Genomic DNA, 66,476 nt, shown 5'->3' with positions numbered 1-66,476 from the left:
AGTGTAACCTGCAATGTAACCTGGAGGGTAATCTGGAGTGTAACCTGCAATGTAACCTGGAGGGTAATCTGGAGTGTAACCTGGAGGGTAATCAGGAGTGTAACCTGGTGGGTAACCTGGAGTGTGACCTGGAGTATAACCTGGAGTGTGACCTGGAGTATAACCTGGAGTGTAATCTGGAGTGTAACCTGGAGTATAACCTGGAGTATAACCTGGAGTACAATCTGGAGTGTAATCTGGAGTGTAACCTGGAGTATAACCTGGAGTATAATCTGGAGTGTAATCTGGAGTGTAACCTGGAGTATAAACTGGAGTTTAATCTGGAGTATAACCTGGACTATAAACTGGAGTATAACCTGGAGTATAATCTGGAGTGTAATCTGGAGTATAACCTGGAGTACAACCTGGAGAATAACCTGGAGTATAACCTGGAGTATAATCTGGAATGTAATCTGGAGTATAACCTGGAGTATAATCTGGAGTATAATTTGGAGTGTAACCTGGAGTATAACCTGGAGTATAACCTGGAATGTAATCTGGAGTATATCCTGGAGTACAACCTGGAGAATAACCTGGAGTATAACCTGGAGTATAATCTGGAATGTAATCTGGAGTATAACCTGGAGTACAACCTGGAGAATAACCTGGAGTATAACCTGGAGTATAATCTGGAATGTAATCTGGAGTATAACCTGGAGTATAACCTGGAATGTAATCTGGAGTATAAACTGGAGTACAACCTGGAGAATAACCTGGAGTATAACCTGGAGTATAATCTGGAATGTAACCTGGAGTATAACCTGGAGTATAATCTGGAGTATAATCTGGAGTGTTATCTGGAGGGTTAACAAACAGTGCCAAGGAAACCTCAAAATTGTTCTTTTATAATTATACCTTTTACAGTAAAGCAATTGATCCATATTATTTAATTTAAGTTTTTCGTTAAAAATGGTGTAGTATACGTGCAATAATAATAATATTATAAAATGTACCGAATATTATTAGTGTGTAGTGATTGTACACAATTCCCCCCCCTTTATTAATGTATTATACGCAGTGAGGCAAATGTAGTGCGCAAATCCGAGGATTTAATTTCCTTGTGTAAGCTTTGAACACATAGTGTGGAAATCCAGTGTACTAAGCTAAGGATTATTTCTACTCTCCCCCAGCCTTGTCTGCTACTCACACACCTACACGTTACAAACACACGTCACACTATTTACTCGAAAATACTTGATTGAATAGTGCTTGATATAAAATCTTATTGATAAATGTATAGTCGGTTACAAACCTTAATACAAGGAACCGGAACTTTTATTTAAAAGTATTGTATACGTACGTCAGTTAATGTCACGAGATGAGTGGTGTCATTCATTGCTGTATATTATGCCATATCATTAGCCATGGACCATTGGACGGTAAGTACCGTGTTTTGGTCTACGATGAGTATTTGCGAAATGGAACGCTTATATCAGCGCAGCGACTTATCTTTGTCTATCTTTCATCTAAAACGCCACGATATACTTTCCAGACAAAATACGCACAACGTATATCCTCAGGTGGATATAACATTTGAGAAATACGGGATATATCGGGGAAAAGAAGCCGATTGGGCGAACATTAACTGTTAGGACGTTATATATGTTGAAACGGTTTCGCAAGCTTTGATTCGTAAGTCACATGCTCTATTAAGTTTGTGAAGTCACGGGTGATACAGATACAGCAACGTTTGATAAAAAATACCTGATTATTTTCAACAAGATCCACCGTGCACACTGCTAAGGACTCAGTGGCCGTGGTGTGTATTATATTTCTAGGAATGATTATTTCACAATTCTGTGATATTCCGTGACCCCAAGGTCACCAGAGTGTGGATGTTTTTTTTTTCTTTGGGGTGGTCTGAAATTTTGAGCCTACACTCACAAACCCCGCCAGGAAACTTATTAATGTTAAAGTCACTATACACAAATATAATATATCATTTACTCAAATACTATTGTAGTAAAATCTAAAATACATGTTTTCAAAGATCCAGCTAGTCATCAAAAATACCATTTAGTAGTTTATAAAAATGTATATAGTTTACAACGACAAATTTTCAATCATAATTCCAATAATTATATGATATCTGGAAGTTTTTCAAATGTACATTATGGATATTACCATAGATGAAGTAATATAATTCTTTACTTTATTATATTACTTCATTGGCATTGACAATAAAATAATCCATAACAGAATCACATAAAATATATAATTGTCTGAATTATTCAGTAAAATTTGTCCAATTAAACTACTTTTACGGTTATATATGAAATTTAAATAATAAAACTGACGTCCTTTACGAAGTGTATTATCTAAATAGCGTTGCGAATACTTGGCCGTCGATGATCAATTAGTGAATCAGTTCATCAGCCAAGATGGTCTGATTGATGACGTCCACGAACCCTACAAGGAACTTCGTTTAAAGTAATTGATCTTGACACCAACCTACCATTAGTTATCGTTAAATCAAGAATTATATCCGCTACTTTAGATATAAGGAAACTGTATTTCAGGTTGCTTTAGATTTATTATTTTTTTTAATATTAACCATACCAACCTAAAAACCAAGTACTGATTATTTTTACATTTTCCAATAGAAAAGTGATTATAGGGAATATTAGTGAATTTCCCTTATTTCGAAAAAAAGCTATTACCGTAGGTCTCAAGGTAAGACCTGGATCCGGGACTGATGTTTTTCGTTTTTGTATGTCTAAAAGGCTAAAAACACCATCCATGTATGTGTGATACACTATTAGCACGATAACTCGAGTAAAGATTATCCAATTTTGATTAAATTTCATACTAACGTGAATGCGAACCGGTTCGCAAAACAGCATGATTGGACAATGGGAACGAGGTTGTATAGGTTAAAATGAAGTTTACCGGGTATCACACTCAAAACGAAACATTTTTCTATTTATTTCCAAACCATTTTGTAGACCTTAAGAAAAAATAGGGTCATCTTTCCATTGGTATGCTGTGATCAATTGCTAATTCTTTAGTTTGGTATTTTTTGTTGGCTGTGTTAGTTATGCACGTTTCTTTGAATTGTTTTTTTAATAACATAAGGAGACAAAATTGTGAAGAAAATATTGTATGGATAGCAACTGTATCTCATAATTTTATTGACCGTGGTGAAAACAAAGATCTGTTTGAAATCATATTTTTTTATGTTTTATATTTGAATGAAAATATGAGTAAATGGAAATACTTTTTATTTAGGCGAACATTAGGAACAGGTTTGCATTTTTTTCAAAAAATATGGATATTAAATTTTTACTTGATGGACAAAGTAACTTTACTTTCCACGTGGTTTTAATTCCACCTAATGGTCCCGATCTTGTACAAGCTATTTGATCCTTGGAAGGAAGCTTAACTTAGACACTTATCAAAAACGTCAGACAACGTGTTTTTACCATATTTTGAACAACTTTTAAATACTAAGAGAGTGGACTCGCAGTGATCCAGGAGACATCCTGCCTTGGAAATGGGATTCCCTGTTTGCCCTCTGGATGATCTCATCTACAGTGCCGTCTTTCCTAATTAATAAAATATGATTTTGTTTTTGAATGGGTACAGAGCATTAGCTATCCTAAACTTGATAACAACACGCACGCTGAATTATATTTTTCTGAATTTTGCTCCAAACTAAATCATAAGAAATATTTGTCCCTCAAAATATATAGGTAAAAATTCCTTTCCCATATGGTTCTCTCCAGAAGTCGAATTGATGATTATCAAGAAAAAGAAACTACATAGGCACTTCAAGCAGACTCTGGATGATCTAACTAATCTTCAGTTTTGCGGTGTCCGTACAATATGCAAGAGGATGACGGGGGATTGCTACTCAGCATACATCCAGACTATTGATTCTTCAATCAAAGCCAATATTCGTGCCTTCTGGAGTTATGTGAATCCTACCAAGAAACTGCCCTCTCTACCTTTTAGAATGGAGCTGCTGCTAGTCATCAAGCAATCTCCCCACCAAATTATGAACTTAATGCAATCACCTCAATCTCGTCATGTTATGTTAGCTGCTCGGAGGTGGAGGCTGAGCTGAGCTGAATTCACTTGACACCATCAAGGGTGTGGGACCCTACAATATATCACCACTGGTCTTGAAGTTCTGTAATGAATGAATAGATAAATAAATAAACAGCTATATTTCTACAAACTGACCATTACTAGCATGAAACGCTCAATGTAATGACACACTGCCTAGCCTGCAAATTGATTGCTGCTTCTGAATAGTTTGGCTGCTGGTTCAAAGTGTTTACGATTGGCAAATTATTTTATTAATTTGTAGAACAGGAAGCACCAATGAATATACCAGTGGTTAAGTTCAGTGGTAATGTCAGCAGTGGCCACTTTGATCTATATTAGCCAATTAACAACCCGTTAATTATCATAGCCCCTACATATATTGTTGAAAGGTCGGCAGGTCAAAGAAAACTCATGAATAGTATTTGCAATAGTTATTTGTGTAACTAGTGGTGAAAGTGGCACTTTGCTGCACACGAGAGCAATGCGAAATGATCTCGAGTGCAGCAAAGGCCTTTTTCACTCGTGTTACACATTATATTTTTCCTACAGTCACTATAAAGCATATAAATAATTAGTCTTTCAAACACTATACAACACGTTTTTAGGTTCACCTGGCAACACAAATATGTGCCCTAGAGAAAGTAGTACCCGCGGTCTGTATCACTCCGCTATTTTTCCTCGACAAGAAATGTGCTCCGCGTTTTGAGACTATAGTTCCGTATGTTTTTGTAATTTGAAGTGGTTTCCACGCCTAAAAGAATGCTTTAAAGGTATTTTCTTGTTTATTAAGATCGAAGGAATGTTTTAAAAACGTTTAAATGAAAAGTCCAGAAAGTTCAGAAATACCTAAACTATAAACACGAAATGACAGGTTAAATCGTAGTTATAATAGTCAATCAGCTGCTCATAGTATTATTATCTTTAAGTGTTGCCAACCTATTTCCAAGCGTACACGGATTACGTGCATAAATAGAACCACGCTGTTTTGTGTTGTTTCGTTGGAATCCTGATGTGCGGCAAAGTATAAACCGTACGGCAAAGTATAAATATGCAGCAATTAGCAGCTTTCTGTACTATAAACAGTACAAGGAAGCCAACTTTGTCGGGTGACTGTAGGAAAAATGATATACAGCAATAATCAGTATTACAAGTACTCAACTGGATCCAACTCAGACAATGGCAAACATTTTTAGTGAGGAGGATGATTCTCAAATACGGAACAAAACAAACTTTGAGCTAATAAACACAGAGTACTAAACCCAAAAGTTAAAAGGGTGCCTACTTTGATGCACGATCAAACTGCAAAAGTACACAATAGTTGGTAGTTTACTTCCACCACCCGATGACGATTCCCCTTTCTTCTGTTATATTTCACAGTCGATGCAATTATTTTACTGTTCAAAAGTTCAGCCGTGCAAAAGCAGCTAGTAAGATAGTATGCTAGTAAGATAGGAGTAGATAGTAGACACGTCACAGTTACGAAATAATTTAACCGTTCTCTCTCAAACACAGATATTTACAACCGGAATATTTTTAGTATCACTCCATCTTGAGTCAACATCAGCTATTACTTGTGTTTATCCCCAAGCAATAACAGAACCTATTCAATGAAGTGAAAACATACAAATAGTAAAAATACGCATACCGATGCACCAATGGGGAGGGTGAGGGGCGAGGGGTGAGTTTGCGCATGTGTGGGGCTCCAGAGTGGAGGCAGCAGATCAGTACTGTACAAGAGGCTGTGAGTGCAGTGTTGCCAAGGGAACAGTCTGTTATCTCCAATGTGGATTAAACATTTATATTGTTGTGGTAAGTAAAGTGAAAGATATTAGGATGTCCTTTCGGTTGTAAAACCGAACCTACTGTGAATTGTGTAATGGGGCTTTATTGTATCCCATTAGTATCCAGTCTAGGATTTACGGGTTTATCGATTTGGTTTTACATGTGCTGGGTGTTTTGTGAAAGGTTTGTCGAGACATTCGCGTTAGATGTACAAATTAGCACGTAAAGCGAAAATCCAATAACTTTTTAATAATTTACATAAATTGCCATTGTTATTTTAACATGAGTAGAGTACAAACTATCGGTAATTTTACTATAACCACAACTCCAAAACGTTTCTGTTGATATTGTACCACGAGACAACAGAATGAAACTACTTATTGTATACAAATTAATGCGTACATGTTAAATTGAAAATGTTTGTTAGAAAATTTGACTATTACCAAAATAATTAGGTATATAGATTATTAATGAAATAAAATAATACAAAATAATCGAACGTGAACAGTGATATTTGTTTTTTAAGTTCTACAAAATGGTTTGGAAAATTTTTTAAAATTTTTTAGTTTTTAGGGTCAAAAATGGGAAAAACCTATTTTTATCCCATAAAACCCCCCATAAACCCCCCGTTCCCATGCTGGTTCGCGAACTCGTTCAAATAAATGTAGGTTTACACGTTTATACCAAATTTCATCAAAATCGGATCATTTTTGCTCGAGTTATCGTGCTAATGGACACACACACATATATATATGTATATAAATACAGTATATAAATATATAAATACAATATATAAATAAATATATAAATACATATATAAATATATATATTCATACATATGAATTTGAACGGATGGTGTTTTTTTTGCCTCTAGGGACCTCAAAACGAAAAAATAAATCGGTCCCGGGTCCTGTGTATATTATTCTTGACAGCATAGTATTTTGTTCCAACGAACGTAAAAACTACATTTTTATGTTTAAAATAACCATCCGTGTACACTAATTTATTTGCAGGAAAGTACTTCATAATAATTTAAAATACATTCAAAGTTTAATTTTCGATGGGAAACCAGTTATCATCGTAATTAGTTACTATACAATAGCGAAAGGTTAATTTTATATTTTTGGTCAACTCGTCATGTAACAATGATATAATTACGAAATGTAATACGCCGTTTATGTTGTCGTATAGACCACTCCATAGTCGAATTAGTATAGATTCAAGACGTACATTAATTTCGAAAATCATATCATTGAGTATTTTGAAAAGTTGTAGCCAGAAAAATAAATCTTAAGTATACGAGGAATTATTGATCTACAATCTATGAAAGGTATTCGGTGATAACACTGTGTTAGATATATTTGAACAAAATCACTTATCAGCTGTTTTGTGAATTATAACGAAAGTGGAAATACGAACAAGTCAGCTGTGTCGTAAGGTCTGCGAAAGTGGTTTGGTTTTGATAGATCCTCGCGTGCGTATCCAAAAATGTGTAAATACCGGTAAAAATAAAAGCTCGAGGTGTATTTCTGTGTGTTTAATAAGTGACTCTAAATACTTGACAGACATAGCTCGATCGAATTTATATTAAATACAGTGTGTAAATTAAGTATTGAAACAAATCTGTATTTTTAAAACCGAAATAGATAGAGATATTCTATTTGTGGCTATAATTGTTAACAAACGTTCCGAAATTTTTGACATCAAAAATATTTTTTAACCCCCCTAACAGGGTAGTAGGTAGGGGGTGACTCATTTTTTTCAAATAGCAACTCGTATTGAGTGACCCCTCATTTTGAAGGATTTGTCAAAATAAACACAATGAAGCAAACCCGAGGTGGATATCTCACCCCTAGCCAAAATGGCAGGCATTCCAAAATTTGATTTACTGTATGTGAAAAAGCACCAATTTCACAAATAATGGAAAGAAATCTGTATTTTTAAAACCGAAATAGATAGAAATATTCTGTTTGTGGAATTGATTGTTAACATAGGTTCCACATTTTTTTCCATCAACAATATTTTTTCAACCCCTTTGACAGGGAAGGGTGTGGGGGTGACTTTTTTCAATAACAGCCCCTATTGAGCGACCACTCATTTTGAAGGGTTTCTTAAAAGAAAAACAATGACGCAAACCCGAGGTAGAAATATCACCCTAGCCAAAATGGCAGGCATTCCAAAATTTGATTTGTATGTGAAAAAGCACGAATTTCACAAATAATGGAAAGGAATCTGTATTTTTAAAACCGAAATAGATAGAAATATTCTGTTTGTGGAATTGATTTTTAACATAGGTTCCACATTTTTTTCCATCAACAATATTTTTTCAACCCCTTTGACAGGGAAGGGTGTGGGGGTGACTTTTTTCAATATCAACCCCTATTGAGTGACCCCTCATTTTGAAGGGTTTCTTAAAAGAAAAACAATGACGCAAACCCGAGGTAGAAATTTCACCCTAGCCTAAATGGCGGGTATTCCAAAATTTAATTTTTGTAAAAAAGCACCCATTTTAGCTAGGGGTGAGATATTCAACTCGGATTTGCGTCATTGTGTTTCTTTTGTTAAACCCTTCAAAATGAGGGGTCACTCAATAGGGGTTGCTATTTGAAAAGATTAGTCACCCCCTACCCCCTACCCTGTTAGGGGGGTTAAAAAATATTTTTTTATGTAAAAAAATGCGGAACCTTTGTTAACAATTATTTACACAAACAGAATATTTCTATCTATTTCGGTTTTAAAAATACAGATTTGTTTCAAAACTTAATTTACACACTGTATATGAATGCTGCTGAATATGAGCTGTAAAACGCTTGAAACATGCATTAAATACCTATATTTTGCCATCTTTCTCGCAAATACGAAAGTAGATTTACATCCATCCTATCCTATATTATAATATGAGTAAAGTTATTTATTATTCTTGATATTTATAATGCCAGGGTAAACTGCCAATGGCATAAAATACGTACTGTACATAATGCTGGAGTTACCGTGTTCATTCCCAATGATTCAGGAAATAATTTGTTGGAAATCACCTGCCAGAAGTACAGTTATATCCACGATTTTATTGGAGTTATTACATTCCGTTGTTTAAAACATAGGTAAAACACTATAATACTCTTTCTAATCATGGCCTTTCTTTGTGTTAAAAATACGTGTTAAATTGGTCTTAAGATCTGTTAAATATGTATTGCTGTGTTTATCAAAGTATCAACTACAATTTACAATTTAACAGATAAAAGATAGACTACAAAAGGTTTGGATAAATTACATTGACCAAAGAATGCTCTCAGATACACTAATAATTTTACCCGAGCAAAGCTCGGTCCCCTGGTGCTAATAATTGAAATGTCAATAGACTGTAATCTTAAAATCTTGTCGCGTTTTAGGTTTATAGCGTTTAGCGTTAACAGCTTTTCTGTTTTCAAAATAATTAAACATAATGTGGGGGATTGTGGTAGACTTTCCAAGTTCGAACCTATACTGTGAATCAATGAGAAAACTAGTCATCATTAATCATCTAGTGGTCATTCAATTTATTCAAACTAATTATATTCAATGACCCTAAAAATAACAGAAACATTCGATTGTATTATACCCATTATATTGATAGTGTAGGTTTTTTTAATAGTAAAAAAATCTAAAATCAGGTCAGTTTTCTACATATGGTGAGTAAAAAAATAAACATTAAATTATAAATTTTCTTACATAAAAACCTTCCCCTGGCACTAAGGAACACAACAAAAAAAGAATCATCCAATTCAGTGCACTCATTCTCAAATTATGGAATACAAAAAAAAAAAATGGATTCATTTTTATTTATATAGATATATGAGTTTGTATATTTGTAATTCGATATCGAAATCGGCATCAAGAAACGTCTTTATACTTACAGTATAGCTAAGTTCTGTCTCAAAAATAAGTTCTAACCAGTTTCATGAAAATATATTTTTGCTACAATATAAGTTCAAAGTTTCCAAAATTTAATATAGGCCTTATGTGATGCCATTTGGCAATTTTTTCCTTGACACAAAATAAAAAAGGAATCATAGCATTTTAAGTTCATTAACAAGCCATCTATACAACCTTTAATTCGTTTTGAACTCAGTGTAAGTATTACAAAAAGCACATATATGAGAGCGACTATTAAACATGGCTACAATTTGCACTCATGTAGACAGCTCGAGCAAATTTCCCAAAGGGGCTCTATTAGTTATCGCATAATCAGCAAATAGTGTAAGGTTTCTCTTAGGCTGAAATTATTTTGAACATATGTCACGACACACGAATAAAAACACGGAAAGTAAATAAAAGATACGTCTTATAACACTTAAAACATATATTTACGCTTATAGTGTTACTCACAAGACAGTAAATATAAAAAAAAGGTAATTGGTGATCGATTTCGATTGGACACTCCAATCATCATCAGACCCAATAGGCGAATGATGATTGACATAAAAGGAAAAGGGAAAGACCTGTCGAGAACGATTCGCCTGTGCAACTAAATAAACACACCATAAACAGCTTTAAACAGCTTCATAGTAATTTGCTGTTTGTTTTTTACATTAGGACACCTTATTTCGACAAATAATATAATAACTTTTTTATTATTTATTTAACTTTATATGTGCATTTTAAAAAAGAATCCGGGTTAAGATTCAATTCGTCCTATGAATTTTGCAAAAAAACCTCATGAGCTTGCTTCTGTTCTTGAAAAGAAGCACAGTCCTGTGAATCGCACATTTGCGTTACAATTTTTCCGTTACGTTTTTGAGTCAAGAGCCAATAAACATTTACGTTACATTTTTGAAAAAAAAAACAAAAAAAACAACAGTAACTTATTTTATGTTTTTATTCGTAGGAAAATTGTAGGCCTAATACCGTTGGATAAAATAATTTTAATTGTTTTATATGTTTTTAATAATGCTACTGGCATTAATAATAAAACTGGCATATTTTAATAAAATTATATTATCATATAACTTTTAAAAACCCCCGCCGCTGCAAACCTGCTGACGAATTTCCATTTGTCTGATATGATTTTCAAATAAATCTACTGAAATAACATTAGGGTTTGCTGTTACAAGGAAACTAAGAAAGTGTATTTTTTTATAATTGAAATAGTTAAATAACTGTTAATGTTGAGAAAATTTCTCCTATAGGGAAGAATAGCTTATCAGCTGTTATAGTTGTCTAGGTAAGAGCTAGACCCGCTACCGATTTACATTTTCGTTTTCATTTCACCACATACCAAAACACTATTAGTTTGGATTTATAAATACACATGTATATAACACATATATGTATTTATGTATGTGTGTGTTTTTGTGTGTGTGTGTGTGTTTTTTTGTGTGTGCAACCCAACAAAGTTATTTATGATCGTCGCGCTCTGTTAAGCATTTCCGCCCTACAGTTCTGTGAAGAACTTGCACATCAACATTAGCATTTTAATAGACTTGGGACAGAATGGTAATATGCCCCCATCAGGGCCTTAAAGTCAAGCAACCTTTAAATTTGGAATTTGGGAATACATAACTTTGAATTATTGCGGCACAATCGTTATTTCAATATAGATTTTGAGTTTCACATTATTTAAGACAAAATCATTTATTCTAGTACTTCATTGTTCCTCATTCAATGCAAAAATATCATGATTATAACTAAACTTTTATTGTAACACTTTTGATGAATTTGTAACCTTAACTTGAATACATTCCTTATAAAATCTTCGGTTCAAATCCCAACAATTACTTACTTGCATACTTGAAGGTCCTTGTAGCATACTATTGTAGGTACTAACCCCTTGTAGCATTTCAGCCGTGGTCGTCAGTTCGGATTGGATAGATTGGGTAGGCCTACGTCAAGTCTTCATCTTTCCACAATTCACCCATAAAGTAATAGGCCTTTTCCGTTAAATATGTCTTCATTTTTTTCTTAAATGCCTTCTGTTCACAGCAACTCCTTATTTCATCTGGTAATCTATTAAAAACCTTAGGGGCCAAGTATTGAACTCCTGATTGAATCAAAGTAGTTCTATGACTGTTTGGGTGCAAATCGGGTTTACTTCTTGTGTTGTAACTATGTACAGTACTTCTTTGTTCCTCTTGAATATTTCAGGAAATGTCAATACTAATAAAGTAGATTCCAGAATGACGACGGATGTAAGAGTCAATACTTTGAGATCTTGAAATAAAGCAAACTACAACAGTTTACTTATTCACTATAAAATAGCATGGTAATTTATAATTTACCGTTTGTTGGAGTTTTCTCCTTAACCATTAAGCACATTCCATTAGGCGTACAACAACGCTTTAATATACGAAATTAACTGTTTGTTTGGAAAGAAATTGCAATCTTTTATGTTTTGAGGGTCAAAAATAGGAAAAATCTATTTCTACTCCAAAGATCCCATAAAACCCCGTTCACTGGTCAATCATGTTTTCAAACTTGTTTGAACAAATGTAGGTTTACAGGTTTGTACTAAATTGGATTAAAATGGGATGATTTTCACCCAATTTAGCTTGCTAACGGACACACATACAGGGTGAATTTTAAATGAGTTCCCCCCCTACTTTTTTCTACATTTCTTAAGATATCATCTCCGGACCACGTCAGATCATTGTTGAGTAGTAAGTACTTCATTTTGACTGGGTTTACATTTTTGGCCGCCATCTTGGATCCGCCATATTGGATACAAATTTTTTTTTTCAAATGTAAAGGTAGGGTTGTGACCCATTATTTCAAACAAGGATTTTACGCTGATTACAATGCCGCAATTCGTTTTTAAAAATCTTGATCCGTTCTAAAGTTATGAGGAGTTTTTATAACTTTATTTTTAGCCCATTTTAACATTGTGCATTAACAAAATAAGCCCATAATCTCAAAATAGTGTTAGATAAAGATAAGTATACACCACCATTAATTGTCGACATATTTTCACTTGGTTATGACGGATGTAAATTTTCCAGCCGCCATCTTAGATCCGCCATTTTGAAATGTGATCAATTAATTTAAATATGAAGGTGGTGTTGTGACCCATCATTTTGAACTACTTTTTCATACTGGACTCAATGCCGCAATCCGTTTTTGGTTATCAAGCTTTCTTGATGAAATATTAAAATACTCTTATTTAAAATTTCAATATTTCAAAATCCAAAGATGAAAATGAAAAACGGATTGCGGCATTGAGTTCAGCATAAAAAAGTAGCTCAAAATGATGGGTCACAACACCACCTTCATATTTAAATTAATTGATCACATTTCAAAATGGCGGATCCAAGATGGCGGCTGAAAAAACTACATCCGTCACAACCAAGTGAAAGTATGTCAACAATGAATGGTGTTGTATACTTATCTTTATCTAGCACTATTTTGAGATTATGGTCTTAGTTTGTAAATGCACAATGTTAAAATGCGCTAAAAATAAAGTTATAAAAAGTCCTCATAACTTTAGGACGGATCAAGATTTTTAAAAACTAATTGCGGCATTGTAATCAGCGTAAAATTCTTGTTTGAAATAATGGGTCACAACCCTACCTTTACATTTGAAAAAAAAACTTTGTATTCAATATGGCGGATCCAAGATGGCGGCCAAAAATGTACACCCAGTCAAAATGAAGTACTTACTACTCAACAATGATCTGACGTGGTCCGGAGATGATATCTTAAGAAATGTAGAAAAAAGTAGGGGGGGAACTCATTTAAAATTCACCCTGTATAGTACGAGTATTTATTTATATATTTTACAACGATGCTACAAAACAGCAAATGCCAATTACATTGTAGCAAAGCATGCAAAAAGTGTTTTCAAGAGTAATCAAAATATAATACAAATATAATTAAGGGAAATGTCCGTCTTCACGAGTGTCAGTCCTCAACAATAAAAATTAAATATTAGAATGACAATTAATAATTAAATCAATTGCAATAACAAGAACCTTTTCCTAACTACTGTAAAATAATACTGATGGTTATGACTCAAACATAATAAATATAATATAATATATATGTACATTATATAAAATAATCAACGTAATGAAGTAGGCTCCTGGCAGAATATCGCTGTTAAAACAGCGCATATAAGTGATCGAAAAAAACACCGTCAGTAAAGAATTTTAAATTTTTTCTTTAAATAAACACTAAACTAGTGTACCTGTTGCTCGAATTCGAGCAATTGCGACGTATTACAGGCTGTATTTTAACAAATAACAGTTATAATTTCCAAAGACTTTAAAAGAGTCTACTCAAAGATTATAGAAATACTGTACTCAAAACATGGATGTATTCATTGTGGATGTACATAAAAGTCGATATAATCAACATTTTTTTGTAAATATCTTATAATTTTTCAAAAGCTTATCTTATTTTTTAGTGTTTCATACACATGTTTCCCACTCATAGCCGCATTATGTTGCCCATACTAACGATTATAAAAAAAAAACATTACTTCTATTTGGTGATGTTCTATGACTTTCTTATGTTTCCCTAGTTTGCAAATCGGCTCTTTCAATGATTACTTAAGAAATGCAGCACACTGTTAATTCAGTTTTCTTTTTAGTATATCAAATTGTCCAGGCTTTCTCGCTTTTTTCCATTGTAATGAATAGTAAATATTTAAATTCAACCAAGTCAGTAAATGTTTGTAGCACACGTTTGCTTAAATTGTAACTAAAATATAAGAGCAATTAAATTATCCAGCTGATCATAATGTAAACAAACATGTCCTTCATAAGGGCAGAGCCCAAGGGACTTTAAAAAATGTAAGGTCAGTTTGCAAATCTACAGACCTATACGAACATTTGGTATATAATATGTGGGATTAAATCTTAAAGCAAAAAATCCTTATTGTTCACAAAGTTTCATGTAGCGTCTTAATAATATAGATTCAACAATTTTACCAAACATACGCCCGTTAGGACGTTATATTAGGTTAGGTTGATCCTAATAATTCCTTATTATTCTTATAAGGATTTGCATAAGGATTATAAAAATTGCAATATAAACCATTCAAACATTATTTTTAGTGCAGATATTGCCATGTTATTTAAACAAGTACTGCACATGTTATTTTACAGGAAATCTAATTTTAGCAGTTCCGTGTTTTTAAACAGAAACTTTTAAATTTTAGAATGAAATATCAGAGAAACGTTAGGTGTTTCGATATAAAATTTAAGGTTATTCATAGAATAGGTTTCTAACAATATTTTACATTCTCCACAGTCAAGTGTTACATAGAAAAAAATAACTATGTTATTAAATATTTATCATAATCACAAATTTAAACTTCCATCGCAGAATAAGGGCTTATACGGGTGTTTTATCCCTATGTATCTGCACTAATATTATTGGAAATTTAATAAGGGTTCTGAAAATTACAATAACTTCTAGAAAACCAAAGTTTAGTGCACTCATGGCCATTTTATCCAATCAAGGACAACTGTTTTAAAAAAAATCGTATTTTCTCTGTTATTCCCTAACTGTAAGGATATGGAAACCTAGATAGGTACCATTTGTCACTATATAATAATACTTAGTAGTTTAACACAAACATTTTTTAATACTAACTAGTTCCTGAATAGTTTTTTAGTGGAAATGACTGATGATTATGTTTTTTTTCTGACGTATGGGTACTTTGAGCGTACCAATAATGATAATTAGTATATTTCATAAGAAGAGTAGAAAGTGAGTCATTACATATTTGAGACCATGTTTAAAGTAAATGGTCAAGAATATGTATAGACCCACTTTCACTCGTGTTTTGAACGTAACTTTTTTGCTACACTACAAAGAATAATTATTTTTTTCATTACAAAACTCATAGATGTTTTTGGGTTATGCCTTCAATTTAAGGTTAATATTTACTTTGGTTGTTGAAAATTGAATCAGTGGATAAAACAATAACAAATATTTGAAGTTGTTGACAGTGGAACAGTTTCGGTTGTAAACAATGTTACTTTCGGTAGTAAACAATAGACAGCTGTTGAAAATATGATGTTTCGCAGGTTATAAACAGCTCAACCCATAGTAGTGTAGTGAAAAGTATCAAGGCATCCTTTTATACACTTTGTTTGATGGAAAAATTATTAATAACTTTACAAATCCAGAAATTTTGAAGTCCGGACTAATAAATAATTGTGAGTCGGTGGCTCAGTCGGTAGCGTCGCGGACTTCGGGCCAAGGCAGCGATGTCGTGGGTTCAGATCCTGGTCACTGCTACTAACATTTATCAGTACAGATCACCTTTGTACTGTACCGGCTCACTCCTTGCTTTGCTGTAAACGATCCACGCACGAGCGCTTAGTCTATGTGGACGGGCAATGCAAGGTTAAGAGGCCGCCAACCTCCTTTCTTAAAAAAAAATCACAGACTGTTAAAGCTACTGATTTATAAATGAATGAATGAATGAATTATCTCTATATTCCAACAAATTATTTACATGTGCGGGCGAAACCAACCCAGCCTGTCCCGCGCAAGTATGAAAGCGTACATAAGAGCCCATGATAAAAACTAGCCATCCGGTCCCATCCCGCATTGGATGTTTAGGTTCGTGCGGGGGATTTTTCAGCCCGGACAGAGGTTTAGGTCCAATCATGTTATCCAATAGTCTAAACAGCTTCGCCCGGTGAGGGACGGTCCCGCACTGAACTGGTGTGAAAGATCTCATGTGATCCAATAGTCTAAACAGCTTCGTCCGGTGCGGGTCGGTCCCGCACTGCACTGGTGTGAAAGATCTCATGTGATCCAATAGTCTAAACAGCTTCGTCCGGTGCGGGACGGTCCCGCACTGCACTGGTGTGAAAGATCTCATGTGATCCAATAGTCTAAACAGCTTCGTCCGGTGCGGTACGGTCCCGCACTGCGCTGGTTTGAAACAGGGCTAAAGGTCATTTTTATCGGATGCGACGCCGGATGCCCAACTGGTACATTTACCAAGAAGAAGAATATTTGATGCAAATTTTTGTGCAAATGATTGTTTTTGGCTATTTTTGAGTTTAAGTTTTTGATGAACTTGTAAGGTTCAAACTAACTACTGGAATCATACTTTGATTTCATACGCCTATTTGATAGATTCAGATATTACAATAATAATAATAAGAGCTTAGTTAAAAATTAGATAACAAAGACAGACCTTTAAAAAATACACTTTCAGTCATTCACAAATAGACAATCAACCATGTCTCATTCGATTCGGGATTACTTGAAAATGCATTTTATTTATAATTTGTGGAAAGGGAATGTGATAGCTGCTCAGAGAGTACCAGGCGCGGGATCCTGATCACACAATCGCTAGTTCTCAAGAGTCTACTGGGGTCACATAAAGTTGTTTATAAACCAGATAATTTGAGAAGAAGTAGGAAGCAGTGTGGCTATCACATGATGTTGCATAGTTTATAAAACTAGGTACCTTTATAAAAAAGTAACTCATAGGATGGGATAAAAGTGACTACATAAAATATCTTTAGAAAATAAAAGAACAGGGCTAATAAATTAAAGGGTAGGGGAGCGCGCGGTGCAAAGACGTGCGGCAAACACCATTGAGATGACAACCCATGAATATTGACAGTCCGTGGTCCGTGGTGGTGGTGGGGGGGTGAGGGGGGCGATGAAGTTGTGGGTTGAACGGGGGTGGGACCGCATTTGAGGGCTGGTTAATGGCGAGGGAAGAAATTTCCGATATCGGATGGAGTTTTTGTGCCTTAGCTTCCTTCAATATCTTCCGTTTCTTAGCCCCACTTTCAATGAATTCCTAAAATTGCAACAAAAGAACGTTGAAGGTGTTCTAGGTTAAATGGATATTAGGCTTTCATGATACAGTTATTTTTATTTAATGTAGGTTAAAGAATGGCAATAGACTTTAACTTAGTTACTACAAATAAACATACTGCAACGCAACTTAACCATTAATTTACTTCTGTTTCACAAACAAACCACAAAGTTGTTTTTGATAGTCTTTTTCTTTTGTAGTAGCTTTATTCTTTCAAATAGTTTATAAAGTGAGCTAAATAACTTATTTTGTACACACCCAAATCATCGAATTAAATAAATAAATTGTAACGATTGTGATAGCTTTTACAATGGACAAACTGTAAACTTTGTTAAGCGTTCAAAAAACCACATATCTGCATTGAGAAACAACAAACCGGAAAGATTAAATGTCACACAATACTTAATAAAAATGGCCACTCATTTGGGAAAATTGAAGAACTTTCCCAAAACTTTTTTTGTGTATTTTAAAGAATTGTTAGAAAGGTAATGTGATAGATGCTTGGAAGGAATTGTATATTTTAAGGGAAATGGAAAAGTTGAAATTAGCTAGTTAAGGAACAAGTATATTTTGACTCTGGTTGTACCTATGGAAACGTCAAACATCGAGGTTCTTGTAATTCGCTTGACGCTTATCGGGTCTAAAGATGATTGGAGTGTCTAATCGGGTTCGATTTCCACTAACAAGTTGTATAATTCTTATTGGGTCTGATGATTGGAGTGTCTAATCGGGTTCGATTTCCACTAACAAGTTGTATAATTCTTATTGAGTCTGATGATTGGAGTGTCTAATCAGGATCAATCGCCACTTACTAGTTGTATAATTCTTATCGGGTCTAAAGATGATTGGAGTGTCTGATCGGGTTCGATTTCCACTTACAAGTTGTATAATTCTTATTGGGTCTGATGATTGGAGTGTCTAATCGGGTTCGATTTCCACTTACTAGTTGTATAATTCTTATTGGGTCTGATGATTGGAGTGTCTAATCGGGATCAATCGCCACTTACTAGTTGTATAATTCTTATCGGGTCTGATGATGATTGGAGTGTCTAATCGGGATCGATCGCCACTTACTAGTTGTATAATTCTTATTGGGTCTGATGATGATTTGAGTGTCTATTTGGGATCGATCACCACTTACTAGTTGTATAATTCTTATTGGGTCTGATGATGATTTGAGTGTCTATTTGGGATCGATCACCACTTACTAGTTGTATAATTCTTATTGGGTCTGATGATGATTAGAGTGTCTAATCGGGATCAATCACCACTTACTAGTTGTATAATTCTTATTGGGTCTGATGATGATTAGAGTGTCTAATCAGGATCAATCGCTACTTACTAGTTGTATAATTCTTATTGGGTCTGATGATGATTAGAGTGTCTAATCGGGATCGATCACCACTTACTAGTTGTATAATTCTTATTGGGTCTGATGATGGTTTGAGTGTCTAATCGGGATCAATTGCTACTTACTAGTTGTATAATTATTCTTATTTGGTCTGATGATGATTGGAGTGTCTAATCGGGTTCGATTTCCACTAACAAGTTGTATAATTCTTATTGAGTCTGATGATTGGAGTGTCTAATCAGGATCAATCGCCACTTACTAGTTGTATAATTCTTATCGGGTCTAAAGATGATTGGAGTGTCTGATCGGGTTCGATTTCCACTTACATGTTGTATAATTCTTATTGGGTCTGATGATTGGAGTGTCTAATCGGGTTCGATTTCCACTTACTAGTTGTATAATTCTTATTGGGTCTGATGATTGGAGTGTCTAATCGGGATCAATCGCCACTTACTAGTTGTATAATTCTTATCGGGTCTGATGATGATTGGAGTGTCTAATCGGGATCGATCGCCACTTACTAGTTGTATAATTCTTATTGGGTCTGATGATGATTGGAGTGTCTAGTCTAATCGGGATCGATCGCCACTTACTAGTTGTATAATTCTTATTGGGTCTGATGATTGGAGTGTCTAATCGGGATCAATCGCCACTTACTAGTTGTATAATTCTTATCGGGTCTGATGATGATTGGAGTGTCTAATCGGGATCGATCGCCACTTACTAGTTGTATAATTCTTATCGGGTCTGATGATGATTGGAGTGTCTAATCGGGATCGATCGCCACTTACTAGTTGTATAATTCTTATTGGGTCTGATGATTGGAGTGTCTAATCGGGTTCGATTTCCACATACTAGTTGTATAATTCTTATCGGGTTTGATGATGATTGGAGTGTCTAATCGGGATCAATCGCCACTTACTAGATGTATAATTCTTATTGGGTCTGATGAATTTATATCACACAGCTGTTCAACAACAAGTATCAAAACTGCAACGCAGTACTGTACAAATCATTTAATAAATATTAGGAAGTAATTTGTATTGGAATCAAATCAGCAAAATGTTCAATTAATTGTCTCTTTCAAGTATCTACTAATGTTAGGAAGTTGAAATTATCATAAAATATTTTTAGAATTTATTTATAATATTTGTGTGAAGTTTTAAAACTTCCGATGCAGTAAGCGACACGTAATATAATTCCCCCACCACAGCAAACCTGCAGACTAAGAGAAACTCAATTTGCCTAATTGGATTCATACTAAAACATTTTCATTAACAAACATATTTATTTCTCTTTTAAATATCATTAGATTTAACGAGTACGTAGGTTTACTGAAATGGGTTAGGTAAAAAGTGTTTTTCCACCGTATGTTAATAGTGTAAGATGAAAAAAATAAATTTGATCAACATATCCATAAACAAGCAAACTATAACAGTTTACTTAATTTATATAAGATTAACAAAGGAATTTTAAATTTACAGTTTTTATTTTCTCCTTAACCAATAATTGAAAAAAAACACCTCAATATACAAAATATTTTTTTTAGCTCTTCAAAATGGTTTATATAGAAACGTAGGGAAATTTCATGTTTTGACTAGCAGAGTACCCGTCCTTCGTACGGGGTTGGCATATAAATATTTAAAATGCTTATTGCAGCTATACTCAAGCTTTACATTTGCAATGGGGGAGGACACATTTTGATAAATTTTGCTTCTTTAAATTTACGGTATACCATAGGTATACTATACTGTTTTCGCCAAAATGTTTATCTATTAAATACCTTTAAAATTATGTATAACATGACATATGCTTACTTTTGAAAATTACGAGATTTGGAAGTAGTAGCCCTCAGATTTTGGCACATCCTGTATCGGAAAAAGTTAAAAATCATTTTATTTTTTAAATTTTAATTCATCCATGTAAGTTAAGTTGTTTCTCCGTAATCAATTTGAGACACCTTACGTGGGACACCCTGTATATGTATATATTGTTGAATAAAAATGTACGTGCAATTTATATTACAGTCATTTGAAATAAAAGTATATTTATATCTAGTCTATAAAATTTGAGATGTCCATAGGTATGTAAAATAAAATAAGAAAAAATAAATAAAATAAGGACACTATGGTTTTATTAGAGAAGGCCTAAACATTGAACCATACTCGATGAATGTTGTCATCATAGAACTGTATCTGGTATTCGTTAGGATTAAAGTGCAGACCTTATTCATTCACAGCGAGGAGAAGAAAAGTAATGAAACGGTCTAACGTGATAGCTGTGCTGCCGCCAATTTAACTTTTTCAATTAACTATGTAACACTTCAAAGTGTAAAAGATGTATTTTTTGGGACTAACCTCGTATCAAGCAGATAGAGTTGAAAACAATTAGCGAACTTGTGTCCATTTTATTAGACAACATTGTTATAAAGGTGAATATCATTTGGATGGAAAAGCGGGGTAGCGCCCTATGTTAGGAGATGATTGTCAGCCCTGTTGAAATCAAGGATGACGCCGTATATACGAACTCCGTAATGGTAGAACTTATTCTACTGTTTTGAACTTCTCAGTCTGGTGGATGTTTAAGTTCCTGTACAAACTAGGTCTTAAGAGCACTTAAAAAATGTTCATATAAAATTGGTACGTATCGCTACCCTACTATTATACCTCGTTCGCTGGGAAATGGGATAATGGTTTCACTTAAGTTTGACTTTTTTCGGTCTAAATATGTTTTAGCATTAGAAGAAATTGTCACAGTGTTATTGGATTGTTGTGTATTTAAATGTTAGTTTCATTAGCAATTTTGTCAGTTCCTCTTAGCTTGATGAATGTGGTGTTGAAAGTAACTGCTTGTTGGTTGAGATTATTTAGTGATTGTCATGCTTGGTGAGTAAACACCGATTGTTGTTGTTCAGATCAAGGTGTTTCGAATGTTCATCTTGTATAGAATATCATTTGAAACGTATTTTATATATCTGTTATAATTGGTAGTGTGTTACCATAAGCCGAATAGTGTAAATGGTTGATGGTAAATGGATTGTTGACATGTAAATAATAAAATGAATTTAATTGATAAACTTTAAGTGTTGGTACCAGAACGTAAAATCATCATAACATAATATCATAAATCATAACATCACTGCCTCTTTCTTACTGTCAAATACGAGATGTTAGTCATGCTTGAAGCAGATATTTGAATGTGAATATTCTTTATCGTAAGGGGGATTGGTCAAGTTTTTGCTCAGTAATATAAAATATATTATTACCACACTACTCAAAATCTGATTTCGAACCGTTTTTATTCCGACTTGTTTAAGATAAATGCAATTTACCTTCCCCTAGTAGTAAATAAATCTTATAATTTGTTAAATCGAGTAGGTTATTGTTTTTGTCCTGACGTTTTACAACGAGAGCTGTAACACAATTCAGTTTACAAACTACGTTGCCTATCCAAAGGCAAGAAGTGAATCAGGATTTGAACCAATGCCAAGAACTGGTCTACTGCAGCGTTTAAAAGTCGATGTACTCAGTGAATCTCCCTGATGTACGTTTAATAAACATTGGACAATGGTATTTTATTGACTATGATAATGCATTTTTATAAGGTTTGTGGAGTTTATAAATAAAGTTTGATGTTTGTATCTATAATTCGTATAAGATTTATAGTGGCAAGATTATTAGGTTATTCCACAGATGTCCATGTAAAAAATCTAAAATTATGATCACGCTAAACAGGTCCAGTTGTGGGTTTGTTTTGCACCCAGACTGTTTTGGTACAGTTGAAGCACTGGGGGCTGCAATTTCGAGAATCAAACATTATTGAAATGGTGTTTTGGTTGTACATGGAGGGGGAGCAGACTGGCAGTTCGGTTCCTCGTAGCATAGATTAAAGGAGTCTATACTCCTTTTATCTATGCTCGTAGCTTGAACTTTGCCTTCCTAATCCAGCCTAACTTCGGAATACTTGGTGCAGCTTCAAATTCGCATTTAGGGGCCGACCTACCATCCACAAATGCCTAAATAAGGCAAACTTAAGCGCGCATATGGGGTGGGGCGGCGTTTGCCCTGGAAGTGCCAGGAGGGGGGGGGGTGCTTTGGATTGCCTAGTTTGGCCTGGTGTACCCACCCAGTTTTTAAAAATCACATGAGTAGCTTAAGTTCATAAATACACTCAACTCATTGCAATTTTTGACAATTTATATTTAAATAAAATGTATATGTATAGCTTGTAATCTTTTATACTAAACTGCGGTAATACTTGTACAAATTGGCTATGACCGTTAAAATAAATAAAATAAAATATAAAAACTCGCCATATTTGATAATTATTACGGAAAGTAAATAAAAGAAACGTCTTATAACACGTAAAATAATTATTACATAAAGTGTGTGAGAAAATCTAGGAATTAAATTTAAATAATATGTTAACAAACAAAAAATTGTAATTGTAGTGGGTTGTTTCAAAAATATTATAACTTTGAGTTTAAAAACTTTTTAAACGTACTTTACTATTTTATCAAGAGAAAGGTCCCTCAATATACCCCTTATCTGTAATTTAAAACGTGTTTTATTTCGGTTTATTACTCAACCTAACATATGCATCTTGTCATGTAATTGTATACGTCTGTTGACACCATTCTCTTCGTATCATAGCACAGCCAATGTAATACAATTATTTTGATAACTCATCATATTTTAGGTTAAGTTAGGTTAGGTGTATACTTTGTGTTATAAACACTGTGTGTGAAAAAAACTAACTTAAAATTACTGTTTCAAAAAACCTTTGTGTTGCTGGTTATCCGTCAATTGTAGTTTGACATAAAAATACAGTAAAATAGCTAAGTTTTGGCCTGCTATTTTAACATGTACAAATTTCTTGATTTTTAGGTCCGCCTATGTACGTACATAAATCTAGGGAATTTGCTTAAAACGCATAGACAGAATTATTCTTAAATAAATGAAGTTAAAGTGTTCACAGCATTTAATTTAAAATCTTTTGCTATGAATTCCCAAAAGGTCCAATTAGTTTTTTACTTGTATGCTCAACGGTATTGACCCAATTGTACTTTTCTTTTATTATGGATTCGTAATTGGCTTGTATAGATGTAGTTTTAGGCATATATTACGACTCTTTGGTTTACGATTTTGTTCTTATTTTGCAAAACCACTATGGCGACCAATGAATCCACAAATCTCGTGTTAAACAAATTTTCCTTAAGTCTTCCTACAATTGCAGATTTATACCTATAAATAACCTAACCTAACCTGACCCATAATCGGTTACTATGACCTTGCAAAATTTCATGCGGATCGTTTCAGCCGTTCAGGAGAAGTATTTGTGAATAAAAACCAGGAGTGTAGTATAAGAGTTTCGCTCAATAACACTGTATAATTATTATACCTTTATATTTTATTAAATTATTTGTAATACATTTGTAAAAAAACCACCCTGTAATTTGAAACCAAACATCTCAATTCTCCTCTCTCTACCCCTAATATATCCCCCTACTTCCCATTGCCCAGAGAGCCTAGTACGGGCTCAACGTCTGTATACTACGAACACTATAAATAATTACACTACTTGCAGTTGTAAACAGATTTTTAATTGGCCACAGTTCATGTACAATAATAAATTATACACCTGGAAAGAATGTCACTAAAAGCGCGGTTTAAACGTTACCGAATATTATTTTAGTAATTATGTAGAATAATTTTAAAGTTGTTCACATATTTACAACTGTACTGTATCAATAACTTTTCCTACTTTTTCCCAATAAGCAATTACAATTAAGAGAAAACTTATTATGATGGTAATGTCCCATTAAAATAACAACAAAGTAAAATTCTTCGTATCAACATCGTCTCTCAATACTTAACTGGAAGCGGAAAACTTCTGGCTATATAATTCTGTCAGACACTGAATCCTCTTACGACCCTTACTAAGTCCTCTAATGAGGGGCCAACTTAGAACACAATATCTTATTCTTTTCTATCTATGATTTTATACAGCAATATTCCTAAAATACCGATCAGTATACTAGTGTACTGTCTTAAATACAAGGTGTATTTTAATTGTCATACATATCAATATTGTACACACACACATGATGAAGCTAATGTGAATAAAGGTGTAGAAAATTTGTATTATATTTTTCAAAAATGTTCTTGTCATTAAAAAAACTGAACACAAAAAAATGAGTGGATGAACAATGAACTCATGACTTAATAAATAATAAAAATAAACTTAATAATATGCTTTCAAAAGATAAAAATAATGTTCGGTTGAAAATGCAATATAAAACATTTTCGTGCTGGTGACGAGAAAAACTAGATTAACTAAGACAAATTGCTACTCTAGTCTGATGGGGATTCAATGGTTTATTGAAGTGCTATTAAAAGATAATTAGAATTATTAAAAGTAATTCATCTACTTTTGAGATGGATAAGATGATGTCCTCATTGAATGTGCTGGTAATGAGAAAGTTATTACAAATAAATTGTATGCATATTTACACAAATTGTACCTGAATTAAAGCATGAGAACTTTGGCTGTGATATGTTTGTAGAAGATTATATTACTGATGATATTTTTATTCAAGATTTTGTATTTATTGAGTCAGACTCAGACATTGTAGATATAGTTAAATCTTAAAAAAATAAGGCTAGTGCTGGAATAGATGGTATTAATATTTTTTTTATTGAGGATAACTTAGACTTATTCACCCCATTGTTATGTATAATTACTATAATTTCTTAGTATCAAGGTGTCTACCCAGGCAGGTTTAAGATAGCATCGGTAGTACCGATTCATAAGTCTGGAAGTTTATCTAAAATTTCGTCATAAATGCCTATATCCGTTATAAGTACCGTAGCTCAAGTTTTTGGGACTTTGGACTTTGGAAAAGGCTGTTGGAAAATTTTTAACAGATCTATTTTCTCTCAAAATCAATATGGGGTTTTTGCCAGGTAAAGGCAAAGATCTTGCTTTAGAAAGACATGTCAGTACTGTCACTGATGCCATTGACAAACGTATATAAACATTGTCTGTGTAATTGGATTTTCAAAAAGCATTCTATGTTTTGGATCATAATGTGCTGTTTTCAAAATTTAGAAAATATGGCATAGAGTAGAGCTTTCAATCGCCATAGTACACAGTAGTATACAGTACAGTAGTAGAGTAGTAGTGGTATAGTAGTAGTGTTCGCTTTATTATAGTAGAGCTTTGGAGTGGTCGCAATATTTTTGTAAAGGAAGAAAGCAGGCTATGGAAGTTAATAGTGTTTTGAGTGATGTGCTTGATTTGCAAACTGGCAGCCCTCAAGGAGGGGTTTTGAGCCCCATAATTTTTTTCCTTCAGCGTCTCTCTATTAACTTGATATATGCTGACCATACCATAGTCTTTCATACCTACACAGCAAAGTAGAAAAAGTTGAGATGGTAACAAACGACCTTGAAATGTTCGAAGAATTATTTCGACACTGAAAGCTAAATTCAAAGCCAATGAAAATCAAGTTTTCTTTAATTCAAATAAATTGCTGGTCATTCTTGTTAAAACTGTGAAATATTAATAACAATGACCATAAACTGAAAAACCATTTTAGGAAGATATTTAGAGGAAAACGAGGTGGGGTAAACGAGGTGGGGAAAACGAGGTGGGGAAAACTAGAAGGTAAAATCGGAAGAAAGCGTTGATCTACGTTATCTTGGATCGACCTCTCACGTTTATAAGTAATTTATAAAAAAGTTTCATCTACACTATCATACGACACACAACATTGCTGAGTATGCATGGGGAAGAAATGAAAAGGTTCCGCGTACTACTGCTTTGTCCCTGGTTTATGCTGCGAATGATAAAACTGCACTCCCGTAGGGCTTTTTCCATGTTCGTGATATATACGGATATGATAAATTAATATGCCTTTTAAGACTATTCAATATATTCACACATACATGAAAGATCCATACAGATAATTGGAATATTTTACAAACCATATATCGTAATTCGTTTACTGTTTCAGATCAGTGGCTTGAGTCAGCTCCAGCTTCATGATGGTGGTGAGATGAAACTGTTCAATGCCTGTGTGACCCTACGGCCGTGGCTTCTGCTATTGGTCATTCTCGGAGTTTGGTCGGAACCGAACCCGACCTGTCCCAAGCTTTCGGTCAATCCCAGCTGCCCGTGCTACAACTTCGAGAATGGCATCTTCCTGGAATGCCCAGGACCAAACAAGGAAACTGTCCAACGCATACTCGAGCTCATCACATCACCGATTCAATCCCTCAGCATCTATGACCTTGATAAATCGGTGACAGTGTTGTCGGGGGACTTCTTCCCCAGTTTTACTCGAATAAACCAACTACAGATATCCCAGAGCAGCCTGAAAGTGCTGCAAGAGGATGCCTTCTCTACTATTAAAGTGAGCTTGGATTCGTTAAGCATAATAGCGGGAAAGTTGGAGCAGATTCCTCAAAAATCCCTTACTGGACTTACGGTGCTGAGAAGTTTGGACTTGGAATCTAACGAGATAACCGATTTGCCAAGCTATAGCTTTTACGGTCTCCATCTTACGAAGTTAAACATGAAGGGAAATATGTTACAGAGAACTTCTGAGTACGCCTTTGCAGGGCTCGAAGCGACACTAACAGAATTGGATCTATCAGAGAATAAATTAAATTTTTTCCCAATGGCTTCACTTAGGAGACTGGAGCATCTAAGAACTCTCAGGTTAGCTTGGAATGAAATTGGGTCTATTCCCGATGACGGTTATTCAAAACTACAAGGGTTGACTTTCCTGGATCTGAGCTCAAATAACTTTGAAGCCATTAACAGCGATGCATTTCGTCCTTTACCGTCATTAAAGACACTGTCGCTTTATTACAATGGTATAGAAAGTATTGACAAGGAAGCTTTTGTTTCTTTACAGAGCCTCGAGTCAATTGATCTGAGTCACAATCGAGTGGTGTTTCTTGATGCTTCTACTTTCAAAACAAACAAAAGACTTAAGACTATAGATTTAAGCCACAATCATATTCACTATATTAACGGGGTATTTGAAAACCTCCCGGATCTAAGAGAAATTTTCCTATCAGAAAATAATATTTTAGAAATACCGAAAGATGCGTTTACAAACTCCATAATGTTGACAGTAATATATCTTCAACAAAATGCAATTAGGAGGATAGACGAAGAGGCTTTGACATCTTTGACGTCCCTTACCCAACTGTTCTTAAGCGATAATTTCATTGAATACTTTCCCCGTAATCTGTTAAACGGAAGTACTCAGCTATTCTCGCTAAGCCTTGATAGTAATTGGATCCACAGTTTGGAACCAGGCACATTTCAGAAGGTGAATGAGCTTAAAGAGCTTCGTCTCCAGAATAATCGGATTGCTAAGATTGAGCGCGGTGTTTTCGAACCACTGCCAAATCTGTTAGAGCTTCATCTGCACAATAATCTGATAACGAGGATAGAAGCAGGTGCTTTTCACAGCCTGCAAAGTCTTCAGCATGTAAATTTACAGGGAAATTTGCTCACTACTCTAGGAGACGTATTTCTTCATGAAACACCGTCGTTGGTTTCTATTCAACTTGATTCAAACGGATTGACTTGGCTTCACAACGACTCTCTGCAAGGACAGTCGAGTGTGCAGATTATGTGGTTAGGACACAATAAGCTAACTAAGCTAGACCGAACTTTGTTCAGAGACTTATTGCTTATCCAGCGCGTCTATTTAACTAACAATAGCATATCGCAAATAGAAGACGGCACATTTGCACCCATGCAAGCACTGTTATTTTTGGATTTAAGTCTTAATAAATTGAAATATATATCCGTTAAAATATTTTGGGATCTTCATGAGCTCGAAGAATTATATTTGTCAAACAACGGGATAAGACATATCGAAGCTAGAGCCTTGACATCATTAAAAAAACTTAGGATCCTGGACCTGTCTGAAAATGAGATAATTGTTCTACACGAACATATTTTCCAAGAGGGATTGCCAATTAGAGTATTAAACCTAAAAAATTGTTCAGTTTCAAAAGTTGACAAGGGTGCGTTTAGAGGATTAAATAACTTAAACGAACTAAACTTAGAGAACAACCGATTGGATGCTAACTCTTTAAGGTTTTTAGACATACCAGGATTAAAGGTTTTTAAAGTTTCTGGAAACAACCTATCAGACATTAACGTTAACACGTTGAGAGGGCTACCTCTTTTGCAGTATTTATCTTTAGACACTAACTCGATCTTTAACTTGCCATGGGATGTATTTGACTTTAACAAAGATCTAGTGCGTATATCTTTGGCAGGTAACCACTTGCAAAACCTTCCAGATAATATTTTTACGTCTCTAAAATACCTAAGAGAATTACGTTTAAACGAAAACGTTTTCAGTGAGGTTCCATATGTAGCGATAAACGGAAGCAATGCTCTTGAAATCCTGGTTATATCAAGCAATGAGCTATCAACAGTTGACGTCTCTAAACTTACTGGACTAACTAAAATTAGAGAAATCCAGTTTCAAGAAAATCGTATAGGATCGCTCACTGGCTTCGCAGCAGCCAATTGGAGTTATCTTGTGTCTATGGATCTGAGCAAAAACAGTCTTTCAGCATTACCTGCAAATTTTTTACATTTTGGTTCAACAGTAAGAAGATTAGACCTATCTCAAAACAAATTTAGACAGATTCCTACAACTGCTCTCTCGGAGCAAAACCTACCTGCATTAGCTTGGCTGAACCTGACGCAGAATCCTTTAACACAAGTCCACGATCTGTCTTCCGCGCGTCTTTACCCATCGCTAGAAGAGATTCACATAAGTGGTACCAACCTTACTATAGTTACCAGTAAGGACTTTGAATCATTTCCTTCTTTACTTCATCTATACCTTAGGAAAAACCGGATATCTAGGGTTTCTCCGGGAGCATTCAAGTCTCTACCGAATCTACTGACCCTTGACCTAGGAATAAACGAGCTAGAGCTCATACCACAAGAGAGACTGCAGGGTTTGAGTCATTTAAGGCTGTTTAACTTGAGCCATAACCGATTAAGAGATCTTGAAGACTTCCCGAGTGATCTTAGGTCATTGCAAGTGTTGGATTTATCGTATAACCAAATCACAAGAATATCAAAAGGGACACTCAAACATTTGCTGAATTTAGCAGAACTCCACATTTACGGCAACTGGATATCTTTTGTTGCTGTCGAATCATTCAAACCATTAAAGAAGCTCCGATTGTTAGATCTCAGCAGAAACTACCTGGAGAACCTCCCCCTAAATGCATTCCGCCCACTAGAAACGCAGATTAGGAGTCTCAAAACCGAAGGTATGTGAATATTATGTTTTCATTATAGTGTATGTATAGTGTATGTACTATTATACTATGCGTTGGTACATCTAAGTTGTGTCCTCATACAGGGAGTGGCAAAATTATCTGACGATTTTCTTTGCCGCCCGGAGCGAGTGAGTGGCGGAGGGTGTTGGGGATAGGGGTGATCCAAAGCGGACGTGGGGACATTTTAGCCATGGAGCTGTGGGCAGCTGAGCACCATGCATTTGTAGTGGAAGAGTTTTTTTAAGTGGCAATTCCTGTGTAGCTGTTCAACGGCAATCTGTAGACGTCTCAATGTGGGTCCAAGGGGAAAAGTCCCAACTCGAAACACCATTTTGCTGTAATTAATTAACCTGATAACAATCTAAAGACATGTACAAATTTTAAAAGTAGGGCCTTTTTGGGGATGAAGGGGTCTAATTTTCTGAAAACGCCCAAGTGGTTTTGTAGAAAATTTAATTCTTGACCATGAAAAGAATGTCTTCAAATCTTTGCTAGCTCTTGCCGTTTTTGAGCTATAGCAGTTTTATGAATACGTGTCTTTTTAAATCCATCTTTTTTGTCCGCCATTTTTAATTTTGTTTTTTTGGTGGGGGTTAACATTTTACAATGTCACTTAAGGTAATTTTCTGGGTGGTTTAGGACCAATACCTATAATTGTATGAAATTTCAGATCGTTAGCTATTCTAGAAGTGGGTAAACATTCGTATACCTGATCAGTCAGTCTGTGAGTTAGTTACACATCGGGCCTTTAAAAGATAATAGTTTAATAGATAGTTTAATAGATGAATAGATGAACTCGATTGACATTAACGACATTTAATTAAAACCAAAGTCAAACTTATTTACACATTTGTAGCAATCAGTTTTAAAATGCATGATTTTAATTTCTATTAAGTATTAGCCTACGTCGAATTGTTGAAGTGTTAAACTGGGTAAACCCTTGGCAAAACTTGGAGGGAATATGCTAAACTGTTTATTGGCTGGTCACAAAAAGAAACGTCCATAATATTATTTGCCACTGAATAACATTTTTATGTTTTTATCATCATTGTTCTTAAACTAATCTAATCATTAATTGCTAAATTTTTAATTTAAAAAGATATATCTAAAATATCATACTTTCAGAGATTACCAAAATTCTACTCGCGCTCTGTTTAAAAAATCAAAAAGAAACTAACGTTGGATTTTTCAAACGTCAATTCCTTGTGTTAGATTATAAATGTTTATATAAAGATGTTCGAAAACCAACTTCCCTTGCACAAGGGCGTATAAGAGTTCTCATTACTGAGCCAGCTTTAATGACTATGTCAGGCATTAGTGCCTTGATCTCTCAACCGGTATGACGTTGCCAACATCCAACAACTGCACTTGCAAAGCATCACCTGAGTTTGCAGAGATTTTCTCTTCGACCTCTAAAAAAATCTATATTGGCACTGATGTGTTTACTCACTTTACTTGAATTATAAATACCCCCGCCGCAGAAAACCTGCAGACTAAGCGAATTTCAACTTGTCTGATTACATTTTTACCAAAATATTTCCATAAATAAAACATAAGTTATATATTTCCAATTAAAATAACATTAGATTTAACGAGTGCTTAGGTTTGCTGCTACGGGGAAGGTTAAAAGTGTTTTTGACAATATGTCATTAGTATTGGATGAAATAAATAAATTTACCAAATTTTATCAACATTATATCCATAAACAAGTAAATTACAACAGTTTTAATTTTCTCCATAAGAATAACATGGGAATTTTAAATTACACTTTTTTTGAATTTTCTCTGTGACTGTTAGGCATACAACAGTGCTTCAATATACTAAATTATTTATTTTTTTAAGCTCTACAAAATGGTTGAGAAAGAAAATACAAAATTTTTTGTTTTTAGGTTAAAACATGGGGAAAACCCATTTTTACCCCATAAAACCGCCATAAACCGCTATTCTCATGGTCCGATTATGCTGGTTCGCGAACTCGTTCGAATAAACGTAGGTTTACACGTTTGTACCAAATTTCATCAAAATCGGATCATTTTTGCTCGAGTTATCGCGCTAATGGACACATAAATAAATAAATAAATAAATATATATATATTGTTATTGTATACATCAATGAGGGCTACTTTGATTTACTTAGTAATATAAATTTATATATATATATATATATATGTGAATTTGAACGGATGGTGTCTTTGGCCTCTGGGGACCTCAAAACGAAAAAGTAAATCGGTCCCGGGTCTAGGTCTTACCATGAGACCTACGGTTATAGCTTATTATATGGGAAATTCGCTAAAACTAGTATAAATTACATCCTATAAGATCCTTCTATAAAGATCACTTTTATATCGGACTCTTTTTTAAATTGCAAGATTTAATATGAATAATTAATTTTGTAGTGTAATTTTGTATTATATTTATTACAACAAACAATAAAAACCTACCCGATAACCTGATAATAGCTAATGCAATACATTTGTGTTTCTCTTATACTCTTTTATAAAACAATTTGATTTTGTGTCAATAAAAAAACATCTACTGTATACCTAAACCAAATTTTTTCTTGTTGTTCATTTAACTCAATCATAAAAGTGTAGCTTTAGCAATGTGTATATTACCTTTAACATTCCTATCCCTCAATCCAGCCAAACCAACAAAACAACTTCCACAGGGGAACAGGATTTTCAGAAACCTTTAATTCGTATTCTTTTGGTTTTTTATAAATTTTAATCGTTTGATTGTATACTTATTTGTATTCACAAACCGTTCCATATTTTAGGTAACTTGCTTATCATATAATGTCATTTTAATAGTTCAAACATGGTAATATTATTTGACCTAAACAGGGTTTACTTCTAGTCTAACAATGCAGTAGATTCAGTTTACGAGGTGTATTGCGAAAGCAACTGTCCTAAACATATATTTTGTCAACACTTTCACAGCGTACACAAACATGCACAAGTTAATTATGTGTAGTCGAAGCTGCGAGATTACAAAATGTTGGATTATTTGACGGATAAATAGTAACATTTGTTTCCGTCTTAAGTCCAGGGGCCATAAACATGTTGAACACATTTTGGTTTTAACAGTAGGTATGTTCTACTTATCCGTCTGTTTTTTAATTTGATACATCAACTAAATATTCTTTCATTAACTAAAATATTAATTGAAAAAAAAACTAATTGGTAACAGAGTAAAATAAGGCTGTTAGGTAATAGTAGTTTACGCAACGATTGCGTTAAGTGAGTCTTTACGACGCGAGTAGAAAATTTAAGGCACGAGCTTTGGTGAGTGCCTTAAAAACTTCTACGAGTGTCGTAAAGACTATTAACGCGAGTTGCGTACACTACTTTACCTACCACCGTTTTTTAATTACTATCAATCTGGATTTAATTACTAACAATCACTACTGATAACTTTTTAGAGAGGTTATGTTTTCGTTTATTGTCAGTGCAACTGAAAGTGATGCAACGACTTATTGTATAATCAGCTGATTTCATGTAATCACGTGTTTGTAAAACTTCGTTAAATAATAAGTTACCTTTTTCAGGCAATAGGTTCTGCTAGCAGTACTCTTACCATAAATACTGTATCAGGTACAATTAGGGAAATATTACATTTAATTTTTTTTGGACAGCTGAATGATTATAGTGAAAGAGTTAGATCTCAGCATCGAATATTATAGAATATTATAAGCAGTTTGTGCTCTCATTTCCATCTCGTCAACTTCACTTTCACTATATGACATTTTTAAAACAGTTTAGTCTACCTTCCTAGTATACTTCCACCAACTTAGGTTAAGAATACGCGAGTATCAACAGGAACAAGTAAGATCAACAATTAAAATTGTCAACTGATCAGCTGATCTGCTGATTAGTTGACGTTCGAAGCATTACAATTTTAATTCTTTCCTCTCAATACTTGAACCTCTATGGTCCGTTACCTGTGTTGATATGAGAAAAACTATGCTGATATGAAATGAAACTATGCTGATATGAAATGAAACTATGCTAATATGAAAGTAAACAGCTGTCAAGTGAAACTTTTCAATTCTAAGAACTGAACTGAAATGGCTACTTTAAAAAAACGGTCGCAGGTAAAACGATTTTTCCTTTATATCATTTATAATATATTTTGTTTTGGCAGGTTGCCGCATGCTAGAATTATTTATTGTATAGTTAATTACTGCCGATATATTAATACGATATTGACCACTAATTTGTATCGTACATGAAAACATAAACTGTCCATACAATCGTAATATAATTAGATCGTTAGAGTAAGTGTTTACTTACTAAACACCTCTGTAATAAACTAAAGAGGCAATTACCCAAAAAGCAAATATTGACTCAGTTTTATAATCATGTACAGTATTTTAGTATCAGTGTTTCGCTCAACAATTGTGTACAACAGTTGAATTGTCGTGGACATATTTGCACAATTTTTATTGGTGTTCATTTTATTTCAATTACTATCGACTTTGTATTAATTAAAAGTGACATTTAATACAATAAACTTAGAAAAATATTATTAGACTTTTAGTCCACTACGGGACGAGGGACGTTGTAGTATTATTGTTATAAAGAACATTGTTTTTTCCCAAGTTATCGAAGAATAACTAGAATCTCGTTGAAACAATAAGCAGATTAAGGTACATAGAATGTATTTTTTTACCATCAAACATAGGTAATTAATTCAACTCATAACTAACTTAGTCTAACCAAAAGCCATGTTTTTAACGATTATAATAATCAATAAATCAATGGAGTCTGATATTTAGGTATTGCCGTTCAGTAAACCCAAATGTCTTTATATGGCAGACTCTGCACTTAGTAAATCTGCTATAAATTAAGAAACGAAGGTGCAAATCAATAAAATATTTGACATTTACAAATCTTTATTGAATTTTAAAATTTTGGAAACAAGAAGCCGACGTGCAGCGATTGGTAGCTGAATAGTTATAGTGATCACCTAGCAAGCAAAAAAATTGTCGGGTCGATCCTGAGAAAAGTCATTAGCTTTTTGATGGTTCCTGACTAATGATGAATGATCCTGACTAATGAAACAGCTGTTCTTAGTCAGTAACAAAGCAAATGAAGGCCATTATACACTCTTCCTTCACTCATGTTTTGGGTAAACATAAGCACATAGGTGTCACCATCTCTATGATTGCTAAGCGATAATTATTGATAACGAAGAAAAAATAACTACAAATTCAGATATGACAATGAAGCATGTATTACTTTATCAAACCTAAATTTTGAAGCAAAATAAATTGAAATAACTGCATGATTTCTGTTACTGATGAAAATTTAAATTTAGACGACTGTAAATGGAGTATAAATTGAGCAGTTTCGGGCTCTATTACAGGATAACAATGATTTTGCTGACTAAAGTCTTACTCTGAATTTCATATTAAATTCTTTAAAACTTTTAGACAATAAGGGTATTATTTTTGGGAATTTTCATTTTTATTCTTTTACATCTATTTATTTTATTTGTTTACGTTCATTCACTTATAATGGCTTTCAATGTATGAGCCACTACGTCCAAATCCGTGTGGAAATATCTTGTAAAAGTAAATAAGTTTTTTTTTGGCGAAAAGTTAATAATATTGTGTTGTGTTGCTTTCAATCATATTCAGTTTAATAATAAAAGAACCATTTCGATAGAAAAACACCTCCGTAGCAAACCTGCAGACTAACGAATTTCCATTTGGCTGATTGAATTTTTACTAAAATATTACATTAAGCATGTTAGATTCATTCCCAATTTAAATTACATTTGATTAGTTAGGTACTTAGGTTTGCTTCTACAAGAAGGTAATAACATTTTTGTTTTAATTCAATGTTAAAAGCTTGGAATGGAATAAATGATTTTAATCAAAATATGGCTATGAACAATCAATCTACAAACGTTTATTATCCTCTATAAGAATAAAATGGTTGTTTTGTATTTACAGTTTTTTGGAATTCCTCCTCAACCAAGCGTACGAAATTCTTCAATATACTATATGATTCATTTTAAGCTCTACATAATTGTTTGGCAAGAAATCTGACAGTTTTATGTTTAGGGAGTTAACCATAATAAAAACTCGTTTTTACCCCCTCCTATCCCCGTAAAACTCCGTTCCATATTTCTATGTTGAGGCCTGGGCCTGGCTGGGTTCAACAAACATGGTGTAGAACAATTTGAGTTTGAATTAAGTGCGTTTTTTTTCTCTAGGAATATCAAAACGTAAAGTCTCTGGTCTAGGTCTTATTATCGGACATATGACAATAGTTTATTCCGTTATTATCATAGGAAATTGTATTATAACAGAAAAATTAATCACAGTGTACCATAACTAATTACTTAACCAATAAGTAGGATCAACTTATTTAGCACTCCTTGAGGAATTTGCAAAACACTAACGCTATCTCCGAGTTGACAGCTCAGATATTACTGGTCCCTAGAGGGTTGCAATTGAGCGTGATCCCACTAGCAACCTCTCTTACACCCCCCCCCCCCCCCCCACAACACCCACAAACTTCTGCATTCCCTATCTTATGTATCGTCCTTTGCCATCTTAAATCTTAAATAGATAAATTATACCTTTAAGTATTTTTATAACACGAATAAAAATATGCTGCAATAAAATACCCCCACCGCAGCAAACCTGCACACTAAGTGAATTTCAATTTACTTGGTTAGATTAAAAAAAAAACATTCCCCTAAAATAGTGAGATTTATTTCCTTTTAAAAATAACATTAGTTTTAATGAGTACTTAGGTTTGTGAGCGCTATGACTATCGACTCGGCCTGTGAATTATCTAATAGCACACGCAAGTTACATCCTCAATAATCTTTTGCATCTATTATTTCACCAAATAAAAAACAGGGCAGTGCATTAACTATTATTTACTTTTCAGTTTGTTTTTTTTAAATAGAATATCTATACGTTTCATATAAACGGATATCTGATGGGTTACTATTTCCTACCAAATCTCAGAGATTCAAAATCGAGATAGGTCTTGGTTGTTGAAATACTTCCCAAGCCGAGGTTGGGGTGGATAGGTTACTCCATTTGCAGCCTAGGGGAAGTTTCCTATATTCTAGTGATTTATCTATTAATGAGTAATAATTCTTTTCCGGTTCCAACACGATTCATTGCGTTTTCTTGTTTTGTTCCATTTCAATTTCTTTCGTCTGTGTTTCATTAAAACTTATAATGGCACAGTCACTAGCTTTACATTTTTCCCATTCTACCAAAGAATGTATCATTCCCATCCACACGTGTGTTTAATGAGATGGTTTTCTTAGTTCTACTAAACACGACATCACATTTCTTGAGACATTTCCATCAACTTTCACTACTCTTATCTCAAGAGACTCTGGAAATATTCTAATTTTGCTTTACATAAGTATTTCTCATGTAAAGTATATAGGATTTACAACCGAACAAAATTTGTTTTTGTTACGTTGTTCGATATGCTTTGATTGCTAAGATTTTTGGAACCTTTCACGTGAAAGAATATATTTTTTAGTATTGTACCGTTATGCATTAATTCAATATTTTATGAACAGAGGAATTTATTTAATGACTATCTTTCAGTAAACTACATATCTACCAACAGTTTCCAAAGCTACATCCCCAATCGATGCGATATACATAATATGTTTAAGCGAATTTATCTGATTGTCAAAAGTTACTTACGTTTTATCTCAACAGCCCATCCTAACGACGACGACAAATTATTGTAAAAAGTTCCAAAATATCAAAGAACAAAATGTTATCCATCAGCTCCTAATGAAGCTCAAACGATTTCCTGTTGTTCTTTTAAATACTATTTCAAAATCAACTCCCGAAAAAAAATTGGATATTGTTTAAAAACAAATAATTATTCTCGGAATAAAAAAAACCACCACTCGTTTAGTCCAACGTGTTTTCTTATTAATTTTAAAGAAGCGCGAATAAAAATGTCAAAACCTATCGTTATATATAAAATTTCCTAAGCGCAGCAGAGTGTTAAGTGATGAGATAGAGATTTCAAAGGCATGTTCACTACGAACTCATTATACAGTCGGTTTTAACGGCATTAGAGCTCCAAGTCCTTTCAAACTCATGCCACTCCGCTTCAGCCTTAGAGTTGAGAGTGGATTGGAAATTTTAGCTGAAAACTACTAGCTTTCACATAATCCTACCTTTTACATCATGTATATATACAGGGAGTTTCAAAATTAAAGAGAAGACTATTAGTCGACTATTTATATTAAATTTTATAGACAAAGAATTAAATTTCACTGACGTATCAGTATCAGCTGATTGCCCGTTATTTTTTTCTTCCTAATCTTTCTATTACGGTCCTTTTCAACTTTTTCTCCGGATGTCCAAAATCATCCTGTGCTGTTTTTGTCATACACACAACCAGTTTCTACGAAATTTCTGCACCCATCATATATTTGTTTGTGACGAGCTAGTTACTAATTGAATGTTTGTTGAGGATTTCGTTGTTCTTAATCGATAATTCTTATTCCCCAAATTCTGAAAGACAAAATGTTTTCCTTGAGGGGTCGTGATTTTTTCAATTACAAGACTAATGATAATAAACAAAAAAATGTGCTAGAAAATATCAACAGACATTTGTCGGATACGACAAAAAAACTTAATTCTTTGCTATATTTACTGTCACATAGGTTGGGGAGCGAGTTGATCTATGAGCACCCCGGGTTTAGATCTTGCAAATCACCAATGAATTTGATCTAAATGATAACACCGCAACCTAAAGTAATGTGTAAAAACAATCCCAGACTGGAGCGTTGTATAATACTTAGAGATATGATAGGCATTTCAAAATTAAACATGTAAAATTTGCTCTATAATTTTGGAACGCGTATACAACCACGAGTCTGGGTAGAAATATAAAACATGTATATTTATCTCTTCTTTATCTCGGTCTTACAAAGAGCCCTTCAGTAATAGCCTACTATCGTAAAAATAAAAAATAAAATAAAACCATTAACAATTCAAAACTAAAATGTGGCAAAAGTTTAAAATTAGATTTAAAAAAAATGTTGTAACTCGAATATTTAGAGTTTTTTGTTACTTTAGACTGATATTCTACTTCGCTCCACAAGATTTACGTGGTGAAGTGAAGTTTGCCGTCAAAATGTCATTACACTAATCACGCTTTGTTAATGTGCTACACGAGATGCAAGTTTGTTTGAAATATAATACGAACCGTCTTCAACAATAGCTATATTTTGTTACAGCACGATTATTTCCATTAACACAGAGAAAGTTATCCTGACTAAGAAGTAAAAGTTTTTCAAGGTTGTTTAGTGTTAGTAGGCCTATTAGTTGACAATATTGTTTCAAAATCTGATGTTTCAGAGAAACTCTAGCTAATTAGAATATTTCATTCATTAAAATGACTCTTATCATTGAATCAATGGCTATTTCAAACCCCGTTTTAAATATCGACAATAATTAATACATTGGGTGAGATTTAACTTAAATTTCATCTTAAGGGTTAAAACTCTAAGCTAAGATTAAAATTGTGATAATATTTAGAGATTTTTTATTTTATAGAAGTTAGAATTCCAATGAAGGTTTGGTACAATAAGGGAAGTCTCTGTTAAACCCATTTTTCGCGATCCACACTTAACCGATTTATACGATTTAAAGCTTTAAACAATACCATTTGGTAGTTTGATTTAGGGCTTCGCCCCCTTAGAGTATGATTTATTTTTCGAGTTAAAAAATCCAGTGTTGCTTACCAACTTTTTTTAATGTGGTTTTAAAAGTCAATCGTAACTTAATAACCACTACTTAACTATTGCCTAATTATTGTCTTCAGTGTAATGTTAATCACCATCAAATACTACCCAATGGACAAAACAGTCCATGAAAATGCTAGCATTTTAGTGATAGCCTAATTGTACCTGTTTGAGGTAGGTAACAAATTATGGTACAGATCTACAATCAACAAAATTTAACTTATTGTAAATTAGTTCATTCTCGTAATAAGTGTCTCAAACGAAATATTTTAGAAGTAAAGTGTTAAATTGCATGTTTTTTTGCCTTCAAGACATGTTTTAGACCCTACTATGCACAATTTGCGCACGAGTCTCCTAGCATTGATAGAATTAATCTCTTATTTGGTTTACAGTCTTGTATAACGCCATTAGTTTATTACATGTTTCATAATTGTGGAAAAACATGGAATGTGAATAAAACGCATACATTTTTATTTCCAAAATCTACAGGCGTCGGTGTGGTTAGGTTAGGTTAGATTAGGTTAGGTTAGGTTAGGTTAGTACGCTAAGCCAAGTACGTTTGTGGATTCTTTCAAGAGCATCCAGGGCTGGATAATCAATCTGTAAATTAGCTCTATTTGTTTTCAATTTGACATTGAAGCTACGAGGCATTTGGTTCAATTGTAGAAGAAACTGATGTGTCTAGTCTATATTGGTATCTAGTAAAAAGAAAGAAACTGTTGTTAAACACTCGTCGACTAAGTGTAATGTAAACATATTATCTGCAGGAAATTAGACCAGTTATCTTCACTGTTTACTCACCTCTAGTTGACACTTTTGAGAAGATGAGCGGAATCCTAAAGCCACGATCGTTACAAAGATCTTTATGTGAGCTCCGTCTCTTCTTTCTGTATCTTAGTAGTGGACATTACAGCTTCACGATATGGTCGAACATTAAGGGATGTGTTTTAAATTATTTAATTTTTATTATACAGGGTGTCCCAACTGCAGTGAACCAATAGCTAACTTTTTTACTATGAGATATAGAGTTAAATTCTTACGGGGCACTCCCCTTTATTTTTTAAGATGTTTTTGGGATGGTTTTGAATTTTAAAATATATCCGGCTTTTTCCAATATGGCCGACAACCTTGGTAGTTCTTATGGAACACCCTGCATTTTATGATTGTTTTAGAATGGTAATGTGATTTTAAATGTTTTTAAATTCTTGACATTTTTTTTAAAGCTACTCGTTTAGAAGTTACAGCGTGTTAAACGTTGTGGTTATATAGTCAATGGTTAAACCTTAGAAAAAAGGCTTGTGGTGTACATTCTGCATCCTGTAGCTCCTAAACGAGTAAGTTAAGAGAGAAAATGCAAAGAATAAATAATAAGTCCTTAAATTGCATCAACACTCTAATAAAATCATAAAATACGTTTAAAATATTGATTCCGATGTTTCAAAAACGGCCATAATTTTCCAATATGGCAGCAAACTTTAATTTTGAACACTCTGATTTTATGGTCTTTTTAGGATGTTTATGCGATCTTAAGACTTATTTATTCTTTGCATTTTCTCTCTAAACCAACTTCTTTAGGAGCTACAGGATGCAGAATGTACACCACAAGCCTTTTTTGTCTTCGGTTTAACACGCTGTAACTCCTAAACGAGTAGTTAAAAAAATGTCAAGAACAAAAACATTTTTAAATCACATTTCCATTCTAAAACAATCATAAAATGCAGAGTGTTCCATGAGAAATAACAAAGTTGTCTGCCATATTGGAAAATGTGCCGGTCTACATCTTGGAAGGAATTAAACGTTACATTTTCAAAGCTGGTACAGTAGTCTGAATCTGGAAGGGATCAGTGATGCTCTCTGTGATGGGTTGGAATTATGGATTATGATTATCAAGCAATGGTACAATCACTGTTGCAAAGAGACATATTGAAACTCTTAAAAACCACAATTACTATAGCTAAAATTGTTAAAACTTCAATAGGTGCATGACATATCAATTTGGTGAACAATATGAATAATTGATAAATTCATTCATGCAGATTGTTGATTCTGTTGGTAGTATAATAACATGTTGACGAAGGCTTCTCGTAACGATGCAATTTTTTAGTAAAGCAAAGTATCGGCTCCAAACGTTATATAATTTCGAAGTAACAGAAAAATCCAAGTATTTGGATTACGGCTAGCAGACATTTCCATATACACTGAATGTTTCGTAAACAAGGTAGTAAAAGTGCAGTTAGTCTTTTTGAAAATATACATTTAGGCCTATATATATTTAGTTCAACAGGTAATTTACTGTTACTTAAATAAATAAATTAATACGAAATATAAACCAATATTAAGTTCAGAAAGACGGAGGAAGACATAATTCAAGATCCATTCATGGAATGAAAATTCCGAATCAAGATAAGTTAACTTAACCTTATCGAAACAAGCAATGTATTAATCATTTTCTAATGTTAATGGTCTTGTGTTTAAAATAACAATCCTATACATGAGGGTAATACTGTATGTGGGTAATATACTTTCTGTAATCCTTTATTTATGATACATAAGAACTTGATTGTTTAACCGTTTATCCTTGTGCAGAGAATCCTCTTCACTGCGGTTGTGAACAGCAGGAGCTGTGGGAGTGGCTTAGGGATCACCAAAAGCTCGTGGGTCTCACCAAGTCTAATCTCAGGTGTGAACATCCTCCAGAGCTCCGTGGCCTCCTTTTCCTGGAACTGGAGCCTCCACGGTTCTGCTCTGCCCCTCTGGTTCTCAAACTTGCTATCCAGGACATTCAGCCTTTCAGTGTCCTCGTTTCATGGCAAAGTCGCAACCACTCCGGCCTACATGGATATAGGGTCGCGTACCATGCTTTGGACAAGAAAGGACCTGCTGGAAGAGAGGCGGTAATATAAATTAGAATTAAGAAATAATTGTTCTTATAAGCACCCGTTCTCTATTTTTGTTTTACTGGTAAATAAAATGTGTAGTTTTGTTCTTTGTAACACAAGGAGACAGTACCAGGGACCACACAGTGATGAATTGTGTTTAATTTATTTGGGAGGTTAATAAATATAAAACATTCAAAATGCTGATTTTCAACAGATTTTGTTTTTATTAAGACATTTTAATCTACCGGTAACGTAAATACTGATCTAAATACGCGGTAAAACTAATTATATTAAAAATAAAATAAAATATACATTATTTTGCCATCTGATACAGGTTTGCTTTATTTTGTATTGGCATTCAACAGTTTTTTATTAGTGTAGCTTACGACCAGGAAAGTTACAATTAATTGTAGCATAATATCAAAATAAATTAAGATATTACATTCATAACTGCTTATTTAAGTTTGTATTTATGTTACGTTCAGCATCCAGCTAATATGCAAAACTATTATCTGGCCGGTCACAGCCACAGTCTGAAAAAAAGAAAACATATTTCAACAAGGCTTAGAAAGGAAAGTATGGAAATGGGTGTAATTTGAGTTTATAGTCATATGGATGACAAACTCAAATCCACATAATTTTAACATTTGAATAAGGTTGCCACGTAAATAGGGCAATTTTTATTGGCATTCGATCGTTTTATTTTCAAAAGTAGGTAGCTTAAAACCATAAAAAATTTTAAATTAATCAAGTGTCACCGACAAATATTTTTAAATACATTTTGTAAGTGAGATATGGATTTGCACGTATTTTCTATAAAAAAAAAACACTGTATTCCCCCAAAAGACACCTTCAATGCCTCAGGATAAAATAGGATATAAAATAAAACCTTTATGTATTAAAGTGTTTTATTAAATAAAACACTGAAATGGAACATACAAAAAACAAAACAAAAAGTTCCTTCAATTCGATTCCAATCATTAATTACATTTAATTTTAATCAGTTGCAATAGGTTATTTGAATGAAGACATATTCAACTTAAGTAACATTTAAAAACAACAGTACTTCACTAAAAGGCAAAGATTTTAATTATTTAGCCATTTGAGTTAAATTATGGAAAAATGAGGGTTGTTTGGACACTTGAACATTATTTTTGAATTTACAACAGATGCGGTTTCTATGTAAAGTCAGTTTTAAACCGTACAATTTTGGAAAAGGATTCTGTTAATGGTCTTGAAGTTAATCTAATGTAATTGCATAATAATTAGGTGTTTGAACAGTCTTTTTCACATTGAGTATACAATTAAAAACATGTTTGTTGCTAAACTGTATAATTTCCTTACTAATAACTCTTTAATTTACTAGCCAAATTGAATATTTTTTTAAGCTGGACAAGGCTTAATATTATGATGGCTAATCTCATACCATATTGTACATTTTATAGTCTTATAGGTAGTTATCTCTGACCAAACCTCTCTATCGTACAAACTTATGCTAGGTTTACAGAAATTGTAATTTTTATTCAAAATCAATAGATTTTAATGATAAATCTACTCATTTAAATATATTTGAATCTATTAAATAAGTAAGAAAGACGAAATAGTTATTGGAAACTGCACTAAAGCCCTCTGATTACCTTAAATGGATGAAGGCTAAATAATGTAGTTTCAAAGGCAAAATTTAAAGGTTTGCGAGATGTATTTTACTGTATGCTCTAAAGGTTATGTGCTATGATTTAAAAGTTTGGCATTAGTTTTCACACATAACAACATTTAGGATAAGACTTATTAAAACAGTTAGGTATGTTTAAACAAAAAAAAATAAATTTAGCCTAGAACTCTAGTTAAACTCATATTACAAACATATAATTTATTGGTTTTACTTGGAAACAATCTTCATTCTCGGTTTGACAAGGTTTAATAAGGTTCTATTCCATGGACGAACCCTACTGTGGAACTACTCTATTACAAGCTTGTAATAAACTTATGTTGCGATTCTTTCGTTTACGTTTTCTTTGTTATTTTGAAAACCATCAGGGTTAATTGGCTACCCATAACAGCCAACGTTAAACATATTTAAATGTTTTTTGAAGTTGATATATAATCAATCTAGTGTCAATTAATAATATTCTATTTTCCTATATTTTAATACCAGCTGATTGGTGAATTATTTATTGTTTTCTGTTGTGAGTCAGTTGTACAATTTAATGGTTTGTATCAGTGTTTGTACATTTTACAATGTTCAAATATATTTCTCAAATGTTTAAAGTTAATTTAATTTAGACACAATAGGAGTTTTTAACGAGTCGAGAATTTTCCCAGAACAGAGTCTAGCATGGATCTGATTTTAACCTAAAATTAAGATATTTATAGCAGTTTAAAGTAAATTTTTATTGCAGTTTTTGAAAGCCTTGGTCGTGTATGTGTTTATACGTGCAAACCTTAATTCTACCGTTAATTCTACCAGGAGTGCGGTATACTCGAGGTTTCCAGAAGACGTTGGATTTTTTAATAGCAATTCATTTCAAAAAATGTTGTCTTATTTATGTCTTTCACATTCAAGTGGACAAATTTATTATATATTTCTTTCTGAAATCAAAACTTTAATTGACTATTATTTTCAAAATATCTTATATTAATATACATTCTTGAAGTGTGTTCAGAATATCTACTAAGGTATTTAATATTCATACTTTAGCTTTTCAAGTTAAGTCGTTGAGTATATAATTAATTATAATTGAATAATATAAATTGATTCTATATAACTAATTTTTTTTTATTACAAACGTAAGAGGTACTCCTTTTGAGTAATTAAAAAGAATGTGTAAGCAATATAGTTTAATGAGACATTGAAAAAGGTCTAAGGTGTTAATATAACATCATCGCAACTTTATAGAAAAAGTATGTTGAAAATGCATTATCGAAGAGAATAGTGTGTTTATTATCCTGTCTTCGTGTTATTTATCAAGTCCAACCCACGTTTTATTTTCAGGTCCGTGGAAAGTTCCTGGACAGATCAGCAAGGTCAGTGAAACTGGTCAGGCTGTTTCCTGACACACGCTACCTGATCTGTGTTCTTGGGCTGGGCAGTTGGGGCCCACCCCTCAGTCGCCAGCAGGCCAACATGACCGGTGAAGTGCTCTTGGGGGACCCTGTGCCACACCTCACTGACTCCCAGATGAGCCGGTGTACCGAGGTGAGACTAGATTAACCTATTGAGATAATACCAGTCCTACCAAGGTGGACGATTTGGCCGTAGAACGATTGGCACACATTTTTAGCCGATTTGGAATAGCACGACTGGCACAATCATTAGAGGGGATTAAGAAGGGTCAACCTGTAAGGTTCGGAAAGGCACGATTGGCACAACAGACCGGTAAGGAAGTAGCAGCCAGGTAGCCAGAATGCGGGAAAATGTAAATGGTTTTGTCCTCACAAATTCCCTGCTGTGGTGCTTATTGAAGTAAGCAAGGTGTAAGTTTGCGCGACAAATCTGCAGCTATGGTCACTGCGCTAGCTCGATCCAAATAAAACTACACTAACCTAACTTAACCTAACCTAACTTAGCCTAACCTAACCTAACTTAACCTAACCTAACCTAACCTAACCTAACCTAACTTAACCTTTGAAAATACGCAATATTACCGGCAAATAACTGTCGTAGCAGAGTTGACGGGGGTTTTAAACTTCCCGTTTTCCCTCGTTCGATTGCGTCTACCAGGTCGAGCGGTTGTGCCAATCGTGCCTTTTCCAAGCAGGCGAGTTGACCCTACTACTTATTCCGCTCAAATGATTGTGCCAATACTGCCATGGACAGAAGATCCAAAAATGTGTGCCAATCGTCCCGTTCCCGACGATTTGTTTGAACTATTTATGAAACGCAACATAGGAAGACGTCTATATGTCTGAGATGTTAACTGTTATTGGTGTTCAGGTGCGCACTCTGGAGGGGGAAGAAGGTCTAGAGAACCAAGACCGTGGGAGAGGATCCATCCTGACTCGTCGTCTGGGTCTGATCGTCGGTAGTTGCATGGGGTTTGTCGTCTTCATCGTCCTGGTCTCCGTCCTGGGCTATCTAAAGCTAAAAAAACAGAGGGAATGTGCTAAGAGAGAACAGCCAGGCCCTGCAGAGTATCTCTCCTACAGACACTTCTCTCTGCAGACCGTAGACCCTCTAGGACCCTCCTAGCATATTGCCAATCCCTTGGAAACCTCCACCAAGGGATGTGACCTGTACATTTAACCCCTGCATTTGTGTAAGTTAACGTATGCAGTACGATCAAGACTATACAATTGTTTGCTTAAAATGTGTTACTAAGGATCTATTTTGTCAGGACTAGGATTTTAAACAAATGATTCCATCTTATAGATAAAATATTTAAGTACGCTTCGTATTTGATCGAATATGTTATTTTCAGAATAGAGCTTTTTCATGATTTTACTATTGTAGCTATGTTATATTGACCCGTTTAGTGTTAAAAACACATTTTGAAAATTATATCCGTGGTGCAGAAAGGTGGTAAGACGCAGTGTGTATCGTCATAGCCGATCTATAGCTGAGATATTTACTCAATCAACATGATTGTTTGTCTAAGCACTGCCCAAACTTTAGTTATGGCATTTCTATGACGTCTACGGGATTTTTCATAAAAAGTATGTTAGGTGGTAGGTTTTTTATTTATACAGTTTTGAGATGAAATACAAGCTGTACAAATGTTGTAGGAGTCACTTACTTCTTCGTAAATCGTTATGTTTTTAAACTAGCTTGGCTCCTGTTTTGAACATGTGTATATCTAGAATTAAAAAATGTAATGGTAGGTCGTGGATGTCTACGGATTTTTGATTGACTTAATTCAGACATGCGTCCACTAGTTTTTATGACAAGGTGCCAAAGGGAGTTAAATTGACTTTGAAATGTATTGTTAATATGTAAAAAACTACTTTCGACCCAATTAAATTATTTCTATAATTTACTGTTCCAAATTAAACATACGAAAGTTATGATTATTAGGTGGCATTAAAGAACGACGTGATTCATTCTTACTGTGAATCACTTATCATGTCACATAGTAAATGTCACAGAGCAATCATTTTAAATTTAACTATATAAGTTGGTGTGACATTTTATGAACTTAACCCAATTAAACATGTATCTATAAACCGTAAAGTGTAGAATTAACAGATAATTCCTATCTAGGGGATTGCAACAGTTAGCCTACGGTAAAACATAGTCGTAGTCACTACTTTTAACCTCACCGAGTCCACGTTTTATATAATATTATGTGTTTGTATTTTTAGTATTTATTACCGTACGATAAGACGATGGTGTTATGTAATATATTTAGTAAAAGAGATCTGTGTACAGTTATTTGTAAGGTTTTGTGCTAAAGACGAAACGGGTAGTATCCGAGTTTGAACGAACATGAAACAAACATCCTATAAAGAGAAATTGTAACAACACCAAATAATACGTATAATACACTTTAGTAGACTGTTTTATTTATTCTTTGAGGATATGTATACTTTTTCATTATTGTAAAAATAAATGTAATTTAGGGACATCATATAGATATGTCAAGAATTTACTCTCAGCTTATGTGTATAAATGTTGTGAACCTTAATGTATATATTTGCTCAATTGTATGGATACTAACAAAGATATGTATTTAAATGTATCCAATTTTGAATAGTTTGGGGAAAAGGTCGGGTATTTATACATAGCAGTGCTTTTTTAAATTCAAAATACGGAACTAAGTAAATTTCAAAAATTTAATCTTTTCTTAAAACTTTTCCGTCGCTCATATAGTACAATATCAGTCTACAAATTTACCATATGATAATAGGGTAAATATTAATGCATATTGTAGCTATTGTTCTCATACTTCAATGGCCAATTTTCAATTAGGACGACTATTGTTTATGTTTATCATAAAAGAGTACATAACTAATTATATTTTTATTTGTATTAGCTATCTAAATGTTGTATTTTTGTCGACTAACTAAAGTTTTTATATCGAATAAATTCGCCATTTTAAAAGGACGTAATTATTTAAAATGGTGTTAATATAACTAACTATTGTTTGTGTATGAGGTCCTACTGTTTATAATTTTTACAACGGAATTTCTATACAAACTTATTAAATTAATAATTAAATAACGCAACAGTATAAAATCCCTATGTCGAACTACGTCATTATTCAGTGTTACGGCATGTTTAAATATTGTTTTATTAACTCATGAATATTTAAAAACAGGCTAAAACAGTTCATACTGTATTTTTTAATGTCTTGATCATGAAGGATTTATTAGAACAATTGCTTTTAATAAAACAATAGATATTTTAAAAAAGCAATTGTAAAAAAAAAAAAAACGTCTGTGGCTAATTTTCATGTGTTGTATATTTTCTCAAATTATCTAAATGATAATAGTCTTGGACAAAAACAGCTTGTAAATACATGTTGTCTTTTACGTATTCACAAAAATCGGATACTTGTTTTATCATTCCAATTTCATGATTGCATAACATAGAATATTTGCAGTTTATCAAAGTAAATAACATTAGTACAAGTTATTCAAGAGATTCGTGAAATATATTTTTTTATTTAAGAGTTTATAACGACGTAGAATAATTTTAAATACTATACATGTTTCAAGCAGATGTCGCATTGTATTTAAAATATGTAACAAAAAAATATAAGTGTAATAATGTAGGTAGCGATTGTTATTGAACGTAAAAGCAAATTTATTTTATTCATTGCTGTGTGACTGTTGAATTTGGTAACTATTGTACTCCTATAAAAACTGTTACGTTTATTAACTAATAAACTGGTATCTAATGTTGATATTGTGCTTTAAAACTATCCCATATTTTCTAATAATTATAAGTTGAGTATTAGATTCAAAACTGAGAGACACATTAGTCAAGAATGTAGTGCAACTTGATGAAAACCCCCGTCGCAGCAAACCTGCAGACTAAACGAATGTCGATTTGCCTGATTTGATTTTCAATTAAATCTATTTGAATAATATTATATTTAACGAGTACCTAGGTTTGCTGCTACAGGGAGGGTAGTAAAATGTTTTTTTTTCGAAAATATTAAAGCTTAATATAAAATAAATAAATCGGCCAAGTTTGATCAAAATATATTCATAAATAAGCTAACTACAACAGTTGACTTATTCTCTATAAGAATAACATGGGTATTTTAAATTTACAATTAATTGTTTGGATGTTCTCCGAAACCAATAACCGTACAAAAACATTTCAGGATATGTACCAAAATTTTTTTTCAAGCTCTTAAAAATTATTTAGAGAGAAATTCAGATATTTATGTTTTAGGGTCAAAAATGAGAAAACCCAATTTTCACCTCATAAATCCTGTTTCTCGTGGTCCGAGCACGCTGGTTCGCGAACTCATTCGAATAAATGTAGGTTTAGACGTTGGTACCAAATTTAATACAAATCGGATTATTTTTGCTTTGTAATTGTGCTAACGGGCTACTATTTTGATATTAAAAATTGTCTAATAAAATGAGTTTTAAAAGGGTAGGCTAGGTATTTAGTTTTCAATAATGTATTTAAATATATATATGAATCTGAACAGATGGTGTTTTGGGGCTCTGGGGTCTTCAAAACGAAAAAGCAAGTCGGTCCCGGGTCCAGGTATTAATATGAGACCTATGGTAATAGCGTATTCCCTATATGAGAAATTCGCTAACAACAAGGTTAACCCTCATGCAGTACAAATTTGTGAGTTTAAAGTTGGCTTGTCTATACCTTTCTTTACTAGGTATTTTATTGGTGTCTGTGTTTGTATTTCGACCAATGTAGACTTTCAAGGTGGACTGGTTGGGTGCAATAGTTGGTGGTTAGGTTACATACGTAGATTGCGTCGTCACTAACCATACAGTACATGATGCGTACTGTAATTGATTTGTATGAATTTTGACCCTATTAAACCACAACGCTCACAGAGTTACAAGTATATCTACCCGCACTGAACACTTGCTACAGTTCAAGTGCATTGTTGTTTGCAATTAGCTGAAGTTGAACACCGCTTATCGTTGGTGGGAGGTTTATAAGGAAATCTTGGATGTAGTTACCAATTCTCTTTACCTCGTAGGTACCTTCAAGAGTCATAAAGCTCAATTTGTCATTAAATAGAAGATAGTTATAAGAGACATCTTTACAGCAAGAATACATCATAATCAGTCTATAATACGTGGGAAAATATTTCTACAAACTTCTGAAGAAGAGCCCAGCCATAACTCTTAGAGCCTTCTGCCATATGAAAGCATCTTCAGATGAGGGTGAATTCCCTTAGTGTCGTATTCCGTATAATAGATGAAGAACATCATCTTCGGGAATAGTGATGTTCTTCAAGTAATAAAAAAATGTCTTTATTAAGCGTTTCTCTAGTACACCAGGTTTTCAGCTATGCTAAATATCTTATTCTACTATTTGGCCATTATACACCTATACAATAATTACACATTTTTTTAAAACATATCTTTAAGTTTTTCTTTAAATGTTTTGCAAGATGCAACAACCTTCAGGCCGTCGGGTAGACCATTGTACAACGAGGGACCAAAATATGAGAAGCTCTTCCTCCCAAGCTCTAGAGAAACTCTTGGTAGGTGAAAAGCCTGCCACCCTGACGTGTCCTGCGCTGGGAAACCTCGTTACGAAGAGAAAGCCTCTCGCGTAAATAGTCGGGCTTACAAAGAGACAACACTCTGTGGGTCATGCAGCACGTCAACAACCTGCACATGGCTTCAACGGGAAGCAGACTAGCTACTTCTCGAAAGGGAGAGACATGATCAAATTTTTTCAAACAGAAAATGAAACGGATTGTCGAGTTTTGGAGACGTTGCAACCGATGCATCTTCCCGAGAAATGCTATTGCCATATGCAGGGAAGCAGTAGTAAAATACTTACAGTATTAGTGACTGCACGAGCTGAAGTTTTGCAGCCTCAGACAACAAGCCTCTGAACCTATACAAGCCTCTTAGTCTCCCTAAGGCTCGCTGGGAAACAAAGGTGATATGATCGGAGAAATTTCAAGTGGAAGTACCTCATATACAAGGTGTCCAGTCATAAGTGTTAAGTAAAGTCTTTTTCAAACTACATGATAATGGTGATTCAATGATGCCTATTTGAGGTTCCCAAACAGTAAGAGGATGAAAGATAAATTTAAAAAAATTGTAGTTTTATGAAAAAACTTATACTACTATGTAGGAATCACATGTATTGTTAAAATAAAGGTGATTTTTGAAATCCTCATAAAACTTTTAATAAGAATACTGCAAGACATGTACGATATGTGCAACTTTTTAAAATTCTCACAACTCAAATAAGAATAACATTATAAATTCAAAAGTACATAGTTTAAAAGAAGATTAAACAGGAAAATATTCATTTTTAATCCAACATCTGTGATTTCTCTAATAAGTATTTGGTCATAGCTTTATAGTTGTATTGTTGCTTGTATGTTGAAATTTACATAATTTTACAACGTCTTAATATACAGGGTTAGGCAAAAGTCTGGAACACCCCAGTTTACTTTTTAACGCGTTGCAGTAGGAAAACCATAGTCGGCACATATTTACAACATAAGAAATTGCACTTTTCCATTAACGTTATAACTTTGCCCCAGCCCTCAAAATGTGGTATTTTGGGGGCAGCCCCAAATTTTCTAATTTAAACACCTATCATGTGACCCCTCATTGTAAAGGGTTTATCAAGAGAAATTGAATGGTGCAAACCAGAGGTCAATATGGCACCCCTAATCAAAATGGCAGCCATTTTAATTTAAGATGAGCAAGCAAGATAAAAGTCTGGACACCCCCAGTTGGTCTGAAACCAAAGTTGTCCGAAAATAAAAGGTGGATAGTTGATGAAATTATTCATGGATGTCACTAAATAATTGCAGATCACCACCTGAGATTAAGTAATTTAAAGAATTGTATTAGAGGACACATACAAAACAATTACAATTGTACTAAGGGAGACATACTGGACAATTATTAAACTCAAAAAAGAAATAATTTGAATGAAATAATCCAATAAAAATCAACTAATGCTAACATAAACGGTTTTGAAAATTGTAAATACTGAAACTAAAAGGAAAAAAGAAAACACGTTTACTGATATCATACTTAAGCAGAAAGACTTAGAAATAGAATATCCATATGCCTTTTCTAATATATTAAACGATCACTTTTCTAATGTGGTTGAAAATTATGTTTTACCACGAACACAATAATAAATTGCAATCTAGTTTTGAAACCCACTTTGCATGTTTTTTTAACAACCTCATTAATACAAGTGTTTATTCTGCTTAACTAAACATTTCAAAAATAATTCAAGTATACAAAAAAGGGTGACAAAAATATCCCCTTGACGTCAGACCTATAGCGATTCTATCAGCAATATCGAAACTATTTTAGAAATGAATTCTTATTTAGCTAGTGGATTATTTTGAAGAAAAATGCTTATTGGACAAAGAACAACATAGGTATAGAAATATAATCTACTTTTAACAGCATTATTATTTTATATTAAAAATGTGTATGTACAAAAATTGGATGAGAACAACAAGATTGTTGGTGCTTTTCTGGACATCTCTCAGTTAATGAAACTTAAGATGTATGAAATTAGAGGTAAAGAGTTAAAATGGATTAAAATATTTTTAGAGGGCCGTCTATAATATGCTTTAGACATTTGAATGGTAACCAAATGTATTATGTTTAATTAGATAAGTAATCTATTCCGAACCATGACAGTGTTGGGCCATTTCTGTTGTTATGCCCCTTGAAAGGGATGTTTAAACACTCATCTCACGACATGCATACCTTATGTTTGTATGTAGATTACATATGCGGTAAAGATAATGAACTTCTTGAAATGCAAATTAATTATTCTATTTTAAAACTGAAAGAGTAGGTAAAATTAACAACCTTCTCCCTAACTAATTTAAATAAAACAACCTTCGTAAAGTAAGAACCTATAAACTCAAAAGACCTTTTTCTGATAATCTCCTCAAAATTCAAATTTGTAGGCTTAAAAACTGATAGTACACTCTATTGAACCTCACGTGTTGAGAATATTTTTAAAAATAGCTATGAACTTCGTATAATTATATGCCTATATTATCCTGGTAGAGACATTTTGTGAACAGTTTACTTTACCGAAATATTGTGTCACAGTTTTTATGGTATAGAGGTTTATGGAGGACCAAGGTTAACGTAAATGATATTTTACATTTACAAAAGGAACCAATCTTAAAATAAATCACCTATTTCCAAGAATTTGAATTATTAACCGTCTACAGACTCTACAAAGCAATATTGGATGTTAAAAACCATCCATGGCTCAGAATTATTAAATTAAATAACTTCTTGGATCTGCATTGTACGTGTTATTGAATTTGCATGAGGAAAATAATTTAATAGCACTAATGAAACATATATCTACACCTATACTGTTGACTCGCATGACGGCAAATGCATAAGATCGTGGTTATCGATTTCGTGTAAGTGATTTTCGGTAAGTGGTGTATTAACATTTACTTTAGGCTTAAAGATAATTTTATACAGGGTGTCCGGTCATAAGTGTTAAATAAAATTTTGCATTAAACTACATGGTATTAGTGACAGAATGTCGCAAATTTGAGGTTCCCAACTTCAACAGTTAGGGAATAACAAATAAATTAAGATTTTTCAAAAATTATTGTAGTTGTTATGAAAAAGGTTATTTTACTCTGTTTAAAATGCACTTACCGTCAATTTCAATGACATTTTCAGAATCCTCACAAAATTGTAAATAAATATAACACATAATCGTTGGGGTACGTAAAAATATTCTATTTAAAATTCTTCGTTAAACAAATTATTTTTATATCGACGAAAATGTAAATAACATTCAGCAATTTATTTCTCGGTTGTTGAGTTCCGGTGAGGTTATCAAATATGACTAAAAACTTTCTTATTTAAAGGGCTTTACAATGGCGTATAATAGTTTTTACCGTATTTCAAATTTCCTAATGTAATTCGATCATTATTGTAAAAAAAACATGGTAGGGCAAAGAAAATCTATTGTGAAGAATAATACATTTAAGTGCAGGCAACAAATAATTTGTATTTTTTTCTCGCATGCAACGCTTTGTTTATAACTACCCAGCTAAGAAAAGAAACATAGTAGTAAAATGTGTTTGTGATAAAGTTACGGTTATCGTATAATTTTCATATGAGATTTAAATTATCTCCCGGAATTTCTATTTTGTTGAATGGATTTAGTCAATAGATTCAGGTATTTTACTGATAACAATACTTTATCCAAGCGATAAGAAAACAAAACGAACCAGTAGTCATATTTTAGAACGATCTATCAGTCACATGTGGACAGTGATCGGTCAACTATGTCTTTTTCGATTCGGGAGTATGTTGAAATGCATTTTATTTATGGTTTGTGTAACGGTAATGCGTCGGCTGCTCAGAGAGAGTACCAGAATCGGTATCCTGATCGCACCCCCAGTACTCAGGTGTTTACTAGAGTGCATCAACGTGTGCTGGAAACAGGATCGGTTGAGAAGAAGAAAGAAGTAGGACCTGTGCATGATGTTGCAGCTGAAGAGGGTGTAATTCAGAGAGTTATGGATAATCCTACTACTAGTGTTAGGCAGCTTGCCCTTGAAACTAGTATGTCCCGGTGGAACGTACATAAAGTGTTAAAGGACAATAACTTCCATCCGTATCATTTTACAAACGTCCAAGGATTGGAGCCTCGTGACTTCGAATCCAGAAAGGAGTTCTGCCGCTGGCTTCTTCAACGTGATATTGTTGAATATCACTTCCTTAAAAAAAATACTATGGACTGACGAATCCCGTTTTACCAGAGAAGGTGTGATAAATATTCACAATATGCATCTTTGGAATAATGAAAATCCAAAAGCCTCCAGAGAAGCTTCTTTTCGAAAAAGGTTTGGGATCAACGTGTGGGCAGGTGTGATTGGAGATCGGTTAATTGGTCCTCATATCTTCGAAGGAAATCTGAACGGTGATTTATATCTAGATTTTCTTCAGCACTCTCTACCTCAGTTGTTGGATGAAATTGATCCTCAACAAAGAGCTGAAATCATATTTCAGCAGGATGGTGCTCCACCACATTTTACTGAAAGCGTTCGGTTGTGGCTATCCCAAAACTACCCGACATGGATTGGACGTGGAGGAAGTGTGACATGGCCTCCTCGATCTCCAGACTTGAGCCCGTTAGATTTTTTTGTTTGGGGTTACATGAAAAGTCTAGTTTACTCAACTGTTGTAAACTCTGAAGTTGAGTTACGGGAGAGAATCTTTGAGGCTGCTGGGAAAGTAAGGGAAAAATTGACGTATGAGGTCACAGTTGGCGCAATCCGCAAAAGAGCTAGGGCCTGCTTGCGGGAAAACGGTGGGCACTTTACACCCAAACTGTGATTTGTGCTTCGGACAAAGTATGTCATTGATTTGTTTAATGGGTTAACTATCATTTCATATTTAAATTGTAGTGTGTATTATGTTTTTTACTAATGTGTTGTGTTTTTTAATTACAAATTTTCCAAAGTCTTAAAAAAAACCCTTTAGTTTGATGGAAGTGTAGTCTGGCCAATCATAAATTATACATACCCTCATCATCAGTGGTCAGCTCATAAAATAGTAAGTAAAATTTTATTATTTTTTACAATATCTGTTTTGGCTTGGCCGTGATTTTTCACAATAGTGCGTAAAATTCACCATGGATTTGACAGTAGGTAAATTTTGTTATACATCATTGTAAAGCCCTTTAAATAATGAAGTTTTTAGTCATATTTGATAACCTCTCCGGAACTCAACAACCGAGAAATAAATTGCTGTATGTTATTTACATTTTCGTCGATATAAAAATAATTTGTTTAACGAAGAATTTTAAATAGAATATTTTTACGTACCCCAACGATTATGTGTTATATTTATTTAAAATTTTGTGAGGATTCTGAAAATGACCTTGAAACTGACAGTAAGTGCATTTTTAACAGAGTAAAATAACCTTTTTCATAACAACTACAATAATTTTTGAAAAATCTTAATTTATTTGTTATTCTCTAACTGTTGAAGTTGGGAACCTCAAATTTGCGACATTCTGTCACCATTACCATGTAGTTTAATGCAAAATTTTATTTAACACTTATGACCGGACACCCTAATATAAAATATGTTTCTCGTCATTCAATTTAACCAGCTTTTGCGTATATTTACTCTCCATTACTAAGCTACAGTAGGGTAAATATGACGTATAAGTTGGAAAATGTGAGGCCGTAATAGTAGGCCTACGTTTTAATCTACAATAGCTTGGTTTTATGAAAACATATCGATTCACTACATATCCCAGGCGAATTAGACTTGTAGCTCCTAAAAATTGGTGGAAAGCTGGAAATCGTTTTAATCTGCTCTGGAGATCCTAAATTAGTTAAAAACGAATTTGCGACGGATTCTGAAGTGAGCTAAGTCAATGGTAGGCAAAAAACTAGGCCAATTTTGCTCATTTTTTTATAACTAAAAAATACAGTGCATCCCACAAAAAAGCATTTAGTTGTTTTTCTAAAGAACATTAAATTCTGCGTCGAATGACGTTAAAATAATTTAAATCGGTTCGGTCGTTCTGCTACAACAGGTCATCAAAGTTCACTAATTTTAACCGAAAACTATGGCATACACTGCCATCTGGCGGAACACGCTGTAATCATCAAGAATAGGATAACAAGGAGAATTTTAAATTACTACAAAAGTTATGTACACTTGCAATGAATTACATAATAGAAAAAAAAACGCTTAAATATGCGAATTATAGAAACACACAGGTGAAGGAACTCTGTAACTACCCTGTGCTCCAGGGTGGACCAAAACTAGCATATGATTAGTAGCAGCTAAACAGACCAAAATATGTCTCAAATTTAGGATGTTTTTAACCTTATAACACCAAACATAGCAAAAATACTATTAATTTGAAACATTTAGTTTTTATTTAGATTTTAATAGGCTTAAGTAGGATAAATAGTTATAGATTATTGGAGCTTGGATGTTTTGTTAAAAGATTCATCAATTCCATTCGAATGTCTCACTGTACAGATTAACGTATAAGTTTGATGCCGATTGAATACTTTTGCAGCAAACCTTCAGATCAAGCGTAATTTATCGGCATTGTTAAATATTTTATTCAAGAATTTTGTATTTAGATTATAGCCTAAGATTAATATAATGTAAGTTCATTGAGGCGTTTGTCCTTTAAGTAAAAATATGTTACCATTATCGTCACATTCCTAAACTTTTCACATTTCAAACATGGATAAAGTATCCAAATTTCCATTGAATATCTATAATATAGGAGCAGTATCCAGCGATTTCTGTATTCTCTTTAAAATAATATTAAATTATTGAAACGCACAACTCGCAATACCTCGGTATCCAACAGCGCTTGTGTTTGTGTATGAAGGTACTACCCAGTTCTATCCGAAACGTTACTCGCAATACCTCGGTATCCAACTGCGCTTGTGTTTGTGTATGAAGGTACTACCCAGTTCTATCCGAAACGTTACTCGCAATACCTCGGTATCCAACTGCGCTTGTGTTTGTGTATGAAGGTACTACCCAGTTCTATCCGAAACGTTACTCGCAATACCTCGGTATCCAACTGCGCTTGTGTTTGTGTATGAAGGTACTACCCAGTTCTATCCGAAACGCACAACTCGCAATACCTCGGTATCCAACTGCGCTTGTGTTTGTGTATGAAGGTACTACCCAGTTCTATCCGAAACGCACAACTCGCAATACCTCGGTATCCAACTGCGCTTGTGTTTGTGTATGAAGGTACTACCCAGTTCTGTCCGAAACGTTACTCGCAATACCTCGGTATCCAACTGCGCTTGTGTTTGTTTATGAAGGTACTACCCAGTTCTATCCGAAACGCACAACTCGCAATACCTCGGTATCCAACTGCGCTTGTGTTTGTGTATGAAGGTACTACCCAGTTCTATCCGAAACGCACAACTCGCAATACCTCGGTATCCAACTGCGCTTGTGTTTGTGTATGAAGGTACTACCCAGTTCTGTCCGAAACGTTACTCGCAATACCTCGGTATCCAACTGCGCTTGTGTTTGTGTATGAAGGTACTACCCAGTTCTATCCGAAACGTTTATCGTGTGTAAACACAGGAGTCTTGTGAGGAAAGCTCATGCAGACTTGTGGAGCTGGTCTCACTAAGCCATTCAACTTATTTCCCGAAAAGTCTTATATTTTACAAGTAAAGTTTTCGATTATTTTAAAATTATTAACTAAAGTTCTACTTATAAGGTGATTTGGTTAATGGTTGATATAAGATATCGTGAAAGGTCTCTATACATGTTTACATGAATGTAGTATTGAACATGTAAAGTTCTGAATTCTTTATCATTGTGACAGTAAGCTTAATTTGTTGTGTCATTTGAGGAAAACGTTACAAACATAATTTATGTCGATGTTTTATACAAGTTTTATAATTTACATAATTTCTCACTCAATTCATGCTAGTTTATGTTGTTTTCATTGGTTAACCATTTTTAACATATGCTTAAGTTATTGTAGTTCACAGTTAAAATTACGTCGTTTCTATTGTTCAACCGTTGGCCTTAAGTAAATCACCACTTTATTCTCGACTCACTTTTACTGAATACAACGTAGATAATGAATCATTTAAACGGTATTATTAAAGTATAACTTAATTGTTGTGCAATTCCCTCGCACAGTGTGACCACCCTAACTCACTTAGTGTAATCTCAGCTTAGCGTATTGCCAACTGCCAGTCCTTTATGGGTATCTTTTCAAATGAATTTCCTATTGTATTCAATACGAAGACTTAAGTATTGAGTATCGAAACATATTCGATATGTAATAATAACCATACACTTTTGTGGAGCAGGGTTGCAAGGATATAAATGCTAAACATATTGAATACTCAATTTGCTGGGTGGGTGTACAAAGAACTGTACACATATTAAAATAAAATAAATAAAAAACAAATATACAAGACACAGAGAAAAGCCTAGGGTGCTACAGTAAGTATAATGAATTATTGTATTTATCAGTATTATTTTTAATATATCAAGTGTTGGCTGATTAGACACTCCAGTTACTGGTGTGTATGAGATGTTTTAATGGACCAAACACATTTTCACTTTTTGTTAAGACCCAAAGTTTGAGTCAGTCGTCTCACGTAGTCTTGTAAAGTTGTGGCAGCTAGCACGTGGTTGGTTAACACAACAGCTGCTTTGTCCTCTCAGCCAATCTGAAACTCGGATATAAACTCAATAAGACTGTTGTTGTCTTCTATTTGTACATCCTATCCTTTATACACCCCCCAGTTTTAATGATAATCAAATGTTCATCATTGGTACGTCTGATAGCAGTACATGCTATAACGTATGCAGGGCACATCATGATTGAATCAATATTAAAACTTACATGTTTGACAATTTATAGAAAAGTAAATCATTGCTGTCAAGACTGTTTATTTCAGGAAAGCCTGTTTAACTTAACTTTGTCCACTTTTACCCCTCTCAGCTTAGATAGGCATTAACGTTGAAAAGGAACTAATTTTGATGACAATTGTTACGAGAATCACGAACATTTTTACCAGTATGCTATAAATTATACAGATACATTTGTTAGCGGCTTTCACGAAGGATGTGCAATATACCACGATTCCAGCCATTATTAATATTTTTTGGATAGTAATGTTTTGTTGTTATTATCATTGAGTGTTATATAGTCAATGATATTATGTTTATATTATAAAACAATTATTCTATTACTACTTTTCAAAAAATGTAACAAATCGAGTAATTCCATGCAATACCGTGGGGAAAATATATATATTATTATGCAAAGCAGGTGTTTTTGAGGAAGTAAATTATATTCTTGTTGGCACATTCCTTCCCATCTTTGAGATTCAGTGGGATCGTTCACGTTAAACAAAGTTAAACACTTTCGGTTTAAGATCACAACGCACATTGATTGTCTGCAGAAATCTGCTTAGAACAATTAAATGTTTAATCTGTTATTTTCAAGAATCTTTACATTTCAACCTAAATTGAAATTCAATTCAATTCAATTCAAACATTCTTTATTCATAAATTTGCACAAAGGTACAACAAATAGTGTCAATGTTTACAAAAAGAAATAGTAATGACAATAATCCTATATATAAAAACAGTTACACTAATTTCGTCTAAATTAAAAGTAAATTAGTTAATGTGTATGGAAGGTTCATTTTCTTATCAATTATTGATTTGATTTGTTACTCATCAATTACTCTAAACTCTGTGGTTTTCGAAAAAATTGGTTAAAGAGTATGGGGCTAATTTTACCAAATATTCCTTTAAGTCATTCTTGCATTTACTTAAGTTTTGTTCACCAAGAAATGACCTTGGTAAATGAAACAAAAATTTTGTTCCAATATATTTCGTTTTCTTTTTGAAAAATTCTAAATTATGTGATTCTACCGGTCTATTTAATCTGGTGTTGTACGGGTGAACGTTGTTTACAAAATTTAGATTTTCAAGTTGTTTCACATACATTACAGTCTCTAAAATGTAGAGAGCATAAACCGTTAGGATTTTTGTGGAAGTAAATAAATGTTTAACAGATTTACCCCTTTTCAACTTAAACATAATTCTTAACGCATTTTTTTGTTTCCGCAAGATTTTATCTAAATTTTTCTGCGTTGTTGCTCCGTAAATGCTTATTCCGTAGGACAGGTGAGAATGAATTAAAGAATAATAAACTGTTTTTAATGTTTCTAATTTACAAAATTTAGCCATTTGTCTCAAGGCAGACAAACCTGTTGACATTTTGTTAACAACATGTTTTGTATGATCGTCCCAGCTCAGATTAGCATCAATGAAGAGTCCCAGAAATTTTGTAACTTCTACTTGGTCTAATTGATTGTCATCTAAATAGATTTCTGGTTTTAGTTTGACCCTCGCTTGTTTCGTACAAAAAGATATGAAAGTGGATTTACTTGAATTAAGAAGAAGGTTTTTACCATCAAGGAAATTTTTAATAATTGAGAGACTAATGAGAAACTGACACGTGCTTGCCTAAAAAGTTAAAAAACAAAACGTGGATGGCGTGCATTGATCAAAATTTATCAATCAAATGTTTCACTCAAAAATGCTAAAAAATAAACCACGAACAATATACAATAAAAAAATATCTCCAGCAATCGTGTATAAAAGGAAATGATTTTGAGCGCCATAGTTTTGAACATTTAAGGCCAAATTGCACCCAGTGTCCTTATTTTTACTTTCTCCCCCTATACATAGTATATTGAGAAAGTATTGTTTTCGTCAAAAATTTTCGAGTTTGAGTTTTGAGTGTACATATCCGTTTTGGGTCTTCCTGAACCCAAAAAGTGGTTTTCGAAGTTATGTCTGTGTGTGTGTGTGTGTGATGTCTGGATGTGTACAGAAATACAGACCACACCTGTATCAGATTTTGATGAAATTTCGTATGTAGGTACTAATCCATGGTATCTTAAAGAGTTTTTTTTTCATTTTTTTGAAATTTTGATTTTTAATGGGGCCGAATTTTCTCAAATATGGGCCGAACGATTTTGATAAAAATTTAGTATGTTGTAGCCCTTTAAATTCCGAACAAAATTGTACAACCCTCATTTCTGTAAAAATTGCGGTTCAAAAGTTATTGTAACTTATGTTATTTTCCCATAAAACACCAATTTAAAAATCGGATTAATTGATTTTTTGAAACAAAAACCTATTCTGATTGAAACTCTTCTGTTATAATTCTAATAATTCTAAACAAAATAGTGCATCCCTTCATTCATGTTATATTACTGTTCAAAAGTTAATGAAACTTTTGTGATTTTATCTATTAAATATCATAGTTACTCCCATCGTTTACTCATGATAAAGGTTGTTGACAAGCTAATGGGAGAAAGTATGTGTCAGATTGCTGATACCGTTTATTTACACTTTCATTCAATACTCCTTGTTGTCAGGTTCCATAACCCACCAAAATATTTGCAGGTCAACAGCTGATCTGCCATTGTTTATGTGTCAAATATTGCTTCCATTGTGATTACATTGAAACTTTGGGACTCTGTGGGGCGGGATATTTTTTAACGCCATATAGATGTTGACATTTGCCGATATGGTTTTTATAACCAAGCAAATTTGAAAACCATTTCTTCAGCCGTCTAGTAGAAGTTTGCGTATGCCTACTTCCTTGGTCTTCCTAGTACTTATTCCCGTGGTAGGTATGACCAAATTCATAAGAGTTGATGTATAGGAGCTACGCTCAATCGCATTATTATGCTCAATGATATTGATCCTAATATCCTTTCTTTCATACTATCTTGAGTAATTTTCTAGTATATTGTGGATGGTTTGTCATAACCATAGGCTTTGAGGATTTTTCACATTTTCCTTGTCAATTCATAAAACCGCCATGGCTACTTGACAACGCATTAGGTCGATAAGCAATGTAAAAATTTAATTTAAAGTTTCTAACGAAATGTTCTCAGAACAGAGCCTAGCATAAACATTATTTTTAGCCCAAAACCAAGCTTAAAGGACACAATTTTGAAGAAATAATCCGTGCGCGCAAACCTTACTCGTAGGCCCTATAAGATAGGGATATACATACAGATAACTTACTGTAGATTCGAATCTTCAAACTCAATACGATAAGGATTTTATCTGTAAAATGCCTTTTTCACCTGTCCTATAAAAGTAAAATGTCAAGAACAGATCTGTTTTGCATATTCGAGTGTACAAATTGCCACTTTGTACTAACTGTACCATCTAAACTGTCTGAATGCACAACTTAAGACAAAACAAGAGAAGGTAAAATAATAGATAGTATATTACAACTATTATTGCTCTACTATTTTACGTTTGTAAGAATTTGGATAAAAAAGAATTTAGGTAGAACGAACCCAAATAAATGTTTAATAATAATTCTATTGAGGTGTAAAGTAACTTTGAACCTTGTTTTTAATCATGTTTCACACCACTGTATTCAGTTCAGCTTGGGAAATTATTTGTATTCATTCTTTATTATTAAACATCCACCGTTAGTGAATATTTAAACTTAAAAGTATAAAATGCAAATCGGGAATTTCCACCGTCGGTAATAAACGCGTGGTTTGGTATTTTGTAAAAGAAGGCAAGAGAACTGTTAAAAGTTGGTTCGCAAGGCAAAAACTCTCTGAGTTATAGATTACTCCCCGGGCCTGCTGGGAGTAATTAGAAGCATAATAACTGTTACTTTATCTGAATTTAACTTAGGAAACGCCCAGTTTTCAGTTTTATCTTAGTGTCGTATTAAGGTTTTATATCGTATTTTTTTATAACTGACTGTAACTCAATTTTTGAGCAACATAATTCATCTAAGAACGAAGGATATAAAAACTTGAAAGACAAATGTTTAAGCCTTCAAAAAAATTTTCATAGCACAGCCAACATCATATTTTTACTTTCTCCCCCATAAATATATTACACATAGTATATGGAGAAAGTTTTGTTTTCGTCGAAATTTTCGAGTTTGAGTTTTGAGTGGATATATCCGTTTTGGATGCCTTTGGACCCAAATTAGTGGTTTTCGAAGTGATGTCTGTGTGTGTGTGTGTGTGTGTGTGTGTGTCTGTATGTGTGGATGTGTACAGAGCTACAGACTACACCTGTGGTCAGATATTGATGACATTTGGTGTGTAAGTCCTAATCTATTAAATTAAAATGTCAAAAAATGAAAAAAAAAACTCTTAGCGATACCCTAAGTTCTTTTTCATTTTTTGAAATTTTAATTTTTAATGGTGATTTCTCCATAAAAAGCCCATAAAATAACAGAAAGACGGATTTTCTTTAAAACGGACAAACTATTTTGATAAACTTTTAGTGTGTTTTGGCCCTTTAAATTCTAAACAAAATGGTAGAACTCTCCATTCCTGTAATAATTACGGTTCAAAACTTAGTTATTGTAAATTATGTTATTTTTTCGTAAAAACCCATGAAAAAAGGAAAAATTAATTTTTCTGAAAAAAACTACTCTGATCGAAAGTTGTCTGTTATTGTCCTTATAATTCAAAAGAAAATTATTCAACGCCTCATTCCGGTACAAATTAAGGTTTAAAAGTTAATGCAACTTTTGTGATTTTACCTTTTAAATATCATAGTTACATCCATCGCTAACCCATGATAAAGGTTGTTGACAAGCTAATGGGAGAAATTATGTGTTAGATTGCTGATACCGTTTATTTACACTTTCATTTATCCATGATAATATAATTAGTTTAAAACTAATTTTCTACATAAGTAAATTTACATTGGATATGCAAGCTATATTTTAAGAAAATAAACATGTTCTTCAAAGTCCTATTTTCACAATTAATTGTTGAAAGCAATGCATTTACAGTATTGAAATAATATCAATGCGCATTTTAAAAATACATCAGTAATCCTTAGTAAATGATAAATACCAAACACGAGTGATAACTTTATATACTGTAAAATAAATTATGTTTCTACTCCATTTACATTAAACAGTGACATTAAATTAAACTGTTCTGTCCAAGTAAGTATCGCTTCTGCTCCGGGGAATAGGACCTAGGCAATATGTCTTGGTTCGTAATCCAGTTTGACATAATCCCAAAGGATTTGCTATGTATTGGTTGCCTTATTTCTCACAGTTTACCAAACTCCCATACAGTATGAAAACTATGTTGCTAATTAGAACAAAATCACTTTTTACCCTTGGAACTAAAACTTGGAGATGATCCACAAAAATGTTATACTTGTAATAAGTTAGGGCAAATTGTAAATTGAAAATTGTAAATTGTAAATTGTTTAGAGATTGAATATTTTAGATAATAAGTAATCCTTCCATTAGTGCACGATTCAATGACCCTCAAAACAACTACTTTTAAAAATGAGCAACAAAAAGTGAGTGTCAAGGGGACAGAAAGAAGAGAAAGAAGAGAAGAGAAAGAAGAGAAGAGAAAGAAGAGTCTTTGAATTTTTTAAGATTGAGGTAGGAGGAAGATATAAACAATGATCCTAAACTAAGAAAAAGTACATGGAATGTAAATAATGTTGAATCGTTGCCACTTAAAGTACAAACAAACAGTAAAAGTAGTGTACCAGATACAACCAAGATTATGCAAAAATGTAGGTTGCATTTCAACTGGATGTATTCAGAAAGGTTTAATATACACATGCAGTTCTACACATTTAATCTGTAATGGAATGTTTATTAAGTAAAAATTCAAAATAATTGTATAACATATCTCTTAGTAAAGCATTGGATATCTGCTATCAATATTATTTTAAAAAGTAATTGGTTATTGCAAAGTAAAAATCCAAAAAGATTCACTTAATGCATTAAATTTTACATATCTAAAAGTTAATATTAGGACGTTATTTAAGGCAGAAAGCTCATCAAGGAATCGGGA

General features: G+C 33.5%; 2 protein-coding genes across 2 annotated transcripts in view; both read left to right on the top strand.

Moving 5' to 3' along the window:
• The window catches only part of LOC128998108 (cysteine-rich, acidic integral membrane protein-like), an 8,705-nt gene extending 7,857 nt beyond the window's left edge, over nt 1–848 (top strand). Inside the window, exon 2 of the mRNA XM_054424105.1 lies at nt 1–848. This exon is cut by the window's left edge and continues 481 nt beyond it. Within this exon, the coding sequence (XP_054280080.1) occupies nt 1–848 (848 nt within the window).
• Nucleotides 849–5,811: 4,963 nt separating this feature from the next.
• LOC128998019 (protein artichoke-like) lies at nt 5,812–49,785 on the top strand. The gene is made up of 5 exons (XM_054423950.1): nt 5,812–5,898; nt 27,007–30,316; nt 42,668–42,975; nt 45,953–46,156; nt 46,895–49,785. The coding sequence occupies exons 2-5, from the start codon at nt 27,049–27,051 to the stop codon at nt 47,147–47,149; spliced, it is 4,035 nt and encodes a 1,344-aa protein (XP_054279925.1). The 5' UTR covers nt 5,812–5,898; nt 27,007–27,048; the 3' UTR covers nt 47,150–49,785.
• Nucleotides 49,786–66,476: the final 16,691 nt, after the last annotated feature.

This window comes from Macrosteles quadrilineatus, unplaced genomic scaffold (genome assembly GCF_028750875.1).
Source record: "Macrosteles quadrilineatus isolate MER2022 unplaced genomic scaffold, UCM_ALF_1.0 Scaffold_7__1_contigs__length_78375512, whole genome shotgun sequence".
NCBI lineage: Eukaryota > Metazoa > Arthropoda > Insecta > Hemiptera > Cicadellidae > Macrosteles > Macrosteles quadrilineatus.
The sequence above is the reverse complement of the archived record's forward strand: the minus strand, read 5'-3'. Positions and strand labels throughout refer to the sequence as shown.

Bases quoted from the DNA above. Each gene is read 5' to 3' on its own strand.
- LOC128998019 (XM_054423950.1), top strand. From the start codon at position 27,049: ATGAAACTGTTCAATGCCTGTGTGACCCTACGGCCGTGGCTTCTGCTA. The intron at 30,317-42,667 runs GTATGTGAATAT...ATCCTTGTGCAG, and splicing joins TAGGAGTCTCAAAACCGAAG to AGAATCCTCTTCACTGCGGT. The intron at 46,157-46,894 runs GTGAGACTAGAT...ATTGGTGTTCAG, and splicing joins AGATGAGCCGGTGTACCGAG to GTGCGCACTCTGGAGGGGGA.